Genomic DNA, 72,089 nt, shown 5'->3' on the forward strand with positions numbered 1-72,089 from the left:
CTAACTTGAGGTAGGATCGGTTGTTCTTGCTCGGTTGGCTCAACATGTTGCTCTTGCTCAACAATTTCACCTGTCTTAATTGAAGAATCAACATTGTGTGAGGGCTCACCATCTTCATGATTTCTATGGACTTCTCCCTTGTAATTTTCACCTAATATGATTAGGAGGATTTGGGCTGAAACTAACGTGTTGAGCTATATGCTTTGACTTCCCCGGGTTATCAATATATTCAATGGTTTGATGCTCAAATAACACCACATCTCGACTTCTAATGACTTTCTTTGTAGTCGGATCCCATAACCTGTAGCTAAACTCTTCATGTCCATAACTCAAGAAGATACGCTGTTTAGATTTGTCATTAACTTAGACCCTTCATATTTTGGAACATGCACAAATGCCCGACAACCGAACACTTTCGGATAACTATAGGAAACATCTTTCCTACTCCAAACTCTTTGCAAAACATCTCCTTAAGAGGAACCGATGGAGAAAGGTTTATTAAGTCCACGGTCGTTCTCATCGCTTTACCCCTGAATGACTTAGCCAACTTCATATGAGATAGCATACATCAAATTTGATCATTAATCGTTCGGTTCATTCTCTTCACTACTCCATGATTTTATGGTGTTTTTTGAATAGTCTTCTCAAGCTTGATATTATAATCCCTATAATAATATTCACACGGACTTCTGTATTCACCACCGTTGTCGGCTCGAACACATTTAAGCTTCTTCCTGATTTCTCTTTCTATGTTGACATGAAATTGATTGAAAGTCGCAAGCACCTGCTCTTTAGATTTTGAAGCAACAACCCACATTTTTCTAGAGTAATAATCAATAAATGTCACAAAGTACAATGCACCACCAAGTATTCTAGCATCCACGCAACAAACATCAATGTGAAATAAATCAAGTACATTTAACTTTGTATGTGGAGAGGAACTATGAAAGAGAATCAATCTTACTTATCCGTTAGGCAATGAGTACATTCCTTCAGATTTTTCTCATTCAATGGAAGAAGATTCTTTCTAGTAAGAGTATCAAGGCCCTTCTTGCTAAGATGACCAAGTCTCATATGTCATCAGTCAGCTGAGGAGTCCTCCACGGCATTTACCTCTTCTCTTATCAACTTTGCTTGCATGGTGTAGAGAGTGCATGTCTTCTTACCCTTTGCCACTACCATAGAGCCTTTAGTCAACTACCATTTGTTATCATAGAAAGAATTTCCGTAGCCATCATCATCTAAGGCACCTGTGGATATCAAATGAAATCGAATATCTAGAACATATCCCACATTTAGCAGAAGCAAATTACATCCCACATCGATCTTCAAATAAACATCTCCCATGCAATAACATTAGAAACACCACTGTTTCCCATCCTAACACAATCGAAGTCACCGCTACAATAAGATGTAAAGTAGTTGCGTCGTGAGTTGACATTAAAAGAAGCTACGAAATCAACAATCCAGCTAGAGTCTTGACATATAAGGTTGACACAACTGTCGTCACAAATGAAGATAATATTGCCATCGGATGCAATTGCTCTTGTAACATGTTTCTCTTCCTTCTTTCTATCTCCATTTCTATCATGGGATTTATCTCTCTTTGGTTGCTAACACTCTTTGGCATAATGTCCCATCTTGCTACAATTGTAACACTTCACACTCCTCATCGGTTGTGACTTTGACCTTCCTCTTAACTTTCCCCAGTCATTACTTTGAAACTTTCTATATTGACTTCTTACCCTGTTTTCTATGACAAGTGCCTCCGATATAGAAGCATAATTCAAGCTTTTTCTCCTTATTTCTTCATTGAACAAACCCTCTTTAACCATGGTCATAGAAAGCGCACTAAAAGGAGCCGAATTGTTTAATGGAATGACCAAGGTGTCCCAACTATCGAGAAGAGAAACAAGAAGTAGACATGATTTCAATTCATCACCAAGGTCAATCTCAAGATTTGTCAATTGATTTATAATATCTTGAAATTCACTCAAGTGCTCCAAAATGCTTCTTCCCTCATTGCATCTCAAATTCACAAGTTCTTTTTTAACTAGAAGAGTTTTATTTTGTGGGGTTCTCCTCTGATAGAGATCTTGTAGTTTTTTCCACAAAATACCCACTTTTGTTTCTTGAGCACCATGATAAAACACTCTATCATCAATCCATTGTCGAATAAACCCAACCATTTTTCGATTCATTCGCTCCCACTCTTTGTCTTCCTTGTCTCCTTGAGACACATCACCATCGATGGGATCAAACAAATCTTTGTAATATAACATATCTTTTATCCGAGGCTTCCATATGGAGTAATTGGAGGCAATTAACTTAAACATGGTGCTACTTGTATCCTCCATTTAACACTAGAATCTCAACTCTAGCTTTGACACCACTTTGTTGGGGAGAAACGGGTAGCGCTTCTCTGTCACGACCCTTGAGTGCGGGTTTAGGGGTGATTGCCAATTTCTATGGATCCGTGGTGATCCATAGATCGGCTTGGACTCTCCCAAGTTTTCACCTCGTGCGATGGCTGGATTTACAAATAATTTTGAATGTAATGTGTATGGTCGAGTGACATGTGCGTAGGTACATGATTCGAAGTCAACGTTGATTTTTGGGAAAGGTAGATTGGAAACCTCATGGGGCAGTAAGAGCAAATTGCACGACTCAAACAGAACCGGAGATTCGGGAACGATGACTTAGTTAGGCCAATGTAGCCATTGACGCCCTTTTGGTACCTAAGTTGAATGATTTTTCTAGCTTGATTTCCACATAGATGATTTGGGTTAAGGAAAGTTCTAAAATCTAGGACTTCATGCATATGGGAATATCTAACCTATCAATCACAATTAGTGAAAATAAGTGTGCAAATCAAGGATCCAAATCATGCGCATAAAACACATTAAAACAATACATAGCATCCTTAGTAAAGCCCTAATGGCTTAGAGAAGGTGTTTTTGGAGTTTGGAATGGACTTCGGAAGATTTGGAGACGTTTTCCATGAGGGGAAAATCATCATTTTGAAAAAGATTTGGAATCAAAATCATCGAAAATGAGATTGGTCAGTTGAATGTGCCCATTTCCTAATTTTTGAGATTTTTGAAACGATTTTCCCATATGGGGCAAAATCATAATTTTAGGAAGAAACGGGAGGCAAAATCATCAAAAATAGGATTGGCTAGTTGAAATGACCAATTTCCTAATTTTTTAGATTTTTTGAAATTTTTAGGATTTTTCGAGACAATTTGCCCATAAGGGATAAAATCATTATTTTGGAAAAAAAATATTAGGGAAAGCGCATCAAAAACAGGATTAGCCAGTTGAAATGACCCATTTTCTAATTTTTGAGATTTTTCTGATGTTTTTGGAATTTTTTCTTATTTTTTTTTCCAATTTTTATGATTTTCTATGAATTTTCTATTTTTCGGATTTTCTTATTTTTTTATTATTTTATCGAATTTTTTTATTAAAAAAAATTATTCGGACTGGGTCAAGTTGACCTATACGGGTCCTGAACCGATCTAAAACATCGTCATTTTGGCATTTTAAAAGGGGTCCCAAAGACCTCCCTAAAACGACATAATTTTTGGGGTGTCCAAAAGCAATTTTAAGATTTTCCCTCCCATTTTCGAGTTTTGAATCTATGGCTTGGAATTGGATGCGTGGCACAATATTAGCCATCGGATTAGAAAAATATTTTTTTTAAAATTTTCAAAAAACTAGATAGACGGTCGAGATTGTGACGCGTGACCAAACCTAGGCCACACATTCACAAAAGAATTTTTATTTTTGAAAAATATTTTTGTTTTGAAAGTTCCACGGTCACACCACATGGCTAAATTGTGGCTGTTTTTTTTTATTTAACAAAAATAGTTATAACTGACTAAGCTGACGCGGACGCCATGTGGCATGCCGCGTAGTGCCATGTCATCATTGACTAGTCAACAAAGATTGACCAGTTAACTTCCTTGTCATGGTGTCTGTTCGTGATAGGTCCAAGAGATTCGGTGTCTGTTCATGGTGTTTCGGTCAATATCAATGCAAAAAAAAAAAAAAAAGAAGAAGATGGATTTGAGCTTAGGGACGACTCTTGACAAGATTCAACTATCTAAGTCGAAGAAATATGACCGGATGATCGCGATGCCATTAAAGCAGAGCCAGAGAATCGTTCACAGTGTTTACCTGTTTTGGCCATGAAAAATTGAGCGGCTGAGTTCCACAGGCTCCTTAGGTGGCTAGGAAGCTTTTAGGATCGACGGGAAGGTTTGATTTCGTGCCGTTCCTTCTGACCAAGTCCCGAAGCTCTCCTTTGATGGCCGTCTTAAGAGCTTTTCGACCCTGCTCTCTCTCTTTCCCTCTCTCTCTCTCTCTCTCTCTTGGTCTGTTTCTTCTTCTCTGATCCATTGGAGATAAAAAATGTCCGCCAATGACCTTCCTCTTTGCTTCCCGTCCCCCCAACATATCTTCTCTAGATTCTGAGTTCCCGCTTCAAGTCTGTTACTGGACCTCTAGGCTGTCCTCACGTGCGCACCATGTGCTTGCACCGGTTGGATGACGCCGGACGGAGATGTGGAACTCGTCGGAGAAGGATCGACTCTTGGGCATGACGGATGGGTCTTCAATTTGGCGTCTGATTTGCGTCTCCTCTGGGCGTTCCTCCTGGTGAAGCTTTTTGAGCGTGCGCAGGAAGAACTTGCAGAATCGGTCCTGCGCGTGCATTTTTTTTTGGTTGACCTGGTCAACCGGGTTGACTGGGTTGGGTCAATTCAACCCGGTTTCGTCTTTTTTTTAGTTCAATTCACTGCCTATTTGACCAATTTTCCCAAGTTTAAATGCAAAATTGGACTTCGCAATATGCCTAATACTTGAAAATGGTAACATTCGATCTGCTTGGTTGAATTTAGTGCAAAGCTCCCAAATTCCAAGTTTAACAGGAATATGAAAAATGAAAAATCCAGAGCCCTAACGATCAACTCGGGTGACCAATGTGCTTGGAATACTGAAAAACCTATGGGTGAAGGCTCATTTGTGCTTGGATTCGTCTTCAAAATGACCAATTTGACCTTAATCAAAAATCGGAAACTAAATTGAAAAATAAAAGTGCAATTACGTCTTTTTGCATCAGAGACAAATGTCCTGACTTGTATTAGGACGATGGCTGGGAATTCGGGGAAGGCTACTTCATGGGGAGCTGCCGCATGACGGTGCGAGATGGAGGCGTTGACTGCGGTCCTCTCTTTTTTCCTCTGCGAAGAGTCCCACTTCTATAGAGGAGAGCACTTAAGTTGTCAAGGAAAGAGACCAGATCTCCTTCCCTTCTCTGAATATTCCTTTCCTCACTGTCCACTATTCTTTTCCTACGCATAAGATTTCTTCACAAAAAAATATATTGCCATCGCAACTTTGAAAGTATGTCCAGAACGTCCTAGTACACATTTCCAATATTAAACACACAGTTTTGTACGTGCTAGACCATCCAAATATATTTCTCATCCATGTACCCATGATCAAAGTTCCACCAATGCCAAATCAGACCGTTCTCGTACTTTGCTATAATATGTATGTTTGCCACTTTTCGGTCATGTTTTGGCCCAAATATCCTCTCACCATTTACCATCCACCACCAGTCCAATTAAATGCTCCTAACACTGTATGCAATTAAATGATATTGTTTTTGTGAGGGGTTGGGGACTATCCCTAATTTTTATGCGTTAAATTTTTAAGTGGGGTCGTCAAAATTTAGGTGTCAACATTTGTCTTGTTCGTCATTCATGCTCATTTGCTCAATGATATGAATATTTCAGTATCCTCACTTATCTTTCATTGTCTTTTTTATTATGACAAAAAGGTGGAGAATGGTCTATTACATTTGCTATGATGACGATTTCCTAAACACTGATATTATACTCCAAAAGATATACTCCATATGATCTAAAACTATGATCAATCTGCACATGTGCTGACTTTTCCAGGTATCCATCTTTTGAGAATATGCCCCCTTCACGTTTAATGCCAGTCCTTATACTTATTTCTTTTCACATTTATAGGATAATTTTATCATCATAAAAAAGGGGAAAAATTAGAAAAACATTCCTATTGTATTTTGATAGTCACCAAACAAGCTCTGTTTCTAATGGTTATAATGATCAATGCAGATAGTGAAACTTCTCACCATTTTCAATGGTCCATCTATCAACTAAAGATGAGATACTTAGTCTCCGACATTTCGGTAAACCGGCATCAGTGAAGATATAATGGTAGCTTGGGAAGACCAGTCTAGATGGTATTCTTGTATGTCTACATACTAATGAAGATGGAAAAAATCATTGACCTCAAACATCTTGTGTCAAGCTTTTGGTGTCTCCATTGAAGATGGTAAACCCAGTTTGTGATTGGACCTAAAAGATGTAATTAGATGGTTTCAATTATCGGTCTCCAATCATAACCATCTTGAGGGTTGCCAACATCAATTTCTGCTGCCACATAGCCGTTCTCTAGTAGAAGGGTTTTGACTGCATGGTTTAGAAGAAAGGTTTGGGATTTGATTTGTTCCCCCCCGCCCCACTCAGATATTGGATTACGAACATTTCACCTATGTCTAATTTCGTTTTGAAGAGACGACCTCTCTCGAAAGCTGTTGGAAAAAGGGCCTGCAATGTCCACCAAACATGCATATTTCTTTAGCTGCGCTTACAGACTAAAACAAAAGCAATCAATCCTTGCACGCGATTACATCATTGAAACCGACCTGTTATTGAAAACGACAACGTAAATGGCCCACCTCATACATCACTGGATGATTAAGAGAGAACTTTAATCATCATTTCTCGTGCTTTGCACAAAGCTTCCAATGGCTTTTCTTTGGGCATCGTTAGACCTTCCCCCTCACTCATGTCAACTTCCTCTTCACCAATCCTCTTCCATTCAAAGCACTGAATGAGCGAAGCCAAAGTCAAGCCCAGCAATTTATGAGCCAAAGGTGCACCGGGGCATGCTCTCCTCCCCATCCCAAAAGGCAACATCAACCCATTCATTTGACCTTCACCGCTTTCAAACCTTTCCGGCTTGAAGGCCATTGGATCGGGCCATTGCTCGGGGTCTCTGTGAATGGCCCAAGCATTTATAAGCACAGTTGTGCCGCGGGGCACATCATAGCCTCCTACTATGCACTCATCCGATGAGTAGTGGGGTATCAGAAGCGGCGCAGGTGGATGCAAGCGAAGCGTCTCTGAGATAATGTTCTGAATATAAGGTAGCTCCAAAAGATCCGATTCGTCGACCGGACGATCTTGGCAACGGGTGTCGATCTCTGTTTTAGCCTTTTCTAACATGTTGGGATGGTTGAGCAAATTGGCGAGCGCCCACTCAATTGTGATAGTTGATGCATCGGTTCCAGCAATCGGTTGTATCCGCTTATTAAAAGTAGTGAGGTTAAATTCAAGTCTTCTTTGAGGCTCACAATGAAGCCTAGCAAATTACACCACATCATGGCTTCTTGGATTGTGTAGTTTATGTTTTAGGCGATTTTCCTCCATTGCCAGGAAATTGGACATTAGTTAATTTTTCTTAGCCACATCTTCTTCAAAATAGTTAAATATACATATCAACGATAAAATAGATAGATTATGTAACAAATAAGTTACACAGGTTGATTATCGAGAATTACCAACTGACAAGGAAAATCACTAGAATGGGAATTAATTTAGGAGACCACTTGACTGCAATTTTAGAAGAAAAATGAGAAAAGGGCCGACCATAATAATGTGCAAGCTACAGATATAGATTAAACACAGGATCGAATATTTCCGAATGTTGGTTCGACCCAGACCCATATCGTTCAGCTTAAAAAAATACTTGAGATTACAACAACAACGAAACAAGATTTATTAAGCCTAGGTAGGTCCATCCTCACAGCAATTTATGAAGGGAAAATTCAAAAAGTAGGTCCACCCCGTAGCAATTTATGAAAACCTTACTACTGTGACCTGAATAGCCAAATCAACATATGAATGTTTAGTATTATTTTTTGCATAGTTCTGAACTGAAAGACTCACCAGCAAGAAGCCCTTGATGATCTCGTCCGTGTAATACTCCGGCTGCGAAGCCTGCTTCACCAGGAAGTAATCGATCATGTTCTTCTCCTCCTCACTCACCTTCTTCTTCTTCCGGTGCTCGTCGACCAGCCCCTGCAAGAACCCGTCTATCTTCTTCCCAAGCTCGAACATCTTCTTCATGTACCCATCGTAGTCGACCCACTTCAGTAGGGGCAGGTAGTCACCCGCGTATGAGGTCCCCAAGAACGTCACGATCTCCCTGATGATGTCCCTGAACTTCGACGCCTCCTCCACATCGCTCACGTCCTCCCCGTAGTACCTCTTCCCCGCCATCATCCTCATGACCACATTGAACATCAGCTCCGTCAGTGCATCGCTCGGCTCCACCCTCGCGAAGCCGCCTCCTCTGCCGCAAATGTGCAGCTTCCTCAGGAGGCGGTTGACCTCATCCTTACGAATGCCGAGCGACACGTTTAGGCGGTGCGAGGAGAAGATCTCGACGGTGCAGATGCGGCGAAGGTTGCGCCAGTGATCGCTGTAGGGGGCAGCCATGACGGTGGTGTGGTTGTACCCGAGGTGCTTATAAACAAGGGTCTCAGGTCGGTTCGCAAGGACGACGTCATTCTGGGTTAAGCATTCCTCGGCTATGGATGCGGAGGACACGACGACGACAGGACAGGTGCCAAAGCGGAGGGAGAACACAGGGCCGTAGGTGCGGGCGAGGGCGAGGAGGGTCCGGTGAGCGGGCTTCTTGAGTTGGTGGAGGTGGCCGATGACGGGGAGGGAGGGTGGGCTTGGCGGGAGGTTCTTGTTGGGCGTTCTTGTGATTAATCTGCGCAAGAGCTTGTGAGTAAATGCGATAATCATCACAGAGATTGTCAGCAAGATTAGCAAGCTCCGATTCTCCATTTTTGTTTGGTTTTTGCACGACTCAAATTGATACTCAAGAGCTTGCGGTGAAGGTGGATATTTATAGGGCCCGACAAGCACATAACGGTGCCGTTATCTTAATTTTTGACGGAGCTGTTTTGGCCGCATGTTTGAATTTTGTAAAAGATATGGGCAACCGGCAATGACATCCTTCAGTCCATAACAAACTGAACTGCCGCTTGTAAACGGTATGCATTCCTCAAAAACCACACAAGAACAACATAAAGTTATTCCAATAATCATGAAATTAGATGTCAAGGGGAAAATGACATAAGTGCTAGCTGAACTTTGACTCAATGTGTAAAGTCGCCTATAAACTTTTTAATTTGTTCAATGTGGTCCCTAAGTTGTTAGTAAACGTTCAATGTAGCCTTTCACCCCTAAACTTTTAATTTGATCAATATGGTCCATGAGTTATTAGTAATTTTTCAATGTAATATTTCCATTTGCTCAAAGGACAAATCTGATGTTATTTGATGACGTTGATTAATATATGCTAAGTTCAACATTTAATAATGATGAGTGAACTTGTCCTATGTTTTTGTCCATCTTACTTTAGAAAATTATTTTAAAAAAAAAAGGGGGCATTAACATGCCCATCATCATTGAGGAGGTGCATTATTATATCCTGATTTAATATGCAAGTAAAATTTTATTTCGTTGTCAACTATTCAAACTTAGTGGATTAGAAATCACATTAGCATTGACTTGAATTCTTGGAAGGACGACATTGTAATTTTTTTTTTTATAATCTAGGGACTAGAAAAAATATTTACTAACAATTTAAGGATCATATTAAATAAATTAAAAAGCCAAAGACAACATTACGGATCGAGTCAAAGTTCATAGACCATTTTTGTTATTTTCTCAATATTAAATGAACATTGAGGATGTGTATAGTCGCCAACAAGAGTTCATGCACAATGCCTTATCAATAGGCATTCCTTCTATAAGTCACGTACCTGCTAGAACCAGTATCACACCGATTTATAGGATTTGGACCTTAGAGATGTTAAATGGGTGGGTTTAGTTGAGTTTAGGTCGGGTCGAATATGGTTCGACCCATATTGATCCATTTAATCCGTTTTGACCAATTTTCATGCAGCATAAAATCTAATGACATATTCCTGACCCGCCCTATCTCGGCCCGATCTATATTGCCAAAATATTTTAATATTAAACCGGTCGATTGTCGGCACCACTGTCAATGCTCACCCCTCGCTGCCACTGCCCTCTCGCCATCGCCGCCGCCCCCTACCTGTCCCCCTACCACTTCCGCCTCCTGCCACAGCCACTGCTGCCACCGCCCGTGCACTGTCCACTCTGCCATGCTGGTCCGGACTGGCAGATAATGAGATTTTATTTAAGGAAGTGTTTTTCTCAGTTGGTTTTTGTCTATGCATGGACGATTTTCTGCAGATTTGACGGTCCAGACCGGTTCAATGTAGGCAAGGCCGGTCCAATTGTGGAATTGGATTTCGCATGATTTCTCCAACCCATCGGTCCGACTCCCAATTGCAGAATCTTTTGGACAAGATAAAGCAAGTAGCTTCTCTGGATTCCAATTTGTCTCCTGAAGTGAGCGCGTTTTCTTGGAGTACCTCGTGCATTTTGATTGGTCTCGAACAACTCCATGGTCCGATCGTCGGAGAAATGGTTGTAGGCCCTCGAGCATCTGTCAATGGCCATTCGACGTTCCGTCGGTGGCCCACCGTCCAGACGAGATGAATAATTCAATTGAACAGGTGTTATCTTATTTGCACTAGTCAGAGTTCCGTGTACAGGCCAAATGACTTTTAACTTATAAGGAAGAAATTTATTGGTCTCTTTCAATTGCGATTGCTCACCGATAATTGCAAGAGTTCCCTACACGTGACGTATGCATGAAATATTTCTTACTCGAAAAATGCTTGCATAACCGTCCATCGTAGAATGACAGTATCATGGTGCTATGCCAGCCACAAATTCATTTTGAGGAAACGAGTAGATTTCTTTATTCGGACTCTATTTTTGACTCTATGTTTGTTTTTTGGACTTATGTATTTCCTTATTGCAAGCACATTTTTAGAGACAAAATCAAAAGATGGCCCATATAATCAATTTTTTTGAATATTACTTGAAACCTACTAAGTGTGTCACGGCGAATAAATATATGAAGAACTCAGTGGAGACTGTTGACATAGTGGATATTATTCTTCGACCAGAGAGAAAAAATGTGGATATTGTTCACAAACAAAAAACTTAATAACTCAAAAAATAGGAATGTAATCATGTTGTATACTTCGAATTTCCGATTTTTGTAGGATTTTAAATTGTAATCGAATAAGTCACAACTATGGAGAAAGGTTCATTAATCTTTGTTTCTTTGATTGCAAAAAAACAAGAGCTATTCATTTTCGCCAAATTTTTGTTTGTATCTATGTAGTTTAGACATATAATGATAATTTATTCTTTGAATATCATTCGGATGGATAGAGTCCGTATTGAAAGCATTTTCTCTTTTAAAATTAATAAATCTTTCTAATGACATTAACAATTTCTTTTTAGTATATGATAATATTTTTCAACTTGTAGTTATCCATATTTCCCTATTTAATTTTTTTTTGTAAAGAAATTTAATTTATTGTTTTTTTTTTGGTAAGGAAAAATTTAATTTAATTTATTGTTTCTTCCTCAATATTCAAGAAATTGGTTCTGTGGGCCCTCTTATGATTTTGCCTCTAAATTTGACATGGAAATATGGAAACATATAAATTTAAAAAAAGAAAAAGAAAAATAAGAAGTAAAACACATACTCAAAATTCGAAACTAGTAAAAAAAGTCTACCGATATCCTCAAAAAAGGACGGTTATGCTAGCCGCTCCCTTTCTTGTTTGTGGCTAGAGCATGTGTATACCCATCTAAGAAGTTCCGTTAGGTGAACACATAAATGAATTTAATAATTTTTAAGGTACACACAGCTTGCATTATTTTTAATTTAAGCTTTAAAGAAACAAAGTTTCGGATTGTAACAATAAGGTTTGTATTTCAACTACAATACGTAAGAGAACATCTTCTATAAGATGTGAGATGTTTCGCTAAGACGATGTCGGTATTTTACATCTCTGCCCAATAGCAATTTCTACAGTACGTCTGGGTCTATGGCGAGATTTTCGGGATTGCAATCTCTTATTCACCCATTTCCATCAACAAGCTGCAAGGTTTAGGGAACTCGCGACATAAGCTTAACTGAGTAGGTTCAAGCATGTTGATTAACATTCATAAAGTGTGTTCCAGGTTTAGAAAATTTAGAACTCGTGATGACAATGTTCTGCCGGTGCCCGAATAACTTAAGGCAATTATCGAGAGAAAAACCCAATACTTTGTCATTAATCATCATCACGAAAGGACACGCAGTTGCGATTACATGAATCCCCCCACCAACTAAAGATTCATGCCAATCGACATAATTCAATTAGTAAGAGGACAAGCCAAGTCATGATCATCAATCGTCATCATAAAGTCGACACGGTTTGGAATTATCTAAATTGCTCGCCGGCGAGATTGACATTAATCAACCACTTCATTTGAGTATAACTCAGTAGTTTAGTTGTTATAAAAAAAGGCCATTATAGAGTTGTTGAAATAGAATCTCTATTGATAAGATAATTTTATCTAATGTGTCGTCTTGAATGGTGGAATCTACGAACGAAAACTACGAATCTATATGACATGGCAAAATTTTTCTAAAACCCATATTTTGACCCATAATTAATAGTTTGAGTCATAAATGAATTGCTTTAAGCTTTAAAAACAAGCTTAAGTGGGTCATAAATAGATTAATTAACAACTTAATGAGTATTAAATGGGTTTTAAATGGATCATAAATTGGTTACCTAACTATCTTAAGTGAGTCATAATAAACAAGTCATTTTTTAATTTTTTTAATGTTTTGTTTTTTGTTTTTTTTCCTATAAAATTCAGCGAGGGACACCGGCTTACCCTCATGGGTAGTGGACGAGGGCTTCGCAGCCCTTTCCGAGTCTAGGCGAGGGCCGCGACCCTCACCAGCGACCAACAAGGGCTTCACCGCCTTTGCCGGGTTTGGACGAGGGCCTCATTGCCCTCGACGGCCGCTGGCGAGGGTCGACAGCCCTTGCTTGTGGTCGACAAGGGTCGGACGTCCCTTGCCTATGACTGGCAACAATTGCTGGACTTAAAAGGAAAAAATGAAAAATAAAATAAAATAAAATAATTCAATTTCAACAATTTCACTTTCATTTTCTTACTACGAACGAGATCAATGCTCCTTATCTTTAAGGATAAACTCACACCTTACATCATTAACTTTATTATGGGAATCGCATCATCATTCATACTATAATCTCATTATTGTCTTACAGCCTTCTAGATGAACACATGTATTCCATGTTCATTAGAAATGATCATTGAAAGAACAAGTTTAACTACTTCCTGGGACACTTTTTATGAGGCATAATGGTCCAAATGATCCTAAACTTATTATACGACAACCACTATGTTAGTCCTAAACTTTTTAATGTTGCCAATATTTTTTTTGTTACAATAATTTTTTTGGACACTTTAATTTGGGTAATTTAGCCCTAAATCTTTTGCCGATTTCTCAAAAAAGTTCTTCGGATCATTGCAGAGACCGCAGCAACCCCCACCGGTCCTTCCGGGAGATAAATAGTGGAAGAGAAAAGAAAATAAAGAAAGTTAACTTTAACAGAATGAATTCAGATCTGAAGCGTACAATATGCATTGCACAAAAGTCAACATGGACTTCGTAATGTTACCAATTTCACTTTTATTTTTCTTGCTACCAACGAGATCAATGCTCCCTTTTGTTGGATTCAATGACAAAAGTAGCTACATTTATTGCATAGACTTTTACTGTAGTAAGGACGAGGAATGGCATCACGTTGGGGAAATGATTTAAACCTATCCTTTCTCGAAAGAGTTAGATCCTCTTTGAGATGAAAAGCTGCAATGTCCAATTTAGGAAGACTTACATAGTTTCGAACCTCTAGAACGAAGCTATCTATTCACTCTTTTCTGCTACCAATGGATCAAGATTATACCTGACTTCAGCATTTTGTTTAGATGAATATTTGAAAAGATGCGCTGAAATTGCACAGTTGGGGTGTCAAACCGAGGCGTAGACTCCTTTGATTACTGAAACTTCTCACTAAATCTTATGCAAGTAGAGATTCTGAATCGTTCTATACAAGACCTTTTTTCTAACCCACAACGTTACTCGAGAAATTCTGAATCGTTGAGGCATGTAAGACGAACTATTATGACGATTTGTTTATTCATAGCCCCAAAAAAAAAGGCTACTTGATGCGCCAAGAAATTACTCTGCTAATTTCGTAAATCGGGCCGCCAGTTATGAATTTGGGTGGATGATCTAAACATGGATTTATTACCACGTGATGACTTGGGAAAAGGACTTTGGATGGCGCACTTAAATGAATTTGTGACGGAACGATCTGGTGAGATCTGTTAATAAGCATTACGTAGAGGGAAGTCAACGACCATCTCAGTACAAAGCTTCCAGTTCAAGAACTTAATCTGTCCACTATCAACAGGCTTAACTACGTTCACGGGAGTGTCCAATCTAATTACCATGGTTTCAAGAGCCCTCTACCAAATTGATCTGTACGTGTAACACAAACCCTAACCTATAATATGCACTGCCTTCACAAAAAAATTATTGGAGTATGGCTCATACTCCACATCGACAAAAAAGCATGGCAGTCCGAGAGGGCTGCTCCAGCATGGGTCTCAAGTGAGGATGCTAGAAGGTTTTTATGGTTTGAATCCGTACTTTATTGGTAGTTTGGGCTTGAGCCTATGAATAGTTACTATTATATATGTAATATCTCTATCTTGTAATTGAGAGTTGTAATAGAGAGATGTTAAGTGCTAATTATAGTAAAATGGTTTACTAGATGTAGCCCTAATGTAAGGGTGAATCAGAATAAATCTTGTTTTTCTTGATTGTTCTTTCTCACTTTTAGTCCTTACTTTGTTTTGTTTACGCATAATCCTAACAAAAACTAACTGATAAGTATCATATAGAAGGAGTTTTAGTTACCTACGTACCAGCATAAGCCCTTTAATATTCTGATCAATAGTAATACTGCCCTTGTGACTACCGCCACAAGCACTACTTAGTTTCCATCCAACAAATCATCGAGTTCAAGCCCCCTGCTACCCACCACTTCTGCCCGCCCACTACCGCTGCAGCCCGCCACAGCCTCCCGCCGCTGCCCACCATCTGCCTGTTACCGCCGCCGCCCAATGCCGCCAAAGTTGATATTAGTTATCAAACGCTTCGTTCTCCAATAGCAAGCAGTGTCGCTATAACGTGTCCATGTTGGAAATCTATGCTGAACAGGAACTTCATCTCTATCTGGTTGAGCTCCTACGTGCTAGCTCCCCCGACCTTGGCGTAGTACGTATTGTTAAAGAACCTGCAGAGAGCACATGATACCACCACTTCAAAAAGCAGCAAAGCGTGCAATGAAGGATTCTCATTGCGAGCTAAGAGGTGGGCGACGAGAATTCACACTTACAAGACAACTAAAGCTTCCCCTCACACGTAAGGAATTGATGCACGAGGCAAGTACTTATGCACATTGACGAATTTCGCTGCTATGGTGAAACTTGTTATCAGAAGGCGATGAACATTTAGAGAAGTCAAGCGAACGTCCATGTTCTGGCCGAATCTATCCATGTGAATTTGAACGACGACGAAACAGGATGGACTGCAACCCGAATACTTGAAGATGCATTGGATGTACTGGCGAATGGTCAAAGCTGGCGGTCTTACGTCTTGGAAAATGGTGATTTCATCTTTGGATTGTGATATCTCCAGAAGCATCTCGTTCTTCTGGACAGATCTATCAAGCGTTGAAGAAAGGAGCATCAAAACCCGAGGAAAGCCCAATATTTTTTTGCCCTGTTCTCTGAGACCACGAGAAAGGTACGTGTTTGGCAGCGGCGTACGAACGGGCAGCCAGGCTGCACCAGGGGCAGGCTAGTGGCAGGGCAGCAGCAAGCATGCGGGCGAGCGGGCAGCTGGGGGGAGGCGGGTGGGCGGGTGGTGGCAGTGGCGATGGCGCACGGGCGGGGGTGCCAGCAGAGAAGGGTGGGAGTTGTCAATATGGACTGGGTCAAGTATGGGTCGGGTGTGGGTCAAGTTGCGTATGGATTATTAAATTTTCATTATATGAATATGGGTCAAAATTGGTTAAATGGGTCAACATGGATCGGACCATATTCGACCGACCCATTCCGACCCGATCCATCCATTTGACACATCTACTACCTCTTTTCGTGTTCCCACCCCACTCTTCCCCGAAGGTGGGGATTTGAACCTCTCACCTTCCTCTTCCAAAATGAGAAGAGTGGCCAATTAAATGGAATAGTTGATTATGGAGTGATAATATAAGCATTAATACAAGAGAAATGTTGTTGCAATCCATAGGCTATCAAATCACGTATTACAAAGGAAATTAAAAATTAATAAGTATTAAAATTGAATATGTATGTCCGATTAAATGTGTGAATAATAGGCCATAATTTTTGTATACTTAAAGAAGGAAACCACTTTCTTGGGAGCCATTCAATGTTGAACAACTATAATCTCTACCTAAGCAAAATGAAAGACTTATTTCAAGAGATAATAATTCAATATTCTAGATAATAAAATGCTAAACTACTATGTTGCACCATCAAATACATGAATATGAGGTGTCGTTGACTATATCATACTATGGTTAGTAGTTAGTACCTCCACCATTCTATCTTCTCGAAAAAAAAAAAAAAACAATATTAGGATTTCTGAAGATGCAAAAATGTTAGAAAGGGACATACCCGGTTTGACCCTATTTAAGTGATCGAGTATGGTGGTAATCTCCATTGCTTAATTTGATCTATAGTCAAAATCTGCGGTTCTTCCCTATGAACCAAGTCCCCCCGGTCGAATCATGTAAAATTCTATGTTTGGAAGAAGATATTATGGTTGTGGAAGTATGTTATCTTTTCCAAATGGAAACTCATATCTATGGTACCAATGTCAGTTGCATGATTTAACATAAGATTGAAATGATCAATTATGCATTTTATAAGAAACGATGGATGATACGCCTTACGAGTATGCAGAATTCCATGCTAAGGATGAGATGCAAAGGTTTGTCGAATTCCTACGTACCATTGGTAGCCCTTTGATGATCTCATCTGTGTAATACTCAGCTGCGTCTCTTGCAAAGAAAGCAAATGATCTAGCACAGTGTCTCTACTCTCGCTCAACCTAGACACATTCTAACAACAACCTCTGAATAGCAACCTCAAGGTACTCAAGAAATCCCCTGGATACACACCGTCAACATATTTCAGAAGTTCGGACATCATCTCATGAGGCGACGTTGCCCCTTCAGCATTGGTCACACCTCCCCGATTGTACCTCTTCCCAGCCAACATCTTTACAAGGACATGCAATGTCATCTCCGACAACATTGATTTTGCGAAGTTGACGCAAGATGATGAGGTTCTTGTCTAAATTAAGCGGGAGCCGCTCTATTTCATCCCTTCGAATGGGCAAAAAGGAGGCGAGACAAGCGGAGGAGAAGATCTCGAGGGTGCAAAGGCGGCGGAGATTGTGCTAGTGGTCGCCATATGCGGCAAAGATGAGAATGGTGTTGTCGTGGCCCGTCAACATTTTTAGTTAGGTATATCTTTACTCAAAAACTTAAGCTAATGAGTTATGGGCTAATTATGATATATTTATTGCTCCACACCATATCAATTTTCTGATATGAGTTTTCTTTAATACAAACTCACACATTCATCCTAACAACCACGTTTGTTAGAAGGAACCTTGCAGATCGAATCATTTCTATTAGTCAGGCTATGCGAAGTTAACTTACGATCTTGTTGTCGATAGGAACCCAGGTCAAAGATTCGACCATGGAAGGAGGTAGTCATGAGAGGCTCGAACAATCTCGAAAATCTAAAACTACTTATGGCTATGCAACCACGACAGCATTGCTTCGGAGCATAATTTGGCTAGACGTATGGGATCCCCATCGACTCTAATCGTGAGTTTTGTCATGGGGGCCCAGAAACAATTTAACACATTCCCCTTGAAAGTGATTTTGCAACATTGCCTACAGATTAACACATGATGTGGTCTGCTCATGGAATATTATTACAGAAATTAGAAGTTTAACTACTTCCAGCGGTCAGCCATCTCACATGCTCACACGAAAAGCCAAACAAAGGGGCATCAAAACAGAGCAAATTCCAAAGGGGTTGCGGAGGAAACGAGACCCAAGACGTTGGGGCACAATTTGATTGGTGGTTTTTGGCTAACCAGTCGGCTACGAGATTGGCTTTTCTACTGCCGTGGGCCACGGATTTTCCGGTACTGCAGTTCTTTTTTCGACTGCCAAAAAAAAAAAAAAAAAACAAAGAATCACATACTCCTATTGGCTATTTAACAATGTGTCGGATCATAAATAACTTTTGTTATCGATTGAACATTAGCCACTGAAACTATGTTTTACGAACAAGATTGCAATATTTGTCCTAACAAACCTACCCTTCGTTTTCAGGTTGCCTTATCCAAAAAAAGCACAGTAATCATGGGTATCAACATATCTCAATCTCAAGTTCCACCTTGTCCATAGCCCAAGATCATGGAAAGCACGTAAACATTACATTACCTGGTAAATCATTTAATTGAGGGTCAACCACACGCATTGGGGCCATTTCTTATCCCATTTCCGCCGTCAGCCTTATTTTCATGATTTTCACAAGTCAGATTGATATCGATGTACATACTTCCATCCTTATGAAGCATGACTTGGGGTGTGTTTGTTTGAGTGAAAAAAAAAAAAACTTCTATCGAATTAGTTTTTTGAACTTTCACCCATTTGACTCGCTGAAAATGGCCAATCGATAGAAAATCAATTACGGTGAAAGAAAATATGCACACCTAAAGTTAGTAAAACGAATTCCTTAACCTGAAAACGGAGAAGCCTTCACGTGTTTAGTTTATTGAAAATGTATCAGTCAACGAAAAACCATTTACAACAAAAGAAAATACGAATAATTAAAGTTAGGAGAATAAATTCCTCACCTTGAAAACGATAAACATTTTTGTAGGAATTGAATTTCCCAAATTAGCTTTTGCTTTATCATATAGTTTTCCCTTAAAAAAACGCACCTTTAGTTTCAAAAGTTTCTTCAGAATTTTCTTTTGAAATCATAATAACTGGCTGCAACAAAATGTAGAATACTTACTATGTTGTGCCTAAATTGACATTTCCGTGGCGGTAAACGATCACATTCTATACGAAGCAAACGGAGCATCATTTAGATCGAACAGAGAACCGAACTTGTCTTACGTGTCTGTACGCCACAATGAACGTTCTTGCACTTTATGTTCAGCAAACGTACAATCCACATAATACTCGAGCAATATCACGGGAGCCACTCAATGTTCAGCAATCCTCGCCACGATTTTACGAGGTTTACAGACGGCTTCCAGTGGGAACACTTTGGGCATACTCATTCCTTCTCCTTCGTTCATGTCCACCAATTCCTGACTTACTCTTTTGCATTCAACGCACTGGATCAACGACCCCAAAGCTACAAGGGTAGCTCGTTGAGCCATGTTTGCTCCCGGGCAGGCTCGCCTCCCAAGCCCAAATGGCAAGTATTTGTACTGTCGATTATCTTCGTTTTCAAATCTTTGGGGTTGAAAACTTGTCAGGTCATCCCACAACTTCCCATCCCTATGAATGGTCCATGCATTGATGAATACAGTGGTATGACGAGGTACATTGTAACCGCCTGTCGTGCAATCCTGTGATGACATGTGTGGCAGTAGAAGCGGTGCCGGTGGTTTCAGACGTAGAGTCTCTGATAAAATGTTTGCGAGGTAAGTAAGTTTTGCAATGTCTATCTCATCTATCAAGCGCTCTTGGCCAATTAACTATACAGCTTCTCCGTAGCAATTTTAAGATAAAGAGGATGATTGAGTAGATATGACATTGCCCATTCGATTGCCAAACCCAAAGTGTCGGTGCATGCTATAAGCATGACCTCATAGAAGAAAATCAAGGGAAAAAAAAAAAAAAAGACATCATCATTGAATAGTGACAATGAAAGAGTGGATTATAGTGATAATCCGAGCACTAATACAAGAGTTCTTAATGTAATCCTCAAGATAATAGATCAAGTATTATAAAAGAATTTAAAATTAACAAGTATTACAATTTAATATGTTATTTTGGTAGCAACTTCGATTGCAAAAGTTAGCATACTTGATCATTTCAGACATCATCTCACGAAACGGCCTTGCCTCCTCAGCGTTGGTCACGTCTTCCCTGTAATACCTCGTCCCAGTCAACATCCTTACAATGATGTTGAATGTCATCTCCAAAAACTTTGATTTAAGCTCCATCTTGGTGAAATCCTCACGAAATGATGAGGTTCTTTTGTTCAGATTAAGCAGGAGTGGCTTAATTTCATCCCTTCGAATGGCCAAAAAGGAGTTGAGACGAGCGGAGAAAAAGATTTCGAGGGTGCAAATGCGGCGGAGATTCTGCCAGTGGTCGCCATACAGGGCCATGGTGACAACTGTGCAGCCGTACCCTATTTGCTTGCGGGCGACACTGGAGGGGCGATTGGCAAGCACGATGCCAAAGCAGAGAGAGGAGACAGAGCCACAGGATTGGGAGAGGGAGTGGACTGCTTGTTTGCGGGGGGGGGTGGGGTGGCGTGGCGTGGTGTGGGGGTGGTGGGGTGTGGGGTGGGTTTATGAGGTGGAGGTGGTCGAGGCCTTGCCGACCCTGGCGAGGCCTCAGCGAGCGTCACTGGTGCTCAACGACTCCCCTTGGCCATTCCCCATCCTTGCCGCTACAACTTCTCTTTTTTTTTTTTTTTTTTCTTTTTTTAAGCTTATTTTTTAGTTTTTTAATCTTTTTTTTAAAAATTTTAATAGTATGTGGAATTTTTAATTGATTTTTAGCCTTTTTTTTAATTGCTGACCAGGATCTGCTGGTAAGCCACGTAGATGCCACGTATGATTTTTGACGAAGCTCATCGGAGCTGGCAATGAAATAACCATTTTTCAAAAATATTGGCACCAAAATGAGCGCCGTACACAAATATTAGCACTTAAAACATCCTTCTATCGTTAAGTAGCTATACAAAAAGGCCATTTATAGAGTTGTTAAAGATTTACAATTGAGTGACCTTTTTCATCCCTTAACTCAAAGGATTCTTTTATGTGGAAAACTTGAATTGTCAACTTAGTTGAGAGTTGAGAGATTACATGAGTTTCAGAATACAGAAAAATGTAGGGGAATTCAAAGCTCGTGACACTCTTATGGGCAAGATTACAGAGTCATTCCTTTATTTTCATTTACATAGTAATGCTGGTGGCGGAGATGGTAAGAGATATTGAAAAGTCTATTTCTTGACCAAAGCTGTATATGAAGAGATAGAACGCAACAATTCGCTAATTTGAATGGCCGAAGGAATTCTTTCAAGAGAAAATTTGTTAGAAGTCCCGGTGCATAGGAGTCAAATGCATCTTAGCCTCTGATATTAGTGAATCCCACGTGGTTACTGCATGATCTAAAGGTTGTGACATATTGAGCTCGCGTGGATCTAGTACATCTAATAATATATGCTCTCTAGAACCCACTTTGCTTATCGAAGAATACAAAGTGGCTCAAAATAGACGTGATATCTCCCAGTCAACCAAAACTAGTTACTAGAATCACCTCACGCAGTTACTCGTGTTGATTAATGTAGCCATCTTAGCTACTCTTATTAGCAATTTAGCAGGGGATCGGATCATAGGATGCAAGAAATCGAAGGAATCTCAGGCACATAAACAACTTTAGTCATCGATCAGTCATTGGCTAACAGTTCCAATTAGAAAAATCAAATAATTCATACCCGATAAATTCTCCACTGAAACTACATTTTACCAACATACTCGCAATGTTTGCCCTGATAAGCCTACCCTGCGAGCGTGAATTTTGCAAGGCATTCGTACGTACCAGCAGATTCGAATCTCAATTTCCACCTTGTATGGAGCCAAACTCGTCTGAAGTACAAAATATTTGTTAACTGACTCTCGCTCAAAGTGATCAATTAATAAAAGATGCATAACCTAGTAAATCATTCAATTGAGAGTCACACACACAAATTGGTGCCATTTCCGTCGAAACAATGATCAATTTAGTACTACTATGATGTTTGCATACCTCATGTTCATTATGCCAAGATTGAATGACGATCGCATGCGGGACTTAAGCCCCGCGTTTTGGTAATGCGATTTCTTATCCCATTTATGTATTCAAACTTATTTTATGATTTTCACCATTTATGTTGATATGAAATTTACATACTTCCACCTTACGAAGTATGGTTTAGTGTCAAAAGTTTCTTGAAAAATTTTCGATTTGAATCATAATAACTTGAAAGAACAAAATACAGAGTACTTACTACGTTGTGGGTACATTCAAGTTTCCTGGGCTGTAAATGATCACATTCTAGACGAAAGCAAAAAGGGTATAATTTGGATCCCATAAACAAAACTTTTCTTTAAGACATCTACATTTATTTTTGGTGAACAAGTTTGCAAACGCACAAGACAAGGACTAGTAGCTATATCTTCTCTCCCCCTCAGTGCTCAGCAATCTTCGCCATGATTTCACGAGGTTTGCACATGTCTTCCAATGGCATCGCCAAAGGCATGTTCATTCCTTCTTCACTTATTCCTTTCCATTCAAAACATTGGATCAACGATCCCAAAGCTGAAATGATCATTTGTTGGGCCATGTTTGCTCCGGGACAGGCTCGCTTCCCAAGCCCAAATGGCAAAAACTTGTATTGTCTATCATCTCCATTTTCAAATCTTTCGGGTTTAAAACTTCTCGGGTCATCCCACAATTTCGGGTCCCTATGGATGGTCCATGCATTGATAAATAATATGGTTTGACGAGGTACATTATAACCGCCGATGGTGCAATCCTCTGATGACATGTGTGGAACCAGTAATGCTACCGGTGGTTTCAAACGTAGAGTTTCTAATATAATGTTTCGAGATAAGGAAGTTTTGCAATGTCTGTCTCATCTATCAAGCGTTCTTGCCCGATTACACTATCCAACTCCTCAGCGGCTCTCTTCAGAGCATGTGGATGACGGAGTAAATAAGTCATTGCCCATTTCATTGTCAAAGTTGAAGTCTCCGTGCCTGCTATAAGCATGTCCTACAGAATAACATATAACAAAGAACATTATCACTTAATTGTCAAAATGGAAGATTTGGCACTAATACTTGGGAATGTTTATCCAATCCATTAGCTAATAGATCAAGTACTTTTAAAGGATATGATGTTAACAGGTATTACAATCTAATATGCATACCCGCTTAAATATGTGAGTAATTTGCTGGAATTTTTGTGTACTTCAAGAAGGAAATTTCTTGTTCAATGAGATCATTGTCTCTAAGAAACCTAAGAAATTTGTTTTATTTATTGACTCATAAACAATTTTTTTCTAAATAAATAAAGGCTTGCACTATTTTCACAATCTAAATGGTTGTCACACTCCTAACTTTTTGAGTTGTCAAAAGTTAACCTCAAGAGAATCAATTAACTAAAGTCGGTAATGGAAATGGTGAAAGTTACTATTTATTCAAAATACAGAAACCACACATTTTCGTAGAAATACAAGACTGTCTGTGTTAATCGAACAAATGATGTTTTATTCCACCACCTAATGTTATTTTTAGTTCATTTTTATACACATTTCATTTCCTTTCTTCCACTTAGTAATGTGTTCAAGCTGCTACCTATAAAAGTTTTTTATAATGAGTTTCAACCTCATTGGTAATTGTTGTCCATTAAGATATATTAAACATAGGTTATATTCATAATGAGTTCACAATTTCAACCAAAGAATTCCCCTAATAAAAGGTTGAACTAAAGGATTGTATATTACAAGGAGTTATTTCGTATTGAACTTTAGAGAGACATTTTAAATAAACATACTTGATAAAGAGGTTGACACTATTTCACAGTCTAAATGGTTGTAACATTTCAAATCTTTCGAAATAACCTCAAGAGAACTAATTAATCAACATCACAAATGGAAACGATGAAAGATGTTTATTGAAATGCAAAAACCCCTCATTGTCATGAAAATACAAGACCGTCCATATCAATCAAAAAATGGTGTTTTAATCAATCATGTTATTTTAACTTTTGTTCAATGCTGTACAGATTTCCTTTCTTTTCTTCTACTTACTAATTTGCTCTAGCTGTTTTGTAAAAAGGAATTTTTGAAATAAGTTTGAAACTTATTGGTACTTTTTGTTAATTAGGATAGCTTAACATAAATTAATATCATAAAGAATTCACAATTTTTAACGGAAGAATTGTCTTCGTGCTTGGTTGCTCTTCTTTCCAGCCAGTTCATTGATTGGCCAATTATCCAACGAAAGAAAGTTGGTGATGGGCTTCTTTCACCATGAAGGCACGACGGGGACAACAATGGGAGGCGTCTCTTAATTATAAGGAAACTACTAGCCTAACAATCTGACGGTATTGTCAGTTATTTTTTATCATGGGATATTCCAATCAATGAATGCTTTCTGCAAAATACGCGGTAATGGTATGTGGATCTACGGCTGAGAATATATTGTCTCCGATTGAACTGTCAAAGAAGCATTTCCCTAGTTATAAATAGAGGATAGCCATCATGGTTGAGGTGTGCCTTGGTGCGCCGAAGAAGAGTGTGTGGCTTATATGGTTCTTCTTGATGTGAGTTTGTTTATTGTAATACATCCGAGTGATTTAGCCAAATAAATTCTTATGAGTAAAATTTGTCTAATTCTTTTATGAGATTATGAGATTATTTCACTAGGTATTGTGAGAGCCAAAAACTATGTATATTATTAGGTGTAGTCTAAGGTTAGGAAACACTAAGATTGTTTGAATTATGCAAATGTGGTTATAATCTTCATTGCATCGTTTGATCTATAGTGGAATGCTATACTACTCCTCCAATGGATGTACCAAGCAACATAAGTCTGGTGTCCAATTAATTTACTTCCTTCCATTCATTTTGGTCGTTACTGCTTTCATTTTATAACAAACAGCTTCGCTGCACATGCCCAAATGGAAAAAATAGGTCTTGTCAAATATCTCCATTTTCGAGCCTTTCAAACTTGTCTGGTCGTTCCACAACTTCTGATCCCTGTGAATGGCCCAAGCATTGATGAATACTTTGGTCGGACGAGGTATACTATAACCGACTGTGACTCAGGCCTCTGAGGACATATGGCGAAGCAGAAGTGGACTTGCTGGTTTCAAACGTACAGTTTCGAGGTAAAGAAGTTTCGCCATGCCCGCTTCAACTATCAAGCGTTATTGGACAATTACGCTATCCAACTCTTGAACAGCTCTTTTAAGAGTATGTGGATGATTGATCGAATGTGACATTGCCCTTTCGAGTGTAAAAAGATAAAAAGATACCAAAACGAGAGATCCTCTATTTTTTCTTTCCTGAGTTTTACGTTGTTGTTTCTGTTCCATTTATTTATTCTGTGCAGAATATAGAAGAAGATTTGTTGTATCCTGGGAAGATAGCCGTTAGAGCCTTCCGCATCGAGTTCCATACTCTAAGAGCGGAACTATCCTTAAGGACAATGTTTGAACCCCTCAGATAATTATTCTTTACTTTCTCGTCTTTTCTAAATAGATTTTTAATGATCCTTATTTTTCATGTTATTTAATATTTTTTCAACAATATTAAGGATAATTGCCTTATGGATTCTCAACCTGATATTGTTGCCGCTACCACCGTTGTTGAAAATGGCGAAAGACAAGTATCACATATTTGTGGACAGTTCGTCGAGGGGTACTACCGACATCAATTCTCAACCACAAAAGAGTTTTTGGTGTTCTTGTAAGGTGAGCGATGTTGTGGATTACGTGGTGGTCGAAGGCGATGGATGAGGAAATAAATGGAATATGTGGCTGTTCTCTGCGTAAGGTTATCTAGTTCGCCAGTAAGTCTTATGTGCATTCCATTGTTCAATTTGTAGAATGCATGTAGTGGATGCCCTCATGTGGCTGCGAAATAAGTCTGATTTGGCAATAGGTTGACACACAGAAAATTCCTCTGAAACCCACTGTGTTTCCATTTCCGTAGAATCTTTATCTCTCGCTCTTGCCATGTCACGTGTCTGACAAGTTTTGTAAGTTCATGTCGTTCACTGCTTATAGTTGATTTCACGCATATTTTTGTCACAAGTTTACTATCCTGCTTTACGTTACATAGTTTGGCTCGCTACCTGTGTTGAATTATATGGTTACTGCCGGATTACTTTGTTTTGCATCCCAATTGAATTAAAATGACAGAACCGAGCCAAACTAAATGCAGGAGTAGTCGTCTTATTTCATTTGATCCATGTGCGTAATGTTGATTTCAGTTTGATCATCTACTTCGATTAATAGTGCAGAAAATATATCTTGAAATTCATGTTTCTACGGAAAGATAGATAGGGGTATAAATGGGTATTCTAAGAAGAACTAATTAACGCTATTGATCTGAATGTGATTTTGATTGGCCGGCATGTCAAGTGTTTGCGTTTTGACACTGAGTCATCTCAGCTAGCATCGTGACTTGCATTGATAGGAAACTTGTTGTTCAAATTCCTTTTCATGATTGACAATGAGTATCACAGTCATAGATTGCATATAGTTGATCCCTGAAGCTAGAAGAGACGTGCCGTGTGTCTGCGTGAATGAATGGGTTGACAATCGTGTGTGGACTCTTATTGATTTGCGCTTGTGCAAAAAGTGTTGTGACTCAAGATTTGTGAGGCAAGTTTTTTTTCTTTTACAGAGACGGAGTTGGATTTTAAGTGGGCTGATCGAGTTGCTATTTGGATTTTCCTTTTTTATTTCAATGTCCATGGCTTGAATTTCGTTGATAGGTGTCTATGTTTACTGTCCTTACACATTTTTGTTCGAATAATGAGGATTTCGTCTCATTTGGATATTACTTTTATGATATCAGCAAATATATTCAAGTAGGAGGAAGTCAGGTGGAATTTATGTTTGCTCCTTTGCTGAATATTTGTATGGTGATAGTTTGAACACGCCAATTTGTCACGTAGAAACACACTACATAAGATGTTATTGGATTGAATTTTCATGTTATTTGAGAAACCATAAAATATGACATTTTATAAGGTGGATTTCCCGCTGCATTTGAAGGATACCGTGATCCCAACTGAATTTTAGATTCAGATGAGATAAAGTCCACTATATGACATGCGTTCACCCTTTGTAAAGGTGTCGTAACTTGGAGAAAATTGTGAGGGAAATGACAACCCTGCTAAACCAATAGTCAATTTGGTCGAAGCAAATGATTTTGATGATGCAATTATTGTGGTCATTTCCCAAGCCAATATTATGGCCAGTGTGAAAGAATGGGTGGTAGACTCGGGTGCAACTAGACAGGCATGTACAAAAAAATAATGATGATCCTCCTACATTCTAGTAGAAGGAGAAAAAAAATATTTATCTTAGTGATTTGAGAACTGTTAAGTTCTTGGAAAAGGGACAATTTTTCTCAAACTCACATTTTTTAAAATGAGGCTAAGTAAGTAGAGAAACATCTTAGCAGATGTTCCTTTGGGAATGAAACCGATACCTTTTGTGTGTAGATGTTGCTATTACTAAGAGGCAATAGCCATTACAAAGAATGAAACTCTCAAGATTAAAAGAGACACATACAATTAAGGCATAATGTGATAAAGTAGCTACTTAAAGATGGAATTATATGCATCAATTACTAAAGTCAGAAGTGATTTCGGACAATCCTCTAACTATCATCGAGGGGAATGGGACATAAGCCAATTGAAGAAAATCAACAGTGATGGTAACCCAACACATGTGATCGAAGATCCCATGAATTAGGTCCATATGGGTAATAACAAGTCGCTTGTTCATTTGATAATGTCCTATTAAAATTGGCGTCCCTCCTAATGTGAGAATAGTGCAAGATTGCAATGAAAAAGAGGCCCGATTAAGCTCTTAATGAATTCTATAGTCATTATTGGTGGTGTATTTAACTACAGAATACACTTGATAGAATCACCTATATAAGTGCGAAATGGGGGCCGCTCATATGAAAATTTTTGGCTAAAATCTCTAGAATACTTAAGAATAAACTAGGCATATGCATAGCTTATTAGCGCAAAACTGCGTTGACCAAGAAAATTGTGGGGGTGTATTTAGCGAATGGGATGACAATAGAATCAAACTCTAAGGTATGACAACACTTTCTTTAAAGAATTAGCTGTCCCACAACGTTGCTAATGGTCACCGACAAAGATCCTCTAGGATACAATAGAGTCTCAAGCTAGAATATTATATAGTAATTTCAACATTTTATCCAAGAACCCTCTAGGAAACAATAAGAAAAGAAGGTTGTATCTCTCTTGATTGGAAAGAACGAAAATTGGAAGTTGAAATTATGAACAATGAGCAGAATATTAAAACATATAATGAGAAAAAAAAAAACACACACACACACACCTTTTCACGTTTGAAAAATAGTTAATTCTCATATAACTCTTCGTATCCGAAAACAGTTTATTTGGTCACATCTTTTTGTTGTCCGGAAACAATTATGTTTGAAAGATTGCAACTTTTTGTATAAAAACCTACTAACTCGAGCGAACGCAACTCCTCATGTCCAAAACTATCAAGTTTGAAGAGTTGCAACCATTGGATATAATTAATCAATTAAAATTTGAAATTAATATTAAAAAATAATTGCAACTCCTAAGTCCGGTTCATTGCCTAACAAGCACCAGTTTTGATGCATTACATTCATTGAGTTTAACACAGCATTATCTTTTTCAAAAGCCTTTTGAAATATGTGGAGTATTGTTGGATATTTCGACAGTTTTTTTTATTATCAAATAATTGTTTGTAACGGCTTTAATGGTAATTATTACCGCAATCAATTTAAAACGGCTCTGTATCGTTGGTTTGATTTATTTCTTTATTAACTCTCTTTCTTATTTACCTATAAAGAGAATTTTCTATTACAATAAGCACATACCAAAATAAGAGATCCTCCTTTATTTCTTTCTCTTTATTAGCTGGCTTTTACTATAACGTCTTTCATGTTTTCTCTATTTATTTTGTGTGAAATATATAGGAAAATTTGTTGTATCTTGAAAGAATAGCCGCTAGAGCCTTACGCACTAAGTTTCGTACTCCAAAAGGTAGAATTATCTTAAAGGATGTTACTTTTTCGGCTTGTCTAAATAGGCTTTTAATAATTCTTATTTTTCATGTTATTTAATATTTTTCCAATATGATGGTCTTATCAGTGTAATATTCGGGCCGCGACTCTTGCAGCGAAAGCAAATGATCCACCATAATGCCGCTACTGTCTCTCTCTCTCTCTCTCTCTCTCTCTCTCTCTCTCTCTCTCTCTCTCTTTTTTTGGTCTAAGTCGCTGCTCTCTTTACCACCTCCATTTTTATTTTCTTCTCTTTTTTTTCTTTGATTTTTTTCCTTGATTTTGCGGGCCGCCCAGAGCATCAGCGACAAGTGGGCGGCCTCGCTAGGGGCCGACAAGGCAAGGCCTCCCTTGTTGGACTCGAGGGACGGTCTCGCCCTGCCGCAGTGAGGCGACCCACACTGGTTGTAGCAAGGTGAGCTCTCGCTCAGATCTGGCAAGGGTGGCCTCACCTCGACGGCCCCAGGCGAAGCGACCTCGCCTGCCCCAGAAATAAACCTACGTCGTAGGGACAGACACGCCGAGCGGTAGAAACAGACCTACGAAATGAAAGCAGCTTAGAGAACGCGGGAAGACGCAGCCCCTTACGCACGCATACTCTAGATCCCCCACCGCCAGACACGAATTCGATCGACCGCGCCTCGAATTCAAACTCAGGCGTAATGATGGGTGTTGCAATAGTCAACAAGGAATTACCAGAGGGGAGCAAAGAGTTGGGGGGCCAAAATCAGGCCATGCTCGATCGAGAAGCTCCCTGGAGGCCGGAGATGGAGAAATCGACGAAGATTCAGAGTTTCTCGACGGCCCAGATCTAGGTGAGGGCTCTCCTCGCCACGGCCTGCAATGGTTGTTTCCCCTGCCGCGCCTGGGTAGGTGAGGCCGTTCAGCCCGGCGAAATTCAAGGAAAAAAAAACAAAGAAAAAAAGAAAAATAATAATGAAAATGCCATTGATTCGGTCATTTTTAAACAAAGATGGCACTTGAGCTCCTTATTTGAAATAAGGTCCATTCCAAACTTTTATTTATGAAAATGAGAACACTTCATGCTTTTATTTGAAATTTTCCTTAAAACTTTAACTATTATCATCCACTTTAGCTATTATCATCCAAGTCGGTACGCCACAATCCAAGTTACGAACTTTTGACGTTATCAACATGCTGGCTCCCACTCACTTGGTAATCCTTGCCATGATTTCACGGGCTTTGCACATGGCTTCCAATGGCACGGCCCTAGGCATAGTCATTCCTTTTCCTTCGGTCCCATCCGCCGATTCCTCGCTTATTCTTTTCCATTCAAAACACTGGATCAACGATCCCAAAGCTACATTTAGCACTCGTAGGGCCATGTTTGCTCCGGGACAGGCTCGCCTCCCAAGCCCGAATGACACTAGCTTGCATTGACCGTTCTCTCCATTGTCAAATCTTTCGGGTTTGAAACTTTTCGGATCCTCCCACACCTGCGGGTCCCTTTGGATGCTCCATACATTGAAGAATACTACGGTTTGACGGGGCACATTATAACCGCCTATGATGCAATCCTTTGATGACATGTGTGGAACCAGAAGTGGCGCCGGTGGTTTCAAACGGAGAGTTTCCGTTACAATGTTTTGGAGAAAAGGAAGTTTTGGAATGTCTGCCTCCTCTATCAAGCGTTCTTGACCAATTACAGTATCCAACTCCTCGGCAGCTCTTTTTAAACAATGCGGATGACTTAGTAAAAGAGACATTGCCCTTTCCATTGTCGAAGTAGTAGTGTCGGTGCCTGCTACAAAGTTGACCTATAGGAGAACATAGGCGGAAAACACATTATCATTAAATTGTGAAAAGGGAAGAGTTGATTAGAGAGTGATAATCTAAGCATTAATACCAGAGAAATCTTACTGCAATCCATAATTTATTGGATCAACTATTACAAAAGGAATTCCAAATTAACAAATATTGACAATATGTATATTAGCATAAATGTGGGAGTAACAGGCCAGAACTTTTGTTTACTTCAAGAAAGAAATCCAGTTTCCTGCACGATGAGTTTTTGTATACGAGGAACTTAAGAAAATTTAATTTGACTCATCAACTCGTAATTATTTTCCCCTAATTTCATAGATATGCCAAACTTTCTTTTTGAGTGAGGTAATAGATTGATAGAGCTTTGATATTGCTCTTCTTAAGCTAACAGAAAATAAATATATCCATGATTTCAATCTCAATCTTTTCCTTGGAAAAATTCATTTAACCCCATCAATTACTTAAGATGAACCATAATCATATTCTGAACTTAATGGAAAAGATGAATGGTAACATAAGAAATCTATGAAATCTTAGTAAAACTTGTTTTCCACTTGAACTATTTGAGATTGCAAATATTTGGATCTATGGATACATCTAGACAATATTATGTGTTTGTTTTTGTGCACACTCTGTGCTCCTTTTTCGAATTTGAGAGCAGGGAAATCTACATTTCCACAAAGCCTGAAACATTCATCCATCGATATCTCTTCGGTGATGATTAAGTAAAGAACGACTTAATTGATCACAACACGAATTGCCCTCTTTTCAAACAGACGTTTAATGTAGGGATGAACTTGCAATATTCATCTCAAGAAAACAGTCACTCATGATGAATGTGCTCGCTATTTTCTAAGGTGTCCAATGTTAGGAAAAACTATCTAGGAGACAACAGATTTAGCATTCTAGATACTGAATTGTCAAACTAATGTGTTGCAAAATCAAACACTTGAATACAAGGGAGGGACAGAAGGAGGGAGGAAGGTCGGGGCTGTTTTTGCTTTACCAATTTTAATGTATTTTAGTGAATCTTAGAATTATATGCTGGTGAAAATACAGCATATTGAATGGAGTAGCCTAATTAAACTGTTTAACTTCAACGATAAGTAAACCTTTTTAATGTGAAACTCTTTTTCTAAGTTTAAAGCTACTCAATTTCGGGTTTTTTGTTATAATTTTCTCTGTTTATGGAAAAGTGAACTCCGACTTATGTGCCCACCTTTAAAAAAAAAACGGATTGGGTGTGGTTTGTAAACTTGCGAAAAAACCGGATCAACTCGACTTCGACTCGGAAATGTACAGGTCGGGTCAAGTCTACTCGATTTGGCCCCACTTGACCACAAACCGGTGAATAATTGTTCATACAATTTCTAAGTCTTTTTCGTCAAGATATGGTAATGAAGAAAGGTGTGGTTTTCCTATTTTAAAATGGTCAAGTAAATGTGATCATATTAACAATATATAAAAAGATATAATCATCATTTGTGTTGACAATATGTCTCAAGTTTGAACCTGTATAGGAAACTCTATCCAAGCAAGTTCTTTCGTTTGAGTGATTTCCTAGTTTGAGTATGTTTCCCAAGAGGGATTTTCGAGTTTTGAATCCAAATATCATATATGTAGCATGAAAGTTTTGATTTCTGCACATGAGAGCTTTTTTGGTAGTAACAATCAAATGCGCAACACACTCATGAATTACATTCTAGAGAAATAGCGAGGATTTTGAAGACAATGAATCTTGTGGCAAGGTTTGAAATATTGCAAGATTATATCATGAAAACTTGTGATGGCTAAATACTGTGTGAGCTGCTGAGTGATAATGTGTGCTAGGAAATATAGACAGCATTTGAGTAAGTTGATCGTGTAAAATATCATTACCCTTTTTCAAGTAAAAGCTCATATATTCAATTCCAATTTCAATTGCAAGATTTGTAAGCAAATTCAATCCTAAATATATTAATTGATCAATTTAATCATAAGCCTTTTAAAGATTTACTAATATAATCATCCTAATCAATATTGGTCGAAAATCGCTAAGGTGGACGGCGGTCGTTCCACATGACATGGCCAACACTAATGTGGATGATTGTTGTAATTTTTTTTTAAAATATATATGTATTTTTTGGTTTCTTTTCCTTCCTTTTTCTTTTTCTTTTTTTATTCTTCCCCTTCACCGTTGCTAGGGCCTCGACCATGAATGGTAGAGGCCATCGGCCACAAGCGAGGGCCAAGACGCCCTCACCAGCCACAATAAGGGCTCCCGGGCGTTCACCCAAATCCATTGAGGGCTGTGATGCCCTTACTTGTGGCTGGCCTCAGCCATGAATGGTAGAGGCTACTGGCCACAAGCGAGGGCTAAGACGCCCTCACCAGCCACAACAAGGGCTCCCGGGCGCTCACCCAAATCCATTGAGGGTCGTGACGCTCTTACTTGTGGCTGGCTATATTCACCTGCCATTGTCGAAGCCTCGACTATCGAAAAAGAGAAATAAGGAAAAAAAAAGGAAAGAAAGAAAGAAAGGAAGAAAATTTAAAAAATTATAGAAATAATACAAAAATTGTCCATGTCAACGATTTCCAACTAAAATTGGCTGAAAAGTCTACATTAGAAAATCGTTAAAAATTTTAAAATTAAATAGTCCAATTAAAAAGTTTCGGATTGACTTGACCACCGTACAATTGTTGGAAAAAAAAATTGGACAAACTTTTCCCAAGATTTACCAATCATTAGATCACAATCATTTATCGTTTGTAAGACAAATACAATGGATGATGCGCCTTATAGGTACGCGGTATTCAATGGTGAGGATGAGATGCCAAGATTCGTCGAATTTCTACGTACCATTATAAGGCCTTTGATGATCTCATCAGTGTAAAACTCGGGCTCCGTCTCCTGCAACGAGAGCAAATGATCCAGCACGGTGTCCCCCCTCCCTCCGCCACCTCCTATCTTGAGACTACCTCTGTGCTGTTCAATGAAATTTTGTAACAGCTCGTCCGATCTCTTGCCCATCCTAGCCACTTTCTTCTCATAGCTCCTAAACACCAACCTCAAGATACTCAAGAAATCCCCTGGATACACATTGACAGCATACTCCACCAATTCAGACATGATCTCACGGAACACCATCGCCTCCTCGGCATTCGTCACATCCTCCCCATAGTACCTCTTCCCAGTCAACATCCTCACAATGACATTGTATATCATATCCGAGAACATCGATTTTAGCTCCACCTTAGCGAAGTCGTCGCCAGATGATGAGGCCCTTTTGTTCAGATTAAGCAGGAGCCGCTTGATTTCGTCCCTTCGAACGGGCAAGAAGGAGTTGAGACGGGTGGAGGAAAAGATCTCGAGGGTGAAAACGCGGCGGAGATTGCGCCAGTGGTCGCCGTATGAGGCAAAGACAACGAGCGTGCTGTCGTACCCAATGTGCTTGCCAGCGATGGTCGAGGGCCGGTTGGCAAGCACGATGTCGTTCTTAGACCAGCATTCTTCCGCGGCCTCTGCCGACGAGATGACAACCACTCGGCGGGAGCCGAAGCGGAGAGAGAAGACGGGGCCGTATGACTGGGAGAGGGAGTGGAGTGTACGGTGAAGGGGGTGTTTCAGGAGGTGGAGGTGGCCAAGGATGGGGACGGAAGGCGGGGATGGCGGGAGGTTCTTGGGTTGGTTTAACCATGAAGAGAAGAGTTGCAGAGTGAGGAGGAGGAGGAGGAGGAGGAGGAGGAAAGTTAGAGGAAGGAAATCGTAAAGTGATGAAGCCTCCATGGTTGGGACGAACTTGGTATTGGCGAAGGCTATGGAGTCCATGCTTCTTATACAGAGAAGGTTACGTTCTCCTTAAATAATACTCTCATTCTGATGCTTGTCGCCAGGAGGAGTTGACTTCTTCCAACTCGTGCGGAAAGTCTTCTATAGTTTACAATTACGACGACTTAGGTTTTTTTTTTTGTAATAACCATGTTTTGCCGGTGACTTAAAAAAAAAAAAAACTACGATTACGCATGGTATGACCACAGAAAAAAAATTAGAGCTTTGTTAGCATAATGTTCTTTAACTTGCCACCCGAAGATAACTCCTTCTGAGTTTTGTAGTTAAGAAGTATCCAGAGATTACTGCAACTTAGGGTTGATCTAGCCTCTCCGCAAATGGAGCGGGCTGCGAACCTATAACCTTATTTTATGTCGGTCCGAGACCAACTCTCAAACCCCTCATTTCCAACCATGTTAAAGGTCTTACGAAAGCCTAGCTTCCTGCTTTTCGCTAAATCTTTTAAGGACATGTCCATATCCGAGTTAAATTCTCCTCAAATAATACTCTCATTCTGATTCTTCTCGCCAAGAGGAGTTGACTGACTCCAACTCTTGCGGTAAGTCTTATATAGTTTACAATTACAACGACTTCGGCTTTTTTTTTTTTTTTTTTTGTAATAACCATGTTTTGCCGGTGACTGAAAAAAAATAATGATTACGTATGACGATGAGAAAAATGATTTTGCTAGCATAAATATTACATGATCAATTCTCAAAAAGTTAATGCGATTATTGAGAGAAAAAAGCGGTAAACTAATCATCACCATGAAGAGGACACAAAGTTGACAATAGGTAAATTCCTCACCAGTAAAGATTCGGGCAAATCAACCACGTGATTTGAGTATTTCTCAAACAAGTTTTTACCCAAAATTTCTCATTAGTTTAGCAGCCGGAAGTTGCACATTCAATTCTAGGTTTAACCTACGGATTTAAATGTCTGAAATCTTTAATTGAGCCTTAGGGTGAAAAGGCAATCAAGTCTTCTCAACCGAGTCTTGACTGAAATTTCCAACATGGCAGTGTTATCGTCAGGAGTTCTACGTGTCACAGCCGATAATCAGACAAGGACAAAACAACACCTTGTTCCTTTGAATTTGTCTTTTCTTTTCTTTCATTCTTTTCCGCGTGGAGAATCCTCTTTCTATTCATCGTCTTTAACCTTCCGATCACTCCCCCGTCGCTACCCACTGCCTCTATTGGACAGAATGGGCTAACTTAGCTTTGGGAAAAGTTCAGGACTTACTTCGCCGGACCACGGAATGGGCGACAATGGTTCTAGGTAGAGTGAGGGCTCGTTTCGTTGGCCGTTGCCGCCTACACCACACAAAAGTAGAGAGCGGTTGCCGTATCGATGGTTGCAGCCATGCGGCGAGACTTCACAACCCTAGCCTCAATTCATACACCCCTCACACAGACACCCACACATAGACGGCTGAGCACTGTGTCGCTGTAGGTTTGCAACAAACCTGGGAAAAAATCAGATTCTCTAATGAAGATCACATTTATGTTGAATAGAAAAACGCCATAGCTTTGCCAAGAACATATAATTTTGTTTGTTGCACATTCTATAAACAAGTAGAATGCACAAACGGTTGCTGAATTTCGGTCCGATATGCAATGTCATTCCTGAACTTTTACTTTATGCAATGTGATCCATGAACTTTGACTAATGTGCAGTGTCATCTCTAGACTTTTGATTTATTCAATGTGGTCCCCGATCTATTAATAAATGTTCAATGTAGTCCCTAGACTCTGAACTTTGGTCTAATTTGCAATGATATCTCTAGACTTTTAATATATTCAATGTGGTATAAAATCAATTAATAAATGTTCAATGTAGTCCATGGACTATATGAAAATGTTTAAAAGTTCATAGACTATATTGAATATTGGATCGAATTTTAGGAACCACATTGAGCAAGATATTGCACATTGAACCAAAGTTCAAAAATCACATTGAACAAATTAAAAGGTCAATGACGATATTACACATTAAACCAAAGTTCGAGCACCGTTTCTCTCATATTCAAAAACAAAAACAAAAAAAAATACACAGGTCATATAGGGGCGAGACTAAGGAAGTCAAAGACGCCGTTAGTGGTTTTGGCTCTGAAAATACGGCAGCCGCGACATCCCCTGAGCCCAAGGAGGGACGTCCGACCCACGGCAGTGACGGGCCGTCGCCACCACAAGCTCCCTTCCTCATTTGCATTTTCTCCGTAGGTGTGGTCTTTGTCTTCTTGGATTTTTTTTTTTTTTTTAACTTTCCCGTATTAGACCGTGTCTTCATCCTAGCTACAAACAAGAAGAGAGAATCCATATCGTAGATAATAAGTCCAGTCATAGCTCACGTCGTAGTGCCGAGGAAATCTCCGTTACCAACTTCGTTTACTTGATTAAAGAAGGAAAAAAAAATGCTAACATATAAGGCACTTAATCGAATAAAGAAAGAGACACTTGGAGGAAAATACTTCGCGACATACTTTATTCGTCTGACAACAGTTCTTTAAATAGGCTACCCATACCAATGGGATATCTACAAAATAGCAACAAAAGAAACCAACTCCTATAAAATAAGCAACTTTGATTCTAAAGAAAAATCACGTCGACTGATTCTAGCCAACAAAAAAAAGGTCAGAGTAATCAAATGGAAAACGGCGACGTTTGGCTCACGCCTAAACCTCGGTCGTGACACTTGCCACAACTGGCGATGGCAGAGAGGACATAGTTGCATTTTCATCCAAAGGTATTAGTTAAATTGAAAAATTTAGAAAAAAAAAAAAAGAATTATATTGACCACATAACAGGTTTGAGACTGACGGTACAATTCTCCAGTTTAATGGCTCTACAAAAAAGCGATTTAGAGAGTTGTTGACGATGTTGCTTAGAATGAACCATCAAATCGTTTATTTCAATTAACCTCTCCTTTTTGTTTTGAAGCGATATTTCTATTGATAAGGTGAATTTAAACATTTGTATCCTTTCTAAAGTTGCATTTTGGTCATGTATAGAGGTACAAGTCGCGTGCAAGATACTGTAACAAATTATTTACAATTGAGTGGACTTTTCTATCCATTAAGCTAACTCAAAGCAATTTTTTGGTATGGAAAACTCGAATTGTTGACTTAATCGAGAGTCAAGAGATAGGGTTCCTCGATCGAAGGTCCCTAGGAAGAACGTATTGAAAATCCAAATTTAGGTCATGGAGGATAATGGACGTATTGCTTTGATCCATCATGAAAGGAACACTATCAAAAGAGAGGTATTAGATTTGGGCTTCTTTGCTTGAATCATTTGGCGGGAAACCTTTATTTAGTCAAAGAATACTTAAACAACCTTAAAAGCGAAAACGAAGCATCAATGAAATGACAAAACAGCAATAGAAGTTCCGTCTAGCCAGCCATGTTTTCCTTCACCTCTACAGAAGAAAACTTCCTCCAACTCTCTTTTCTAAATGGCGGTTTATTTACATGGGCATCGTCCACTTTTATAGTTAGTTAAGTTTGCAAGTAAATGATGTGTGTAACCTAATATCCATATAGAATATAGGCCACGGAATAAGCAGCCGATAAGTCCTCTCTCTCTCTCTCTCTCTCTCTCTCTCTCGCTCTCTCTCTCTCTCTCTCTCATGCAACTTTCAACCATGGCAGGGTTTGAGCTAGTCTCACCCTCCCTCCCTATCTTGTTGGTTTTCTTTGATTTTTTTCTTAATTTTTATTGACTCCCGATTTAAATCTGGGAGATCACTTCTCCACGCGTAATACTAGATCTGAGAGTTTGAACTCTCCCAATCCATTTCTACATCTAGGAGCTATCATCTTCCGACCTTGATATGGAAGTTTAAATAACTATGTTCACGAGGATTCGATACCTCATGCTATGTCCATATACGGGTCCTCTGCCTCCAGTTTTGATGGTGATTGCAGGAGTTTCAACATCTCGCTAAACCCCGAAGATTTGATCTTCCGAATGTTAGACATGTGTGTATTTAGCATGTTTTGATTGTCTCTGTATCACGATAGTGTAGAGAAAGCCTAACCTAAGTGCATACCACCAACTGACAATGTCGTAATTACTAGAGAAGGAATTTCCGATATTTGCTTATCGCTTACGATGATATGAAATCCAGTAACCCCTGCCGATTATTTTGCTTGACAAATCTGTTCTTGTGGAACAAGTGCATGCTTAGCCATGCTGGTGCTATGTTGATCCTCTTTATTTTCTGGATTTGGCTTTATTTTGTAATATTCTGAGCTTTGATATGTTTGGATTTATTTTGCTATGAAGTCTATGCACTTGTCATGCATCCTTTGAGCAATGAATACAATTTTCTATGGACAAAAATGAAAATTTACTATCCATCAATCAAAAGAATGGTTGGAAACCACCGAGAATGGACGCAAACATATTATATGTATATCTCCTAACAACATGATGATGTGGACTGTGAACAGATAGGGATGGCATGGCTTCATTATTGCGTCGACCACGGAACATCAGAGTTTAAGTTCGACTGAGGTTCTCAAGTGTAAGATTGTTCACACCAAATGATGTAGGTAACAAATTTAAGAATATGGACACACGATGAGAGGAAAAGAGACAAAATCGCTTACTTGGGCGCATAAATTTAAGATGTAAATTAGATATCTACCCTATTTACTTCGATCCATTTTGTTGTTAGAGCTATAAGAGATGACAAATCAGATTTAAATCGATGAAGGAAGATCGCGAATTGATAGTATGATTGCATTATTTTATGAAAAATATTGATTCAGTACCTTTGTAAATTAGTGTGTCAACTTTTTTCTTCTTGTGTATTTTCTTTATTAGTCCTTTGAAATTGATGGGGTAAAGTGAAATCCTCCCGTAAAAATAAGAGTAACTTCGAACTACCCGTTAATCATTATGGAATTGTCATGTTCCCGGGCATCACGCGGGACCTGCTCTGTCTATAAACTATGATAATTATACGGCCGGCCACTGTATTATATAAAGATAGCTAATACATTATGGCAGGAAGAAAGCAAGTCTAGACTGAAAAATCGGAAAAAAAAAAACAACGGGATGATTTGGCATTCTTTCTTTAATTCCAAGTAGCGTACTCTGATGATGCGGATGTCATTAGTAGTACCGTTTCGCCTTCCGATTTCTCTCTTTTAGCAAGGGTGGTGGCCTTATTTTGATTATGAGCAGATCATGTTTCAGCAATATCAACGTTGCCAGCAAGGTAATCGGTCCGTACATGAGTACACGGCAGAATTTATGAGGTTGGCGGAGCGGAATAACCTGTCGGAGACGGAGGGGCAACAGGTGGCCAGATATCTCGATGGGTTGAAGCCCTTCATCCGAGATAAGATTGGAGTACAGTTTTTGCGGAATCTGTCTCAAGCGAAGAACATGGCGATGAAGGCAGAGATGATGCAGCAAGAACGGGGTAAGAGGGGCTACGAGAACTATAGAGGTAGCAGTTCGAATAGTTACGTAGAGAATAGCGGCTTCAACAATCGCTATAACGCAGAGCGGAGTCGAGATGATAAGGCGGTGGAGAAGCGCCCTATGAACGAGGCGAGGGATAAGGGAACGCAAGCGCAGAAATCTGCGAACCCAAATCCTTACGCTAAACCAGCGGGGATAAAGTGCTACGAGTGTAATCAACCTGGGCACAAATCTAATGAATGCCTTTAGAGAAAGACAGTTAATGTGGCAGCAAGGGAAGAGGAGGAAGATGAATATTGTTGTGAACCGGATGGCGACGAGGATGATTTTGAAGAAGAGGAAGAGGAGGTGAATTGTGTTGTGCGTAGGATGATGTTAGCCCCAAAACAGGAGGATGATTCGCAGTGACATCGGTTATTCCGAACCGGATGTACCATTCTGGGAAAAATCTTCTCTGTGGTCATTGACAGTGGGAACATGGAGAACATTATCGGGAAAGAGGCAGTGAAGAAGCTAGGCATACCCGTGGAGAAGCATCCTAACCCATACACGTTAGGATGGATTAAATCTGGAGCGGACAGCATTCGGGTGATCGAGCGATGTAAAATTCCATTCTCCATTGGTAAATATCATGATGAATTGTATTGTGATGTGGTAGACATGGATGTATGTCACGTGTTATTTGGGAGGCCGTGGCAATTTGATGTAGATGCTCAACATTCGGGGAGGAGTAATCAGTATAATCTCGTGAAGGATGGTGTAAAGTATACATTGCTGCCCTTGAAGAACAAAAGCAAACAGGTTGCCGGAAGTAATTTCCTTACCCTTACAAGGAAATTTGACTCTGAAATTAAGGAGACCAGGGAAATTCATGTTTTGATAGTAAAGCAAGCAATTGAGGCAGAGGCTGAACAACAAGTAGAGGAGCAACCTGAATCGGTTAGACCTTTATTGAAGGAATTTAGCGAGTTGATGCCCGAAGAGATTCCGGACGGGTTGCCTCCTATGCGCGATATTCAGCACCATATAGACTTAATTCCTGGTGCTAGTCCGCCTAACCTACCGCACTACAGGATGAGTCCAAAGGAGAGCGAGATTCTAAAGGAGAAGGTTGATGAGTTGCTGCGAAAGGGGCATATTCGGAATAGTATGAGCCCATGTGCTGTTCCCGCCCTGTTAACTCCTAAGAAAGATGGGAGTTGGAGGATGTGCGTAGATAGCAGAACCATCAACAAGATAACTGTGGGCTACAAGTTTCCTATTCCAAGATTGGATGACATGCTGGATAGGTTACATGGTGCTAAGTGGTTCTCGAAGCTGGATTTGAAGAACGGCTATCATCAGATTCGTATTCGGCCTGGCGATGAATGGAAGACAGCTTTCAAGACAAAAGAGGGGCTGTACGAGTGGTTGGTGATGCCGTTCGGGCTTTCTAATGCTCCAAGCACTTTCATGAGGCTTATGAATCAGGTTTTGAAATCTTTTATTGGCAAATTTGTCGTAGTTTATTTTGATGATATCCCGATTTATAGTAGAAGCGAGGAGGAGCATTTGATGCATTTGAGGGAGGTGTTGACAGCTTTGCGGATCAATAAGCTGTATGTAAATCTTAAGAAGTGCAGTTTTCTGACTAATAAGTTATTATTCTTGGGATTTATTATCACCGCCGAGGGAATAGAGGTGGATGAGGCGAAAGTTAGAGCAATAAGAGAGTGGCCAGCTCCTAAAACCGTTTCTGAAGTTAGGAGTTTCCATGGGTTGGCTACCTTTTATAGGCGTTTTATTAAAAATTTCAGTACTATTGCGGCCCTAATTACAGAGTGTATGAAGAAAGGTAAATTTGTATGGGGGGAGGAAGCCGAGAGTAGTTTCATTGCTCTGAAGGAAAAGTTATGTACCGCGCCTGTTCTGGCTTTACCCGATTTTGATAAACTGTTTGAAGTGGATTGTGATGCTAGTGGAGTGGGCATAGGAGCTGTTTTATCTCAAGAGCGCAAACCAATTTGCTATTTCGGTGAGAAGCTTAGCGAAGCGAGACAGAAGTGGAGTACTTATGACAGAATTTTATTCTGTCGTAAGGGCGTTGAAGACCTGGGAGCATTATCCGGTTGGAAAAGAATTCGTGCTATATTCTGATCATGAAGCTTTGAAGTATCCGAATAGTCAGAAGAGAATTAGCAAAGACATGCACGCGCGTTGGTGCCAATTCTTGCAAAAATTTCCTTTCAGATTACAACACAAGTCGGATGTGCGGAATGTAGTAGGCGATGCGTTGAGCGGAAGGGCTGGCTTGCTGATTACGTTAAGCCAAGACATTTCGGGATTCGAGCAGCAGAAAGACATTATGCAGGCGATGATGACTTTGGACAGATTTGGAGGTCATGTCTTTCTTGGGCAACCTGTGCAAGAATTCTATGCCATGGATGGTTATCTGATGCGAGGTAATCGGCTTTGCCTTCCTCGGACCTCATTACGAGAGAAGGTAATTCGTGATTTACATGAAGGAGGTTTAGCTGCACATCCGGGACGTGACAAAACTATTGCTGCCGTTAGGGAGCGATTTTACTGGCCCCGGTTGCGTAGAGACGTCGGCAGGTACGTGCAAAAATGTTATGTTTGTCAAACCGCTAAGGGGCAATCTAAGAATACGAGTCTATACATGCCTTTACCTGTTCTCGACAATATATGGGAAGATCTGTCTATGGATTTTGTGCTTGGTTTGCCACGAACCCAAAGGGGCGTAGATTCTGTTTTTGTTGTAGTAGACAGATTTTCCAAGATGGCACACCTCATTCCTTGTAGGAAAACGTCCGATGCGATAAGTGTGGCCAGATTATTTTTCAAAGAAGTGGTTCGCTTACATGGAGTGCCTAAATCTATTACTTCTGATAGAGACAGTAAGTTTCTAGGGCATTTTTGGAGGACTTTGTGGAAGCTCTTTGACGCTTCTTTGAATTTTAGTAGCACAGCACACCCGCAGATCGATGGTCAGACAGAGGTGGTCAATAGAACTCTGGGCAATTTGATTCGAAGCATCTGTGGAGACAAGCCGAAATAGTGGGATATTGCTTTATCTCAAGCAGAGTTTGCTTATAATAATGCAGTCCATAGTTCTATTGGCAGATCGCTTTTTTCTGTTGTTTATACAAAGGCGCCTCAGCATACTCTAGATTTGATCCGATTGCCTAAGCAAACGAGACAAAAGTGTTGCGGCGGATCATATGGCTAAACAGATTGTAGAAGTGCATCATGAAGTCGAGCGGGAAAGCTGGAGGAAGCTAATAAGAAGTATAAGGCAGCCCTGAGATAAGCACAAGCGAAAGCAGTGTTTGAGGTAGGTGATCGTGTCATGGTGTTTCTTCGTAAGGAGCGGTTACCACTGGATCTTACAGCAAATTGCAGCAGAAGAAGTACGGGCCTTTTCTTGTCGGTAGAAGAATCAATGATAATGCTTATGTTATAGACCTTCCACATAGCATGGGCATATCCAACACTTTTAATGTTGCTGATTTGTCGTCATTCCATGAGTCAACCGAGCCGATGTATCCGGATTTCGATTCTAACTCGAGGACGAGTTTTTCTCAAGTAGAGGAGAATGATGCGGATGTCATTAGTAATACGTTTCTGGATCGATTGGATCAACACAAATCTAATCGGAAGGCGAAACGGTACCGCAACTAGAACCGACGGATCGGGTCGACGACGTCGGATTGAGCTCAAATTCGGTAGGCTGAAGCGAAACGGCGTCCCGATCAATACTCATCGCCTTTGGCCGTGACTAACGATGAATTTTGGCCGTTCGAGAATGTCTAGATGGGTTTTCCTATTTTTTTTAGTATTTTTCGGGCTTATTTTTATTTCAGTGGCACTTTTGTAATTTTCCGTTTTTTGATATTTTGATTCCTAATTAGACTAGGGTTAGGATAACACCCTATAAAAGGTGTTTATCACGTTTTTTGAAGGGGATGATCAATAATATTCACATAATTTTCGAGATTTCTCTCTTTTAGCAAGGGTTTTCTTGCATTATTCGCCGAACGTTGCGTCATCTGATCACAGGCATCTCGCCTATAAAAGGCGATCTTGAGTGGGCGACCTTCCGACCGATAGCGTCATCGAATTGGTGGCCTTCCATTTTATAAATCTTGCCTTGACAAGCTAGCTCGTGATTCTTTTGTTTAGATTTCATAGCTATAACCCCGTTAGGGGCCTTAATTTAATGAAAATGAAAAGCGAAAATTATCCAAAAGTTCCTAAACTCATTGAATGGAAAATTTTCACTTTGGCTCAATTTGATCCTAGACGATTTGTTGATTAACTAACATAATCCATCCGGTTAGTTTAGGCCGGAAATCACTAACATGGCTAGCGATCCGGGCAACCCCGGTCATTCTACCTGATACTCTTGAAGTGTATGACTCGACTAACAAAATCCACATTTTGAGAAATTTTATAATTTTTTTAATTTCGCTTCTTTCCTTCTCTTGTCGTTTTTTACTGTTCATGGTCTCCTTCTTCATATTCCTCTCGTATGACTCTGCTAGCAATCGCTCCACGGTCGCCGATCTCACGATATTAGTCCCGTTGTTGAAGATGATGATCTTAAACCGCACTTGGCAGCAAAGGAAGGCGTCGAGGAGCTTCTTAACCTAGACGAGGGATAGCATGCCGTCTACGGAGACGGAGGAGAGATCGAGGAAGCGATTGGAAACATGCCTTCCCAAGGCCTCGAGCTCGAGCTCTTCGGTGGTGGCCTCATGGTGGTGGGACTCCATGGAGTGGGCGTCGGTGGCCCGGTGTCGATGGATTCTGAGAATGGAACATCCAGATGTGGAGTCCTAGTAGGGGTGGGCAAAAGAACCGGGAATCGCCCGAACAGAACCGAATCAAACCCGACCAAAGCGGCCGGTAATAGGCGGTTCCCGATTCCTATAATGGGGAACCAATGAATACTAAACTAGTTCCCAATTCTAGGTATCGAATCGCCCACCCAAACCATCCCGATCCGGCCAATACACTCGCACGAACATGTGTCTTTTGGGCGGGGTTGTCACGCCCCGATCCCCGGGCCCGCAACAACCCTACCAAAACGCCTCGAGTCAAAAAGGACGATGTCCCGGGCACGTCATCGACCCATTATTTTTATCTTTTATTAACGCATGCGGAACGTGTAATTTTCCCCAAACAAATATACAATTTACGGGATAGAAAAGTAGGAAGTCAAATCAATCAACATCAACCAAAGATCACTTTTATTTAATTATCTTGTTAACCCTGGTAAAATACATACAAGCCCTACCTTAGGGCCACTTTCTCTGATCCTCAAAAATATCGGTTCGGGGTTGGGGGTTTAAAACTACTCCAAACTACTCAAAAAGAAGTCACGCTCACTTCTAGCTTCCCAAGGCTAAGACCTGAAAAATGGTTAACAACAACGGGTGAGATATAAAATCTCCGTGAGTCAACGCCTAAGTCCGAGTAGGACATTGACTCGCTCAAGGCATCCTAAACAGACAGGATAATATCGATAACGGATCAATAGCGTGCAACTCACGCCACGCTATAACTACCACATGGCCAAGTATAATATCACGGTGAATCCTTAATCACATGCAAACTTACCCCGCCTTAATCCACACGACGAACAGTTCATATGTATATATGCAATCGTTTACATACGATCAAGGCAATTAATTAGAACACTCATCCCAACTCGCATACGCAATGCACCACACGTGTTCCAATTATTAGAGGCCATTAGGCACGGCACACTAGTCGGTTGGTGCCTGGCACACTAGTCGATTGGTGCTCTACTGGCATAACCAGGCATCGTCCCATTCCTTCGGCGACGGCGATCGTTAAGCCGTGTGATTCCGGTCGTCACGGCACGGCTAACGTGCATTCCCGTAAGGAGCGTCGGTCCGTCACAAGCTGCGACCAGCATCCGATCGGTCCGACGTCACGAATCGTCGTGTATCTAATAAGTCGTGTGATTCCGATCGTCACGGCACGAGCTTATCGGGTTAACCCTCATGTGACCACACAAGCACGCCAAACAATCAAACCAATTTATATCTTCGCATTTAATCCAATGCACATACACAAGCAATCGTGCTCAAAACTTGGCTCAAGACTATTTTTATGCTCAAAATTCAGTCCACACGTGGTCACACAAATACACTTGTCATCCACAAGATTTTACATCTATAAACGAGGTGATCAATAACATCGGTCCAGACAAGCAATAGCCAATATACGATCACTCAATAATAATAATAATAAAGTAATCACCCAATAATAATAATAATCGTGCAGTAATGATTAAGTAACAACAATTAATTAACCAGACTATATTTAATTAATCTGACTTGATTAATTAATCCATATTCCAATTGATAATGTCAAAATATACAACAAGCTCGATTTTAGATAATTAATTCGATCGCGATTTAAACAAATATATCCGGCTCCAGTCAATCATTCCAATTAACAATTAACAGTAATTAATCTAATCCTTAAACGCAGTTAACACCCTATTCAGAGTTTAGGAGTTAACTCACAACTATTCCACGGGACGAGGCGAGTACTACAACGATCCTTGAAAATCCTCGGGCACGAACTTGGACATGGTCGGATCACGGGCTCAGAAACTCGGTCACGTGGGCTCAATTTCTCGGCCACTTGGCCCACGATCTCGGCACACGGCCTCGGCCACTAGGCACACGGGCTCGGCCACTCTGCCCAATTTCTCGGCCACGGCCCAGGCTCACAGGCACACTTCCTAGGGTCAGAACAAGGCACGGCCGAGAGAGGTGAGCTCGATGGTGGCTCGGGTGGCGCGGGTTCTCGACAAATAAGGGCAACAACGGCTTGGCGACGACTGGTGGCTGTGAGTGTCGGGTGGGGGTACGAAGGCTTGAGGCGACGGCCCGAGAGGGTGAGGTCGCGAGTCGGGGCTAGCGGTTCGAGCTCGCGTCGGTGCAAGCCATGGTTGAAGTTCGGCGACCGGCGAGGGGGCTGGCTCGCGGCTTGTAACTAGGCTCGGGCGAAGGAGGGCCGGGATTCACGGTGAAAAGAGGAGGCTCGGTTGCAGGCTCGCGAGTCCGACTCGACTGACGACACGACTATGGGTCGCGGGTGCGGCTGTACAGCGGCGGTCGAGTAACGGAGGCGAAGATGGAAACGTCGAGGCTCGGGTCGTGGCTAACCGCGAAGGGCGAGATGGTGTCGGGATGAAGTGGCTGGCGACGAGCGAGCTGGTCGTGGTGGTGCACGTAACAGTGGCTGGGTATCGCTCGGCTCTGTGGAAACAAAAGAAGAACGAAGAAGGAAAATGAAGAAGAAGAAGAAGAAGAAGAACGAAAGAGGAGGAGAGAGAGAGAGAGAGGTGGGGTCGCGTCGTTGTAGTGGGGGGAGGGAGGGGGAGATCTGACAAAGAGAGGGAGAGAGAAGAGATAAAGGAGAGAAAGAAGAAAAAGAAAAGAAAGGGAAGAGAGAGAGAACGTGGGGAGCAAGTAGGGTCATCAGCCAAGATAAGAAAAATGAGGGTGGAAAAGTCAAAGAAAAACAACTTGGGGAAGGGTTTAGATGCTGACATGGGCAGAAGTGAGGTCAGCATGGGAGGTTGTGATGTTGGGCGGCCACAAAAGAAAACGTGGAGGAGGGATTCAACCGAATAAAAGGAGAATGGAGGCCCACAAAATAAAACCAACTCCTCATAACAAATTTTGTTTTATGTGCTTAAATCCTAGAGGCAAAATAGTAATTTAATAAATGGACATCGGATGGTCATTTAGCTCAATCAACCGAGGGCGTAATTGAGATTTCGCATTTATGGTTCGGACAAAATTAAATTTTTCGTCCGACTATTCTCGGTAAAACAAGTCAAAGTTTGACGATTCAAACTTGGCTTTTTTCGACAACATCTCGGAACAACCAATCGTCGACTTCTAAAACCTCAAGATCAAATTTCACTTTCCACGCTGGAATTTATCATTTTTCCTATGGACATCGAAATTCCAGGACGTCACAATATAATTTATATTTCGACAACCTTAATTAGCTCTCTCTCATGCTCTTTATACCTCCTTCCATAATCCTCAGTCCTCCTCACTCACGCTCTCTCACAGAAAGATTCCCTAGTCTCTAGTTGCCTCTCTCCTCCTTACGCAAAATCCTCTCAACTCTCTCGCCTCATCTTGCTCTCAGTCGCCTCTCTACTGAGCTATCACCTACGGCCCTCTACCGTGGCATCATAAATGCGGCCTCCCCTCCTGTTAGAAAAATAGCGTAGAATGGAATGAACTACATAATCAAACTTTAAGGGGTGATAACTTTCTTTAAGAATTTATTTGCCCCATAGCGTTGCTAATGATTTCCAGTAAATATTCTCAGAATACAATAAAGTCTCGATGAGAATAGCATATGGTAATTCTGATATACCTCGAAAATCTCTCTAGGGAAACAATTGGAGAAGATGGTTGCATTTTCTTTGAGAAAGACAAAAATTGAAAGTTATGAAAATTGAAGTTCCAAATGAACAACGTTCATGAACTTTTAGAGAAGATCTTTGAATATACACAACTTTTCAAGAGTTAAGGAGCTATGTCCTAACAGACACGATTTTCCAAAGGTTATGCGGTTATATTCAAACGGACACAATTTGAACACACCTTTTTAGAGATTAATGTAAGAGCCCTTTTATGAATAGTCGTATTATTTGAACACATCTTTTCGATGTGGGACAACGCACCTCTTAATTTGTTTTACAAACAATCTACCAACACCTCTAGCTCACCCTCGCAACCATGACCTTCCCTCCCTCTCTCCTTCTCGCTTCAATGTTGTTATCGCTGGCCGGGACCAACAAACGCATACATGTGAGTTGCGGGAAGAAGGAACTGCATCGGCAGTTCAACGAGGACACCAAGGTGTACTGCAACAGCGAGCTGGTGATGACCACCAGTAGAACTCAACAAGAGTACGTTGTCAACGTTTGGTCCGGCAACCACCCCTTCTACCTCGGCAACCGCTCCGCCATCCTCATCGATGCCGATCTAGTCGGCACTAACTAAATCACCATGTTAGCAATTTCTAACCCCAACCGATTGAATAGACTCGATGGAAAATCGTCAAATGTTTTAGGACTCCCTTGGCCAAATTTAAAAGTTGAAGACATAGTTGAAATCGTATAATAGGTTGATAAATTTTTGAACAATTTTTCCACAAATACACTGCATTGAAAGATAATACGCATTATGTTGACTAATTGGCTGAAAGAGCACTTTCCAAGAAAACTCGGCAAAAAATGTGCATAATGGCATCGAATGCGACTGTTGCTTGTTTAGTTTGAACAACTGCGTTTCACGCGATTCTAAGGTACCCTTCGCATTTAATTGAAAAGGACGTTGTTAAATTAGAAGAAATGATACTAATCGTCCCTAATGTGCAATTCCATAATTGAACTTTTTACTTTATTCCATGTAGTACTTAAACTGTTTCTAAAGATTCAATGTAGTCTCTAAACCATTATTTCTTCTCTCTAGTCCCTCAACCGGGACAAAGTCAAATCAATTTTTTGGTACTATTCACAACTTTCCATAATTACACTATTGCCCAGATTTTAAGATACTTTTTTCATTTCAATTCTTGTCATATTTTCATTTCGATTCTTTTCACAAATCAATAAAAAAAAGTAGGGGCAAAAGGACACATGAAGTGCCAATATTTGTGTTCGGCGCTCACTTTGATACCACTATTTTTTTTAATCAATTAAGTGTCATTTTTTTTTAAATGATTATTTCAGTGTAAACTTCGGTGAGCTTCTTTAGGAATCTTACATGGCATCTACATGGCTCGCCGGAGGATCCCAATCGATACTAAAAAAGGTTAAAAACTAATAAAAAATTCAACATAATATTAAAAAAAATTTAAAAAATAAGCTAAAAAACTAAAAAAAATCTAAAAAAATAGAAGTTACAATGGTGCGGGCTTGCACAGCCCTCACCGCCGCTACCCCACCATCCCCGACAATGGCCGACCAAGGTGGGGTTGGAGACCCCCCTTGGCCATTCACCACCCATCCTCAGCATTGCCGGCGATGGTGGGGCAATGGCGGCGAGCACCGCAAACAACCTTTTTTTAACATTTTTACTTTTTTTATTTTTTACCTAACTTTTATATTTAATGTATTAATTTTTTTAAAAATTAAAATTATTTTTAACTTTAAAACTCCACGTGGCCTGATTTTTTTAAAAGAATTGCCACATAATGTTGAAAAATTAAAAATAAATTACATACAATTAGTTGGTAGAAATTTCTCATCGTTGGTACTAAAGTGATCATTTTCTCTTCTGATTTGACACTTAAGTGATCCAAAAAATATTGATACCAAAGTGAGCACCGTACACAAATATTGACACTCCGGATGTCTTTTTGCCGAAAAGTATGCTATCTTTGTATCTCCTTTACAACATTTTGGTCGGCACAAATATTATGATTACTCCATTTGAATACTTTTTTAGCTTACGATGTCTATAATACTAGAAGTAGAAACTCATTGAGAGTTGTATCAAGTTAACGGTCCGTCCATTTTAAGTCTAAGTGTTTTTATATATATGTCTAAAAACGACACTATTTTCCCGTATATGTTTGTCCTTCTATTGATCTAAACGTTCTTGTTTAGTATAAAACATGAAACAAAAAAAAAAATTAAGATAATTGTCAATCTAAAAAAGAACGAGATTTAGAATATTGAATAGTCTAAAAAAAATAAGGAACGAGATTTTAGATTGACAAACATTATGATAGCTCCATTTGAGTAATTTACAGCTTACAATCTGTATAACAAAAAAAGTAGAAACTCATTTTATGTTGTACCGGGTTTATACTTGTAATGACCAGGTTCAATGAAAATGGAGATTGTTTAAAAAGTCTTGAATTTATTATACTTTTGTCAATTTAATCATAAACCTTTTAATTTTTTGTCGGTTGAGTTCTAAAATTTTTCATGTTATGCCAGTTGAGTCCATCTAGTCAATTTTAGCCGAAAATCGAAGACGTGGACGTCGGTCGTCCCATAGTTATATAAAAAATAAAATGAAAAAATAAAAAGAAAATAATATTTTATAAGAAAATGTCAACATCAGTCTTGGCCATGGCATAGGATGGTCGATGTCCACATTAGCGATTTCATTCAACTTAATTGAAAAAAAGTGAAAAGATTTAGGACTCAATTGACAAAATCAAAAGGTTTAGAACTGAATCGGCAAAGGTGTAGTATGTTTAGAACTTTTTAGACAATTTTCCACCTTTGATGGTCTCATCAGTCTAATACTCGGGCCTCAACTCCTGCGACGAAAGCAAATGATCCACCATAGTGTTGCTACTCTCTTTACCACCATTTTTGTTATTGTCTCTATGTTCTTCAACTCAATGAGGAACAACTTTGGGTAGTGAAACATTAGGACGGATGCATGTTAATAACCCAGGGTTTTACGAAGGCGTTGAATTGCGCAGATAAATTGCCGAAAATGAAGAAAGATACCGATAATATAGAGAAGGAAACTTCATCTTTAAGACGTCAACAATTATCATAGACGGCTTTACTCCACGGTACTAGTTACGAACTTTTGACGTTCTTAACAACTAATTATTTATTTTTGGTGAATCTGCAAACCCACAACACAAGAACTAGCATCAATTTTTTGTGGCTTCCACTCACTTCTTAGCGATCCTCGCCATGATTTCACGGGCTTTGCACATGGCTTCCAATGGCACCACCTTAGGCATAGTCATTCGTTTCTCTTCAGTCCTATCCGCCAGTTCCTCACTTATGTTTTTTTCCCATTCAAAACACTGGATTAACAATCCTAAGGCTACATTGACCACTCGTTGGGCCATGTTTGCTCCGGGACAGGCTCGCCTCCCAAACCCAAATGACAATATCTTGCATTGATGATTCTCTCCATTGTCAAATCTTTCGGGTTTAAAACTGGTCGGATCATCCCACAATTGCTGATCCCTTTGAATGCTCCATACATTGATGAGCACTATGGTTTGACGAGGTACGTCATAACCGCCTATGGTACAATCCTCTGATGACATGTGTGGAGCAAGAAGTGGTGCCGGTGGTTTCAAACGAAGAGCTTCTGTTACAATATTCTAGAGAAAAGGAAGTTTTGCAATGTGTCTCCTTTATCAAGCATTCTTGGCCAATTACACTGTCCAACTCCTGAGCGGCTCTTCTTAAAGAATGTGGACGACTGAGTAAAAGAGACATTGCCCGTTCCATTGTAAGAGCAGAAGGGTCGGTGGCAGCTATAAGGATGACCTATGGAGGAATATAGAACGAAAAGACGTTATGATTAAATTGTCAAAAAGAAGAGGTGGATCATTTTGGGTGAGGTAATAGATGAGAGAGCATTGATATTGCCATTTTGTAGGAACTCGTCCGATCTCTTGCTCAGCCTAGACACTTTCTTCTCATAATCGCTAAAGACCAACCTCAAAATACTCAAGAAATCTCCTGGATACACACACAGCATGAACTCCAGAATTTCAGACATGATCTCACGAAACAACGTTGCCTCCTGGACATTGCTACGTTTGTTGAGTGTGGTTCATACTTCCCTACGACAGAAAAGCACATGGGTCTCACTCCACGCTAAGTGGGCGGGAGTCCGAGGTAGTCGCCCCGGTAGGGTCTCAAGGGGGCAACTCCCCCTGGACACTAGAAAACTTTTACGATTTAAGCTCATAATTTTTCATTAATAATTTGAGCTTGGACTCATAAATAGCTACTGCTATATGTATTCTTTTTCACTTATAATTGAGTAATATAACAAGAGGTGCGAATTGCTAATTATAGTGAAATCCTCTGGTGGATGTAACCCTAGTTCAAGAGTGAATTAGAATAAAATCTCGTGTCTCAATTTTTCTTTCTCGCTTTACGTTTTACTTTGATTTGATTATGTGCTAAATCCTAACATCTTCCCCCTAATACCTCTTCCCAATCAACATGCTTACAATGATGTTGAATGTCATCTCTGAGAACATCGACTTTAGTTGAGTTGAGACGCGCCGGGGAAAAGATCTCGAGGGTGCAAACGTGGTGGAGATTGCACCAGTGGTCGCCGTACAAGGCGTAGACCACGATTGTGTTGTCGTACCCAATGTGCTCACCAACGGCAGTAGAGGGGTGGTTGGCAAGCGCGATGTCGTTCTTAGTATAGCATTCTTCGGCAACTATAAGAACGACATCGCGCTTGACGACGACTACTCGGTGGGAGCCGAAGCAGACAGAGAAGATAGGGCCGTATGATCGGGAGAGGGAGTGGAGCGTACGGTGAAGGGGGAGTTTTATGAGGTGGAGGTGGCCGAGGATGGGGACGGAAGGCGTGCTCGGCGGGAGGCTGTTGGGTTGCTTGAACCATGAAGAGAAGATCTTGAGAGTGAGGAAGAGGAGGAGAAGGAAAGTTAGAGGAAGGAAAGCGTAAAGTGATGAAGCCTCCGTGGTTGGGACAAACTCGGTATTGGCGAAGGCTATCGAGCGTATGCTTCTTATAGGGAAACTGGTGCCCGCATTTTCAGATCTTTGGTTATATTCTCCCTTTATATAATTTCTATTGCCAAAGGAGTTGATGACGGGAGCGCCCAAATAAGTAATGAGCTAATATGGATATATTAACTAATCTACATCATTTCGATTCTTCGATATCATATTTTTTTAACACAACTCATTCACACGCAAGGAAACTCAAGTCCGAATCTATCTACATATATAGTCAAGTCAATATTCATTCAAAAACTTAAATCAATGAGTTATGGGTCAATATAAATGTATTAAATGCTCTACGGGACTTTAACTTTTTGACGTGAAATTTCTTTAATATAATTTACTCGTGTGTATGTCCTAACAGATGACTTATTGCAACTCTTGCGGAAAGTCTTATGTACTTTACGGTTACGACAACTTCAGTTTTCTGTAATGACCTCCTTTTGCTTGTGACGGGAAAAAAAAAAAAAAGAGCCAGGTTTTGCGTGGACGATAAAAGTATGATGCAATTATTGAGAGAGAAAGCTGTCATCAATCATAAACACCTCAACACAGTTACCCACACGTAGAGAGAAAGCTGTTATCAACCCCTCTTCCTCATTTGCATGTGCTGTGTGTGTGCTGGTTTTTGCCTTCTTTTTTTTATGACTTTTCTATATTTTAAGCCATGTCATCATCGTGGCCATAAAAAAGAAGAGAAGAGGAGGAGGAGGAGGAGGAGGAAGAAACCATGTCGAAGATAATTAGTCTGGTCATAGCTCACATGGCAATGACGTGGAAATCTTTATTACCAACTCCATTTCCTCATTTAAAGAAGGAAAGAAAAGGAAAGAAAACTCGAAAATCAAACGAAAAAACCGGCGGGATTAATATTAGATTGCCGGCTATGACCCATATGATAACTAGCAATAAATGGACTATATATGTCACAAGCTTCATGTGAAAATTGAGCGGGAGCCACTTGATTGCATTTTTACTCAAAGGTTTTAGGACTACATCTATAGTTTTTTTGGTCGGAGATATAGGTCTATGGTAGTTCAATCGAAAGGTTTATGACTGAATTATAATTTACAGTAGATTTAGGACTGATTGTATAATTCTCTAATTTGATGGCTATACAAAAAAAAAATTGATTTATAGAGTTGTTGAAGATGTTACTTACAAGGAACTTATCGAATCATTTATCTTAGTTAAGCTCCCCTTTTTTTCATTCTGAAGTGATATCTCTACCGCTAAGACAAATTTATCAACCGTGTCTCTTTGGAATGTTGCATTTAGACCATACGGATCTACAATTAGTCCAATATTTATAATTGCACTTTGTATTACTATTATTATTATTTTGGTCGAAAGTGATTCTTTTTATTTAAGCAATTATTTTTGCTATGGAAAACTTGAATTATCAACTTTTAAACGAGAGCCAAGTGATGCTAGGGTTCCTTGATGGAACGTTTTCTAGGAAGAACGTGCAGAAAATCCAGATTTAGGTCATCGCGAGTGATGGACGAATTGTTTTTTGATGATTGGATGAGGAACACCATAGGTACTAGCGTTTGGGCTTCCTTGCTCGAATCATTTATTTAGCCAGAAAATAAGCAAATAACCATAAAAGTGAACATAAAGCATCAATGAAATGCCAAAGTAGTCATAGAAGTTTTGTATAGCGACCATATTTCCCTTCAACTCTGACCGAAGGAAACTCCCTCCAACTCTCTTCTAAGTGATGATTAAGTTGTATGGTTGAAAAAAAAAAGGATAATACCATCAAAAACCTCAAATCAGTACATGCGTGCCCCATCATCTCAAATTAATTTTTGTGTCACAAAAACTCGCAAACCGGTACATCCGTGCCATATTTAACCAAACCGGGTGCGCACGTGCCACATTCACCACAAACTAATTTTGTGTCATAAAAAACTACCAAATTGGTGCATCCATGTCACTTTTACTCGAAGCCGGTACACTTATACCATATTCACTCCAAAAAATATCTCAAACTCTCATAATTCGTGATAAATATGACATGAATGTACCATTTTAGGGAAATGTGGCACGGATGTACGAGTTTGGGATTATGATATGAAAATTAGTTTAAAGTAAATATGTTCAGTAAAATGTCTTATAAATTTAGAGGATATCTATCCTATTTACTCTTTTCCAGATGTTGTTAGAGCTATACAAGATGACAAATCAGATTTAACTTGACGAGGAATATCACAAATTGATAGTTTGCTTGTATCAATTTATGGATGTATTTATGACTTTCAACCCAAACAAAACGAAATTTAGTTTGAATTCTAAATCCATGACAATCGTATACGACTTCGAATGACTTCAAATGGTAACACTAACCATATCCGGAGTATATTTCATTCTTTTTTGAAAATTTCTTAAGTCTAATTTTTCTCTCCATTTTTTCTCCTTGAACTGGTAAAGTGTATGTTCCGACCAAAAAAAAGAAAAAGAACTGGTAAAGTACATTATTTAGTAGGGATAATGAGCGAAAGCAAGGAATTGAGAGCGCATGAAAACACTTCCGAAGTAGAATTTCTACTCCAAAAGTGCTTTTGAAGCATAAATCCGTTTGATTACATAACTTTATTTTTCTACTTCTTAAGCATTTTTTTACTTCAAAAGCAGTTTTGGAGCCATTTGAAAAAGTAAAAACTTTATTTCTCCATAGAAGTAGAAAAATCAACTTATGACCAGAAGTCGATTTCTAAAGGAGAAATGTTTCCATGCCTGCAACAATCATTTTAAGTTTGTTGAGAAATCTTGCCATGTTGTCCTATAATATAGGATAGCAGTTTCTTTATCTAACTAATGGCAATTTATTTTGTCATACTATTTATTTTATTCTATTATTTCATGTTGGTTTTCTAATTAAATATGTTGATCCAATACCTTTCTTAATAAGGGGCAAAAAGTGGATTTTAGTATAAATCTGAAGAAACAGCTACACCTTACCTCCTAAAATGCATAAAATGAAACAAAAATCGATGGGGGCAAAGTGAAAATTTTTTCCCGTAAAAATAAGAGTTACTTCAAGTTACGATTGAATCTTTACGAAATTGTCATGTTCCCGTGCATCGAATGGGACAGTGCTCTATTAACAAACTATGGTAAATTTCATGGCACGCCTCTGCGTTTCGTGTCCCTATATTATAAAAGACAAAAAAAAAAGGAAAATTATGGCGAGAAGGAAGCAATAACTATTATCTCAATTCTATCTTTAGTCTCATAAAAAACTTCAACTTTAAGTCAAATCTCAATTCTACCCTGAAAATTTTTTTGTCCCATAAAAAAACGTCTACTTTAGGCTATGTCCAAGTTCTATCCTAAACTTTTTTTGTCCTCTGAAAACCTCTCTTCTTTAGGTCTTGTCCATGTCCAATCCCAATTTTACCCTACAATTTTTACAGTCTCATAAGAGACCACAAACTTTTACTTGAATTACAAATTTGTCTGTCCCCATTAACCCTCCATCTAAAATTTCTTGTTAGCAGCCGTGGAATGGAAAACTCTCATGCACAAGCTATTCGATGTCCCGAGCTCGAGCTTTTCAAATGCGAGAGATCGAAAACTAAATGCAAAATTACTAATGGCGGTTTTGATGGAAGATTGAAGAAGACAAATTTAGGACTTAAGTAGAAGTTGATGAAATTTTATGAGAGAAAAAATAATAGAGAAAAATTGAAACCGAACATAAAGTTGAGATTTTTTTAATGAGATAAAAAAAAAAGTTTAGGGTAGATTTAGTACTGGATCTAAAATTGGGGGTTTTCTATGGTACAAACATAGCGTATGGTAGAATTGATACTGAACCCAAAGTTGAGGATTTTTTTATGGAACACAAAAAAAAAATTAGAGTGTAATTAGTACTGAACCTAAATCTAGGGGTTTTTTATGGTAAAAAAAAAAGTAAAATCAGTATTGGGCTAAGTTGGGGGGTTTGTCATGGTACAAAAAAATAGGGTAGAATTGTTTTTTTTTTTTTTTTTGGGTACCAAATAGGGTAGAATTGTTATTGAACCTAAAGTTTGGGATTTTCTATGGTATAAAATTTTTAGGGTAGAATCAAGACTGGATCTAAAGTTGGGGTTTTTTATAGGACAAAAAAGAATTTAGGATAGAATTCTAAATGTACCTAAAATTGAAGATTTTTTAGGGTATTAGGCCGTGATTCTTTTGTACAAAGGGCATATGGTACCGGTACTGATTCCAAAAAAATCATGAGTTTTTTAATTTGGTCAATTTAATCCTAAACTTTTTTGATAATTTTTCAATATAATTCATCCGGCTAATACAATTAAAAATCGCTGACGTGACGGTCCAGCTAACTCCGGTTATCCTAAGGATGCAGACAGTTGCTGACAAGTGACATGAACAGCTCTAATCAAAGTGACATCATTTGGGAAGATTTTTTTATTTTTTGAATTTTCTCTCTACCTTTCCTATTTTTACTTTTGCTTTTTGACTTTTGATGATCTCCCTCTGCGTGCTCCTCTTGTAGAACTCAACCAGCGAGAGCACCATGATTGGCTATCTTTTGCATTGGCCCTATTGTTGAAGAGGATGATCCTAAACTCCTAGCAGCAGAGGAAGGCTTCGAGGAGCTTCTGAGTCCAAGCAAGGGAGAGCATGTCGTTAGCAGAGATGGAGGAGAGGTCAAGGAAGCGACCGGCAACTTGCCTCTAGAAGGCCTCGAGCTCGGCCTCAAGGTGGTGGGGCGTCATGCTACAGCAGCCTAGTCATGGTGAAGTCTGACAACGAAATGTCAATGTGGGAGCCCTGGCAATCCAATGCGTGCATCCTCTCACGTGGAAGATTTCACAAACCGCATCAGATTGAAATGAATTGAATCGAGCCTGGATTGTAATTCCTCCAAGAACAAAAGGCGATTTCACATAGAATTGAGCGAGCGAAATCAGGTGGTTCATCCAACATTAAAGCTAAAATAGAGCTCAGAGAGGCCCGGACGACTTGCCCTCGATCACTGCCTTCTTCATTGCCTCCATCCTCAAGGAGTCCATCAACACAATGAGCCCCTCTTTCGCCGGCCATAGGCCAAGGTCGTGGCCGCCAGTGATGAAGTGGAGCGAGATGCAGACACAACAGCCATTAAATCACGAGTCTCTCATGGGACCCACACGAATCAATTATTGAAATAGAGTAGGCTCACATATTCCAAATGCACACGTTAATGTTTGTAATAGAGCTCGTGGGTCATGTCATCAAAACAGCAATCACAGTGGTACAGTGACCAAGGGACAACAGTCGTGTTCAGGTGGTGGAGCTGACGGTAATGGCCAAGATGGCAACGTATTAGTTGCGAGACAGAGACCATGCACTTGACTTCTTGCAACATTTGAGTCCAGCTATTCAAGTTAACAGAGCCCCAAAAACTACAGATTTCCTCACTAGAATGAGCATGGCATCTCACATTAAGTCACATGACAAGCCATTCTGGCTACTCTGCCTCAGCTGTGATTCTAGAAATCGCAGCAAGCTGAGTCGATCTTAACAAATGATGCAGGAGGAAGACGAAAATGAACCTTAAAGTGAGGTGAAGGTAGACCAAATTCAGGGGGATAATATACAACTAACGGCAAAAGAAGCAGGAGGATGGCGAAAATGAACCTTAAAGTGAGGTGATCATCTTCTTTCCTCTCGCTAATTGCTCATGGATGAAGCATGACATAAGTACCCGATGCCCACCACATCAAGGATCATATTGTCAAGTCTAAGGACTAATAACAAGATATCTTTAAGTAAGGCAACAGAAGCGCATTGACAGCTTATCGATGTCATGGAAGGCGGACAAGCTTGTTGACAGCAGAATCTAGAGCATCAACATTCCTCCTCAGAATTTTTCTGAAGTAATCTCAAGGAAAACACAAATGATAGCACTAACCTTAAGTTCAACCGAAAAGAAAAATAAGAAACTGTATGACTTTTACTTTCCAATGAATGGGCGTCACTTGTTGGTAAGAAGTAAAATGATGTGTTTCGATGAATTTCGAAGTTCAAAGGATAAAAATGTGTACTAGGATAAACACCACAACAGCAATAAAGACTTTTTCCATCTGGTAAAGGATACAATTGTGTCGCTAGACTTTCCATGCCCTTCATTTCTTCATTTAATCTGCAAAAACAAGAATCCAAGCCGGTAAACTTACCAACACTTACAAATACCGATTACTATAAGAGCAACACGTGATTAAATTCCAAATAGCAACTGAGGTTTCACAAGTTGTAATGTTTGTCATGACTGGTCATCCAAAAAATTTCTTAAGCCCCACATATAAGAGTTTGAATTTCCATCAGATGAGGAAAATACAGAATATCCACCTGCTTAGCATATAATGCACAGTGCAAAAGCTGAAATGATGGCAGCAGCAGGTTCTTCACCTGCATGCATGCACTTCCCTTGCTCTTGATCACAAAAGCTAATAATCAAATGTTCCAGTCAAACCAGCAAATTAACCTCATTCTCTCATTAACAATGAGAATTTTATGTGAAAAGAAGATGCAAAATCTTCGCCATTAATTTCCACGGGAAAGTTTTCCTGGAGCCAATTTTAAGAATATTATGTATAAAGTTCCTATTAGCAGTTTCCATAATTGAGTAAAAATGACCAAACGAAACAGTAAGTTCCAAAAGGCAAAGTTGAGCATCAAAGCCTGACTACCTTAGACAGGAATTTATGTACCGATTTCCTTTTGTTGCTGCATCAAGCACTGCAAAAAAGAGAAGGAACAACAAGGTTCAGATTAAATTACCCTTAAAGAAGCCTCCACTAACATGTAAAATATCATGTAGTAATTTTAATGAGACAAACTTCAACCAATTACAGCCTCTAACCCAGCTGAATCAGCACCAAGATTTCAAAGATCTCATGAGCTTCATATCAACAGCATGCAATGAATTTCCAAATGGTGTGAAAATCCCATGAATTATCTTCTTTTAGTTACAGCTTCAGATCATTTCAGATTACATTTGTCTTTAAATGGCATTTTCAAAAACCAGCGAACAGCCTTGAATAATCTAGCCTGTGAAAAAACGTAAGCTTGTACAAATGCATACACATGTAGCCATTAACCTCCAATATATAAGAGGGAGACAGTCCGCCAGCCATGCATCCAACCCATCAATGTCAATACTAGTGAGCAGGAATCACACATGACCATCATCAGTTGATGTTGCCAGAAAATGCACATAAAATGCTTGCTGACCAGAACAGATTGGTGGGTTTAGCTCCGCATATGGACTTATCTCACGAAGCAAACTTCGGATTACTAGTCCATTAGCAGTCATTCATTGTTGAAAAAAAAAGAACAGACTTTTACTTTAAGTTGAAGAACTTACCAGCTTCTTGAAGGCGCCCAGCAGCATCATTGAAGCACTGCATATGATCTGTTGAGCAAGAAGTTACCTGTAATTTTACAATATCTAGCCAGATAAGAGTGGATTACGCGAATTCATTCAGATCCAAAACTGCTGGCTACCTTCTATAAAAAAAAAAAGAATAAATAAGCTCTTTTGTTTTGGTCATGAGCCTCACAGAACTTGTAGTATCGGGAATAGCCACCAAAAAGTGATACTTGTAATTACTTTTTTAACAGAATATGGAGCTATTCCAACAGCACAAAATTTCACACCTATATAATTGAACACTCTTCATTAAATGTAAATTTTGATTGGACAGCACCTTAAAACTTCACACATTTAATACATCTCAAAAGAGCACGACTATGCTGTATTTGGCTCATAATTTTTCCCTTCAATGTGAGTATCACCACACAAGGTTTATAAAAATTAATTGATCTTCCAGGTTTGAAGGTAAATGAACTTCCAACTGCAAATAATTCTTAAAACATACCAAAGGTGCTCATGGATAACATGAAAAGCACAAGGGAAATGTGTCTTCTTTGACACTTTATTAATGCTAACAATTCATGCTCTCTAAGATTTATATTGACAACTCTAATGTGTGACAGTGTAACAAAAGTAAACCTCTACATAGCATCAAGGAACACTCACAGTTGTTCTCACGGTTTGCTGTCAAAAGTTACCAAAGAACCTACATAAATCACCAATCTTCAATCTCTTATTTCTTTTAGCATCATCTATCTTCAGATAATAAGTTAATCTAATTCTCTTCTTATGATTTACTTTCCAGGAAGATGACAGGACTAACATATCCGATAAATTTATTAGTGCTGCAGCATTCACACTAAACCTTGAAAACCAAATAGAGCTTTTAAATCATTCAATTTCATCTTTAGGATGCATGAATCTCCTCTACAAACAATTAAATGGCGTCGAACCAACTTAGTCTAGCTAGGAATTCTACACAAAATGGAAAAGTCAAAGCCACAATCTGATCAAACTAACCTCAGAAAGGGCTAACCGAAGTGAAGCAAATAGAGATGTGAAGCTCTCGGCAATAGCAACAGAGTCTCTCTCAACCACTTCAAGAGCTTTAACAATGTCTGTCTGGTTTGGCAGAGGCCTCTCTCCAGTCCCGTCCTGGCCACTGCAGTCGGTCAACTTGGGCAGAGATGTGGAAGACGAATCCTGATCTGGTTTTTCTATCAGCTTTTCTTGGTCCTGAAAGTGGCATTTCTGATCTTCATGATCCATTTTCACTAATTTGCCTACACTTGTGATGCTTTCTCCAGAGTCAGCTACTGGAGGCGACGATTCAACGAGAAGCCACTACCCCAATTTATGCTGCATTTCAAAAGGTGATAAAGGCAGCCACACATCATGCACGAGATATAGACAAATTCTCATGATCTAAACCTTGACAGAAGTGACCAAAACCATGACTCAATCTGCAAAACCGAGCGTCCTAGATGAAGAAAGGCCTTTAAGATCTTCGAAGCAAGGGGTACTACAAATATACTCTCATTGAAACTCCAATTTACAAGAGTCCATGAAAAAGCATACCAAGATCGACATGCGAGTGGGGGGGAAAAGAACAGAACAAGAAATCCCAAGTCACCAGACCACCACATTGAACTTCTAGGAGATGGACGTCGATCAATGCCCCAAGTACTAAAACCTTGATACATGTCGCAGACTCGGACCCCAAATTCCCAGCAATTTCCCGCCCAAAAAGTCAAGAGAAAGCCATTTTTGTTTCCTCTTTATGCCGCAAAATCAGAATCGAAAGGAAATTCCTTCGATTTCACGGTCAATCACTTGCAAAAATGGTAGCTTTATTCATCGAATTGAGGAGAGCGGCTGTCGAAATCATACCCTTAGAGCGGGAGATGGCGGGTCGCTCACTCCAAGCTACGAAGTTGCCACTCGGCCTCTTCTGAGATCCCGCAGGTGCAGTCGGAGGTGATTAAACCGTCCGCAAGGTTTTTAAACCCGGACCCGGCCAGTTTATCCGGTCGAACGGGAAACCGGCCCTCACTTGTCGAGACCTATGAAGCACCGACACGCCAAACCCCTCGGCGTGTCGGTGTCGGACACGCATCGGACTCGGACACGCGTCCGATACGCTCCGACTCGCGTTCGACACGCGGTCAACGCGTGTCGGAGGTCCGACACGTAGTCAACGCCCGCGACACGCCGGGGGACACGCGAGTCGGTGAGGAAAGAGGGCGGGGAAAAGTGGATCCGAAGGGCAGAGAACGGTGGGGGAAGGAGTAAGAGCGTTTCGGGCCATGAGAGAGATGAGAGAGGGAGCCGGAGACGCGAGCGCCCAAGCGGAGAACAGCCTTCGTGTACGCCGGAGCAGAGAGAGCGAACGAGCCGGAAGACAGAGCGAGAGAGCGCCGGAGGACAGAGCGAGTAGCAAAAATAATGGTGGTCGACGCCGCCGTTGGTTTCGCGAGACGGAGAGGACAGACAGAGAGAGGGGGGTGAGATTATTTCGGGAAATGAAGAGACAGAGAGCGGGGCAACAGAGAGGAGAGAGGTTTTCGGTGGTGTTTTCAAAACGGAGAAGAGGGGGAGAGAGAGAGAGAGAGCGACAGGAGGAGAAAGGTGTCAGAGATTTTTTAAAAAGTAAAGAGAGAAGGGGAGGAGACGTGAGAGAGGAGAGGAAGCGTGCAGATAACGGGGTTTATTTTTTATTTTTTATTTATTTTCTAGGCTGGTTGGGATCAAATTACGGAAGTATTGATGACATGAGCTTTCTTTTGATTATAAGAACTCTTTTGGTAAATTTTCTATTTTATAAAAAATTATAAAAATAATAATATATCATGCATATATAAAAATATATTTAATATACAACGTGTCCCAACGTGTCGAAATTCTCTATTTTTTGAGAAATGACGTGTCGGCGTGTCGTGTCGTGTCGTATCGTGTCCCGTGTCCCGTGTCGTGTCCGTGCTACATAGGTCGAGAGAAGATTCGATCCCGTGAATGCGGGTGGGATTTGGAGCGGTTCAAAAGGGGGGATTAGTGCGGTCCCAATCCCAAAACCTAGAACTCTGTCATTCTAACTCCCCGTAAATTCTTTTACCTTTTTCTTAAACAGAAAATATTTTTTGAAATTAAATATGTTTGATATATTATCCTTGAGCAGAAAGAATTGTATTACATGTTCGACACATGCATATTCTATATACAATGAAATAAAACGAAAACAAAACGAAAAACAAAAGCCTCAGTCGATTTTAAAATTGACTTTGGAACCCTCGGTTGCGGGTCGATTCTGCGATCAAGAGGATAGGTTCAACATGATAGGTTTCGGATTCTAAATTTAGAGCATATTCATCCTAAAATTGATCACCCCTTATTTAGACCGCCAATTCTATTTTGAATTGTAGTTCGTTTTACTTAGTTAAAAATTTGCAATATATTTCATTAATTTGTAGAAAAATTCCAAATAAGAGCATAAAGTGACTTTAGTTTCTTAATTAAGGACATGAAATGAAAATTGCTTCAAATAAGAGCTTGAAGTGACCAAATCATCTCAAATAAGATCGTGAGTGGCCATATCGGTCTCAAAGAATGGCCTGGACTCATCAACCAAAGGCCATTTTCGTCCTTTTACTTTTTTGAATTTTTTTCCTTTTATATTTTTTTTTTATTTTTATTTTTTACTCTTCCCTCCGTCGCGAGGCTGGGAGAGGTCACCGGACTCAAGCGAGAGCCGCTCAAGACCCAATCGCCCCTTGCTTGGACGGGCAAGAGTCACCATTGACTAGGCTAGCAAGGGCAATTGTTGCCTAGCCGAATCTGATGAGGGTTTTTGTTGCCCTCCCAACCTAAGCGAGAGCAACCCTCCCCTGACGCTTATGAGGGCGGCCCTCGCTTGAAGTCGTCGATGGTTGGCTATTGCCAAAGAGGGAAGGAGAAAAACAAAAAAGAAAAAAGAAAAGGAAAAAAAGAAATATAAAAAAATCAAAAGATTTAAAAAAAACTATATACTTAGAATTTTCTTTTACTAAAATACCCACCTCTGACAGTCGAAATAGTAACATGTTTGCCGGTCGGTCAAAAGTTATTATTTTAGACGATTTGGCCGATTCAGGTCCAAAGTCCATTTTAGGGCCTTATTTGAAAAAAAGAGAGCACTTCCTGCCCTTGTTTAAAATTGTCCCTTAATTTGCAAAGCTTTTGCTAGCATTATGATAGCAATCGACAACAATTCAATTCCTATAGTTGTAGCGGTGGTATCCAAGTCGAGATGGAGTGATGGGATGAAGTCTTAAACATTACATTCAAAATGTGATTTTTTGAGTAGATTCGGACCGCATATAAATGAATTATGTCGATTAATTTGATCTAAACTCATCTAATCCAAATTGATTCACTCATTTTTCAGCTTTATATTGTGGGATAAATGCATTGAAAGTCCTAAAATTTATCATGAAAATGTAACCGAGTCCTAAAACTTACAAAAAGTACAGTCAAGCCCTAAAATTTGTCAAATTAGTGCAATCAAGTCCTTCCGTTAATTTTATCCGGCTAACTGAAAATGCTAACATGCTTTTTTTTTAATTATTTTTGTGCTCTCCTATGTAGCGTTGATGTTGCCAAAACATGAAGAAAATTTCGGCATGTGCTCAACATTGATGTTGATGCAAGATTCGGTGATCCACCACCAATTATGCTTTGATGTTATGACAAACCTATCTTTATGGAATAAACGAGTTTTTGAAAGGTGTAACTATTGGAGTTGACGAATACTTCGAGGACCCTTGTTTCTTACACTGGGCAGGCACGCCTATGTGAACTTAGAAAAACCGAAGTATGATCCGACAACATATGACCCCTGCGCACGGGATGCGGGGGTTCGGGGGCAATGCCCCCGACACGAGTGTCCCGCCGTCTGGTCAGTCGGCTGAGGTTCGGGGGCAGCGCCCCCGAAACCTCAACAAGTTTGGAATTTTGCTTAAGTTAGCCTATTTATTTAGGGATTAAAGGGGTTTCGGATGGATTAGGTTTTTCGCCCGTTTAGGGGAATATATATATATATATATATATATATATATATATATTTGCTCATTTTTTGGCTGATCATTGTAATGAGTTGTGCGGTTGTAAATCAAAAATTATAATGAAATCTCTTTGCGGGACGTAACCCTATTCTGGGATAAACATAGATAAACCATGCGTCGTCTATTTTTCTTCTATTACTTGTGCAATCATTCTAAATCGGTTTACGATAGATCTCTTGAAGATCGAGTTGATTTATCTTTTAAATTTACTTATTTTGTTTATTTTGCACATTTTCCTTGAAATTATGTATTTTCATTTGAAGTGAAATGAAAATTCTCCTTCCGACAAAAAAATAGTAAATTAAATTTTCTTTGAACTATTACTAAGAATGTAGAATCCTGAAAATTTGCCTCCCGAAATTAAAGTCATTTAGAATGTATAGTCAAATAGCAGCCTAATAGGTTGTAATTGGGGGTAAATACAATCTCTTAAATAAAAGTCATTTTGGAACATATTGCTTGATATTATTGTGAAGGTTCCATATGGCGAGGGGGGGGGTTCACCCTCCCTTGTGAAGGCCATTTTGAATATATTGCGAAAAGTATTCGCAATAAGTTATAAAGGGTTCAGTCGACTGGGAAGTGGGCAACGTAACATTTTGGCAAATAAGGTTTATAAAGGAGGATTAGTTCACATTAATTCCCTGGGAAATGGTAGTGGCCGAGTGTATAATAAGACTAACATTTGAAAAGGTTAAAGTCACATAAAATTGCTAGGGAGGGGCGGCAAATAGAGGGGGTGCCGTGCGTGGGAAATTGTTGTGATGGACAAGATGAGGGAAGTGGACACTTGGTACCAAAGAAAGACAATCATTAATTTGGCAAAATGGAATCTCATCATTCACTTTTCCTTCGTGTAATCGGCCCAAGTAAGATAAGTGAACCCCAGAATTTTTCTCTCCACTTCGGGAAGCTGTAAGTGAAGCTAGCATCGCCGCCACCGATCGCTCGTTCTCTTGGAAACCAAGCCGCCGCACCACTTCATTGTCGACGAACAAGGCGAGTGAATCCCCCCTCTCTCTCTCGCTCTCATTCGCTCCACTATACCTGTCCATCTCTTGCGGATTAGTCGAAGTAACTCTTGTGTAAAATTCTGGTGGTGTGTGAGCTGGGTTAGTTCCGGACTGAATTGAGGAACATGGACGGTGAATAGTGGGGGATTACGAGAAATGTGCGGTCCCGATAGTTTGAGATGAGAGTCGAGTACCTTGAAAATGAAGTGCGTATGCTAATTTTTCTCTAAGTAGGTGATCGACCGAAAGTGAAGATTTGACCGGGAAATGAAGTTGGTTAGAGGAGCTCGGTTGCGAGTTTTAAGTGGAAATTGCGAGTTAGATTCGGGAATGGTATTGTGCGAGGGCATTGCTAATTTGGTGGTCTGTGAGTTTAGTGCACCGATTTATGGATGATTGTACAATGCCAGACCATGGAAGTACATTGTGGGAACTAATCTAAGAAGTGCCAACTTGCAAATTGAAGGTCAGGAATTAGAAATCGGGAACTTTACAAGTAGTCGTGGGACCATTAGTGGATTGATTAACTTGAGCCGAGCACGCGGGCTTCTGTTTTAAACAGTAGATGACTAAATAGTAACTAAAATTTCATTCTTGGTCGTATTGTAATAGGCCTTGCCATTAGAAAGAGCATATTACTCAAATATGAAACTTTCGAATCAGGCATATAAAGAACCATGAGAACGTGGTCAAAGCAATTTGATATAGTTAAGGCGTTAGCAGTATATATGTTGGCCGCGAAGGCGAGACATCCAAAAACAAACATTGGATGAGTACGTTTAAGATTAAAATGATGTGCTTACCAAATGTGCCGAATATGAACTCTGATGCATTGAAACTTTGTTGAATTCATCCTGTTAGTATGATGTGCGTGACATGTTACTATTGCATTCCTTTGCATTCGTATGAGACATGGCTACCTAGACGAACATGTGATGAGGGCCACATAAATAAATGTGAATATCTCCTCGATGGAGATGGGATACCTTGGTAGGTGGCACCTGGGGGCCGCGTGGTGATGGCGCGAAGCCTGGGAGTGAGGAGCACATGGCAAGGAGTTGCCATGGGAGTCAGGCGGGTTGCTTGGATAAGAATTGATTCTATGAATCGGATGTTGTTATGAGAGTGGATGTAGTGGACGGTTCACATGGGAGAATTTGCATTCATTCATTTGCATTACGTGCTTGTGTGGTACGGTCTAATTGTGTATGAAGTCCTACTATTTACCTTTACTCTATGCTTGATTTATTACAAATTTGAGTAGTATGATAAATCGAACGGGCATTATAGTGATTGAATTTACTCGCTACGTTTACTTACACTTATACATGGCCAGTTCCGTGGAACCGCCGGTTCCGGTTCAAGAACCGGCGGTTACGGGCCGGTTCCCGGGCCGATTCATTCCACTTCCTTTTTTAATTTTAATTTTTAAAATAATAAATAATAAAATAAACATAATAAATTATAAATTATAAAATATAATCAAATTGTACATTGTAATAAAATGTGGGGAAAAAAGAGAAAGAGGAGGAATGGGCTTGAACTTAATGAATTATCATTAAGCGCCTACATATCTTCTTGGGGATATAAGAATCAAAGCTCATGTAGTTCTTTTACTTTTAATAACCTCAACTTACCTCATCGTCAATCATCGCTACCCGTTGTGGTACCCATGGCGGTGGTATCTCCAATATTAACGTTAAAAAATTTGTGTTCTCGATCCAGCTCTTGGTGTCGAAATTTCGACCTCGGCTAATCGTCGACACAAGCTTGAGCTTCCACAGACTCCGGGCTTAATCTTGAATGGCGAGAGTCCAAAACTAATCCTCCAGCGCTAAATGTTTGTTCAATCGCAACCGTTGAAGAAGGGGTTGTTAATATTCGAAGAGCGATGAGGGCGAGAACTGGGTAATCGATTTGGTGACTCTTCCACCACTTTAGGATTTCGAAATCTATACTATGTTATGCATCACGAAACTCAAATTGAGTGGTTAAATATTTTTCTAATTCAGAAATACTACCTGTTGACCCTTTTTGTTTTTTTGCCAACTCTTGAGCATATTATACCATCTACTAAGTGAACTACCACATTCGCTACGTGAGGCATTATATTGTAAAGATCCGGAATCACTTAAACCATACTACTACAAAATTTTCCATATAATACTACTATAGATTCTTTAACATCTCCTAATATATTTGAAATATCTATTGAATATTCCAAATGTAAACAATCATGATAATACACATTCAAATAATCTAGTAAACCGTTTAATTTAATACGTGGATCAAAAACAATACCAACTAAATAGACAAGAAGAATTTGCAAATAATAATGTAACCATTTTTCTCGCATTACTAAAATAGTTCGAGCTAATTCAGTATTATTTTCATATTCACTAAAAGCACTACCAATATTAACACACTCTATTAAAAATAAATGCATAGTAGGATAATAAATACTAGATAAAGTCTTAGTAGCATCATTAAAAATTTTCAAAAAATTTAAATATTTTTTTCAAACGTCCCAATGTTGAAGAAGTAAAGTAATTTCGAGAATATTTTGTGAAATAAACATACATAATAAATCTTTATAATCAAAAGTTTGCCGAAACAACTCGTACGTAGAATTCCAACGAGTCGGAATATCTTTTGGAAATCTTCTTGCTTTCTCCCATTTTGTTTACAAAATTTTCCCCATGATTTCATAAAATGGGGACGATTCCATAAAAATTTAATTGCACCCTTTATTGGGGCAAGAAAAGTGTCAAGAGTTCGTAAACCATCTTATACACATAAATTTAAAACATGACAAGCACATCTAATGTGAAAAAAATTTCCACCAAAAGTGGGTTTGTAAATATTTTCTAATTTGAGAATAGAAGCGGTATTTGCGGCGGCATTATCAAAACCAATTGAAAATACTTTATTTATCAAATTATATTCTTCTAAAACTTGCCTAATTATTCTATAAATATTATGAGCCGAATGTCTTTCATCAAAAACTCGGAATACAATAAGTCTTTTTTGAATGGTCCAATCGTCACCTATTCAATGATACGTGACACACATATAAGAATGAATTTGCCAAGGATCACTCCAAATATCGCTATCTATATGCACACGTCCAATGAATTCCGCAAAAAAATTTTCTAAAGATTTTTTTCCTTTTTTATAAAGATGAAAAAGTTCGCGTTTAAGAGTTTTTTTTGGAATAGTTGGTGCTTGCGGAACCAACGCAGTATTTATCAAATATTTCATATTAAAATTTTCACCAATATTAAACGAAGCATGATCAAGGGCAACATATTCAGCTAATGTTTGTTTATAAAGTGCATCAGTGTAACGGAATATAGGATGAAGATTAGAAGTGGCGTACCCGGAAATTTGTTGTTGTGTATTGTCGATCCCCGCTTGCGTTGGATGTTTTTTCGTCAAATGCCGACGGAATGTTCCGTAGCCATCTCATTTCGTAAATTTATACGTTTGCGAACAATATTTACATTTTATATTATACTTACATTCGCCTTCATCACGTACCTTGTCGAAGTGTAGCCACAAGTCGGATGTATTATCTCGGCCCTTCCGTTTCGGCTCATTTGCCGTTGACGTTTCTTCGACACCGGTGGGAGGATGAAGACTTTCTTGTGTTGGGATGTGCTCGATGTTCGGAATCGGGACATAGTTGATATTATTGTCGTTGTTTTCCCAACATGCATACTCACGAAAATCATATTCGGGAATAGGATACTCGAAATATCTCATAGTATTTTTGCCATTGTCGGCATTTCCGCTTCCACTTGCCATTTTTGAGAGAATTGATCGGAAATTCGATTAAGAGAATTGAGTCGGGATTGAGAGAATTGAACGGAAATTTGATTAAGAGAATTGAGTCGGGATTGAGAGAATTGAGAGAATTTGAGCGATTTGAGAGAATTTGAGAGAACTTGAGAGAATTGTTCAAAGGATTTGTGAGAAAAATGAAAGGGGGAGCATAGGTATTTATAGGCAAGAATTAAAAACAATTCCTCTGGGGGGGCAGGGCAGAGAGCCGTTGGGCTCTCTACCCCAAGCCAATTTTTTTTTTTAAATTGACGGGTCAGAACCGGCTCGGAACCGGCGGTTCCGAGCCGGTTCCCACGCTTATAGAACTGTAGGCCCGGTCAACGGGCCGATCCCGGGCCCACGGGCCCCAAATGGCCATGTCTACTTACACTTGTGGTGTTCACCTTTTTAGACTAAAAGTATGGGTTCAATTCCTATTCCTTTGGGTTCCCGTTACAGCCTTCCTATCGAGCTAGTCACTGAGACCCGGGGCTTTGAGATACTCAACCAGCTTGGGATTACTTTCACCCATGTGATCGCAACCCTCATCGTCGATGTTGGAGTCGGTGTGGCTCCCATATAATACCGATTCATGTCTATCTTTATGGTCATAGATGGGCAACATGAGGGCTCCATTCCCCATGACATTGTAAGCGCAGAGGATGGTGACGACGATGACGACTCGGACGGTGGAGCAATTAGTGGTGGGTTGGCCACGACGGCAGCCTAGGCGAGGAACTAGAATGGCCGAGTGACTCTTTTTGGAAGACCGCGGTCCTGGAGTTGGTAGTTGCGGCGGTTTGACCTACGGATGGCTAGGAGATGTGTTGGTTTGTGTAT

At 39.7% G+C, this 72,089-nt stretch overlaps 4 protein-coding genes and 3 pseudogenes across 5 annotated transcripts; all 7 read right to left on the bottom strand.

The window, feature by feature from the left end:
• Positions 1–6,734: 6,734 nt before the first annotated feature.
• On the bottom strand, positions 6,735–8,963 carry LOC115747052 (isoflavone 3'-hydroxylase-like). Its single transcript, XM_048283231.1, has 2 exons — positions 8,055–8,963; positions 6,735–7,412 (listed from the first exon to the last, which is right to left on the bottom strand). Exons 1-2 carry the CDS (start codon positions 8,961–8,963, stop codon positions 6,801–6,803), a joined length of 1,521 nt encoding a protein of 506 aa, XP_048139188.1. The 3' UTR covers positions 6,735–6,800.
• Positions 8,964–15,308: 6,345 nt separating this feature from the next.
• On the bottom strand, positions 15,309–17,498 carry LOC115747051 (annotated as a pseudogene).
• Positions 17,499–19,491: 1,993 nt separating this feature from the next.
• LOC115747050 lies at positions 19,492–20,631 on the bottom strand (annotated as a pseudogene).
• A 2,069-nt stretch (positions 20,632–22,700) lies between these two features.
• LOC115747049 (cytochrome P450 81D11-like) lies at positions 22,701–29,485 on the bottom strand. Its single transcript, XM_030683082.2, is given in 4 exon segments — positions 22,701–23,119; positions 23,122–23,287; positions 25,907–25,921; positions 29,423–29,485. Coding segments are annotated over 4 exon segments (663 nt in total).
• A 1,032-nt stretch (positions 29,486–30,517) lies between these two features.
• On the bottom strand, positions 30,518–34,944 carry LOC115747047 (isoflavone 3'-hydroxylase-like). Its single transcript, XM_030683081.1, has 2 exons — positions 33,976–34,944; positions 30,518–31,126 (listed from the first exon to the last, which is right to left on the bottom strand). The coding sequence occupies exons 1-2, from the start codon at positions 34,942–34,944 to the stop codon at positions 30,518–30,520; spliced, it is 1,578 nt and encodes a 525-aa protein (XP_030538941.1).
• A 17,156-nt stretch (positions 34,945–52,100) lies between these two features.
• On the bottom strand, positions 52,101–54,737 carry LOC115747046 (annotated as a pseudogene).
• Positions 54,738–59,318: 4,581 nt separating this feature from the next.
• On the bottom strand, positions 59,319–63,318 carry LOC115747079. Of its 2 annotated transcripts, none has more exons than XM_030683121.2 (6): positions 63,206–63,318; positions 62,336–62,674; positions 61,307–61,373; positions 60,630–60,678; positions 60,038–60,082; positions 59,319–59,811 (listed from the first exon to the last, which is right to left on the bottom strand). In XM_030683121.2, exons 2-6 carry the CDS (start codon positions 62,582–62,584, stop codon positions 59,745–59,747), a joined length of 477 nt encoding a protein of 158 aa, XP_030538981.1. In that variant the 5' UTR covers positions 62,585–62,674; positions 63,206–63,318; the 3' UTR covers positions 59,319–59,744. The 2 variants fall into 2 exon arrangements, with proteins under 2 accessions (XP_030538981.1, XP_048127193.1); XM_048271236.1 differs by lacking the exon at positions 63,206–63,318 and adding an exon at positions 62,747–62,861 and having other exon boundaries at positions 62,336–62,631.
• Between the last annotated feature and the right edge of the window lie 8,771 nt (positions 63,319–72,089).

This window comes from Rhodamnia argentea, chromosome 1 (genome assembly GCF_020921035.1).
Source record: "Rhodamnia argentea isolate NSW1041297 chromosome 1, ASM2092103v1, whole genome shotgun sequence".
In the NCBI taxonomy this organism is placed as follows: Eukaryota; Viridiplantae; Streptophyta; class Magnoliopsida; order Myrtales; family Myrtaceae; genus Rhodamnia; species Rhodamnia argentea.

What these genes read in the sequence shown, in the direction of transcription:
- LOC115747052 (XM_048283231.1), bottom strand. Translation starts at nt 8,963, where the DNA reads ATGGAGAATCGGAGCTTGCTAATCTTGCTGACAATCTCTGTGATGATT. An exon ending in TCATCAAGGGCTTCTTGCTG is followed by an intron (nt 7,413 to 8,054) that starts GTGAGTCTTTCA and finishes ACTTTTAATAAG; the next exon opens with CGGATACAACCGATTGCTGG.
- LOC115747047 (XM_030683081.1), bottom strand. Translation starts at nt 34,944, where the DNA reads ATGGACTCCATAGCCTTCGCCAATACCAAGTTCGTCCCAACCATGGAG. An exon ending in TCATCAAAGGCCTTATAATG is followed by an intron (nt 31,127 to 33,975) that starts GTACGTAGAAAT and finishes GTTCTCCTATAG; the next exon opens with GTCAACTTTGTAGCAGGCAC.
- LOC115747079 (XM_030683121.2), bottom strand. Translation starts at nt 62,584, where the DNA reads ATGGATCATGAAGATCAGAAATGCCACTTTCAGGACCAAGAAAAGCTG. An exon ending in TTCGGTTAGCCCTTTCTGAG is followed by an intron (nt 61,374 to 62,335) that starts GTTAGTTTGATC and finishes GTAAAATTACAG; the next exon opens with GTAACTTCTTGCTCAACAGA. An exon ending in TGGGCGCCTTCAAGAAGCTG is followed by an intron (nt 60,679 to 61,306) that starts GTAAGTTCTTCA and finishes TCTTTTTTGCAG; the next exon opens with TGCTTGATGCAGCAACAAAA.